This window comes from Miscanthus floridulus, chromosome 3 (assembly GCF_019320115.1).
Source record: "Miscanthus floridulus cultivar M001 chromosome 3, ASM1932011v1, whole genome shotgun sequence".
Taxonomy (NCBI): domain Eukaryota; kingdom Viridiplantae; phylum Streptophyta; class Magnoliopsida; order Poales; family Poaceae; genus Miscanthus; species Miscanthus floridulus.
Genome location: NC_089582.1, coordinates 36,794,301 through 36,866,389, shown reverse-complemented (window position 1 = coordinate 36,866,389; position 72,089 = coordinate 36,794,301). Strand labels below are relative to the sequence as shown.

Below are 72,089 nucleotides of genomic sequence, written 5' to 3'. Positions count from 1 at the left end.
AATACTGTCCTGGAGTGCTTGCTTTCATCCATTGGACATTCTGTTGAAACCTTCTTGGCTGTGAACATGGTAGTTTGTGAAGTAGAGCAGCCCCCGGGCATATTTTGTAGTTCCTGTATGTCTTGTCGTAGCTGGAGGAAGTCTTGTGATAGGGATTAGAGGTAGGCTAATCCCGCGACAGCATTGTGCCAGGATGTACGTGGTGGTAGTTGGAGGAAGTCTTGTGATGTGGGCTTCGTTCCTTCATCCGGTAGTTCTGGGTTGATCCCCGTCGCCTGTCTTGAGACCGTCCGGTGCAGATCAACACCATATCCAGCATCACATCGGTCTTGGGTAGACAGATGCCCGCCGGCCTTCTCTGCTCCATGTTGCCCTGCCGTGCTGCCGATTTCCGCCTTGGATGCACTGCGTTCGTCCTTTGAAGAAAATAGTGTAGCTGATGGCGGTCTGTCCTTCCGAGTAGCAATTTGGGACACGTAGTCGTTCCAGAGCCTAGTCGTGTTCGTGTTCCTCTTTGCTACTTTGCTTTTCGTGATGCCGAGTTCGTTGGGTCTTGTAGGGTTTGTAATCTTCTATTTTTGAAGTCGATTGTAATGTAACGAATCTTGTCTTCTGAGTTGTCTTTGACTCTTCTGTTGTGATCCCTGTCATTCATGAGACTACCGAGTTCTTTCTTATATAACCGGGTTCTTTTGTTACTTGTGAGGTAGCCCTTTCTTTCTTCTTGGTTCAACGAGTTGTTCCTGTGGTCATCTGATAACCCTGCTGCGTTGCTACGGATAAGTCTGAGATCTGCCCGTTGGTTTGTACCATTGTGTGGATTCGTGCCCTCCGTCGTTTTAGCTGCGTCGGTAAATGGACCGTTGCTTTCCCACGATGTGCTTTAACGGGCCTTATGGGCCGTTTGTATCACTGAGAAATCTATTTAAAGACCTTTTATCTTCTTTCCCTTGTCACCCAGCTCTTTCCTTTAAACCCTAGTTGTCAGAAAACCGCCGCCGTCATTGTCGTTATCGCCCGAGCACCTTCATTCTAGCTTCATCCTCCTTAGCGCCTTTGTTGCTTCCGCCAATTCATGGGAAAGAAGAAGACCGCAAGCAAATCTCAGGCGACCTTTGTGGACGAGGAGTCGTCGCTGTCTTTGATTGAAAACCAGGAGTTCGTGGCCATGAGGGCAGCTCAGAAGGTTTGGCCGGCTCCAACAACCAGCGAAGACCAGCTGCGCGAGCTTGTTAGTGATGGCTTGATCCAGGACAAAGTCATCGCTGAATGGAGAGTTCCGGGCGAGCATCGGGTTCCGGCCCTGGGTCCTGGTGAGATTGTCCTTTTTGTCTCTTTTGTCCACGCTGGTCTCTGTCTTCCTGCTTCCGTCTTCCTTCATCAATTTCTTGGGTATTTCGGGGTTAGTTTGAACCATCTAACCCCTAATGCCGTTCTCCATCTTTCTGTTTTTGTCCATCTTTGTGAAGCCTTCCTTGGGATTCCTCCTTCTCTATCTCTTTTTCGTTTTTTCTTTCGCCTGAAACCTCAACCCCGCCGCGAGGAAACCAGTGTTCTTGGCGGTTGCGGGATTCAGTTTCGCCAGGGTCTCAAAATCAAGTTTTTTGATTATGACCTGGTCGATTCTGTCAAGGATTGGCGCGCCGAGTGGTTTTACGCTGCCAATTTGATCCCTTCTCTTGTTGTCCACTCCGGATCCGGTCCTGTGGCAAACGACCGGTGGGACAAAAAGCTTGAGTCTCCTGCTGAGATTCAAGTGATCCAACCTCTCCTTGATAGGATTAGTACGCTGAAACAGCAAGGATTGACCGGCTTTGGTATTGTCTCAAGTTTTCTTCGTCGTTGGGTTCAGCCCTTGAAAGAGCGGGGACATCTTGGCTTTGAGTATTCTGAGGCCGAGGATTCTTCGCGCATGGTCCCAGCTCTTGAGCTGACCGGTGAGGAGGTACTCGAGCGTCTCCAGAAAATGCTGAAAGGAGTGAGCGTCATTCCTCCTGCCGTCCCTGAGTACTCGGCCAACAACCCGCCCCCAGCTGTGAGTTGTCTATCCTCCTTTTTCTTTTTACTTGAGTTCTTTATGTACTCTTTCTGTGTCCGTTCTTGCTTAGTTTTTCCTTGTCTTGGTGTTTTGTCTTTTTTCGTAGGTGCTTGGGCGGAACTTTGTTGATCCGATCCGCCTTGATGTTCTCCCTGCTGTGGCGGAGGCTGGGGATCATCTAGCCGGTACTTCTGTAATTAGTAAGTCTCAAACTTTTACAGCCCTTCCTGGGGTATCTTTCAGATTTGATGATGTATATGAAGAGTATGTTCCTCGTCTAGTCCCTCGCGGTCCTCGCAGCGTCCCGAAGAGGGGGCGAATGGACGGGTCTTCATCTGGCTTGCCTGTCTCCAAGAAGCCTCGCAAACCAAGTACTCCTTCAGGTACTCCAGTTGTTGCTAGCATGCTCTTAGGTGAGCACATTTAGTACTCTTTGTTCTTTTATTTTCATGTTTTTCTCTTGACCCGAGTACTTTTCATCTCTTTTTCAGCGGGTGCTCTGGTTTCGCTGGCTGAGGAAGAAGAGGATGATGAAGTTCCCCTTATCATGCGGCGGTGAGTTGTTTTTCATATTCTTGTCGCATTGAATTTTTCCTCTTTGTTTTTTATCTTAGTCTTGAACTTTTTTGAAGTAATCGGAGGTCGGGTGTGAGTTCTTCCGATGCTCTCGTGCCGACTTCTTCCGAAGCTCCGGGGTCGAGTTCTTTGGTTTCCTCTGCCCCGAGCTGTACTGCTCCTCTGGTGCGGAGTTCTTCCACGGCTCCAGCTCCGGCTTCTTCCGTGGCTCCGTTGTCGGCTGTCCCGCTCCCGTCGCTGGGTGACAGGGACGTCTTCGCCGTCGTGGTTCCCCCTGCGAGGCCTTCTCTTGGCTTCGCAAAGAAAAAAGTAGTCGGGTGAGTAGATTCTTGCTTCATCTTTTTGGCTTTTATCTTTCTTCCTCTAGCTCTTATTGGTGCTTCCTTTTATCACTTTTCAGTGCTTCGTCTTCTCTAATTTCTCCATCGACTTCTTCTCTGCTTCCCGCCGCGCCAACGAGTTCTGAGCCTCGAGACTCACAACATTCTGTTGATGAAGTCGCGGCGGGGGCTTCAGAGCTACCTGGCGGAGTTGCGGGCTTGGTTGCTCCGGAGGTAACTGTGGTCGTCGTGCCGGGTTCTTCTGGGGATTTGGCTCCGGCTTCCCTGGAGGTTGCTCTGGTCGCTCCTGCTTCGCCCCAGCCGGCTTCTCTTTCCCCTTCTTTTGCCTCCGGCGGCCCTTCCCTGTCCGATGACGTGGTGCAACAGTTCGATGCCACTCATCGGTTATCGGAGCTGACCGCAGCCTGGGGGAGCTTGTCGACCCTCGCGACTTCTTTTGGTGAAAAGCTCCAGGTAAATTTTACTGCCACTTTTCTTTTGCATGCTTGTTTTTCTTCTATCCTTACGCCCTGTTTCTCTTTGCCTCTTCCTGCTCAGTCTTTTTCTCGTGATCATTCTGGCTTCTTTTTCTCATCTGAAAATGAGAGGAAGTTGTCTTCGGAGGTGGACGCTCTGAAAGCCGATCTTGACCTTCTTCGGGCCGAGTTGGAGACGGAGCGTCAATTGCACCAAAAGGAGGAGAAAGCCCTTCGCGCCCGGGTAGTGGAAACAGAGAAACAGAGAGAGGCTGCGGTGGAGTCTGCGAAGAATGAAAGCAAAGGTGCCGTGGGTTCTGCCTGTTTCTTCTTGTACTTTGACTTCTTTTTCCGCTGACTTGTTCTTTGGTGTTCTGTTCTAGCTCTCCGAGTTGAGAAACAAAAGCTCTCGGAGAGTATTGATGAAATGAAAGCCCTTGTCCGTTCTAGTCATAATAGAGCTGAGGAGGTAAATACTCACGCTGAGGAAGAACTCGCCCTTGCTAGGCTGATTAGGCGTGGAGCTGACAGAGATCTTGTGCAGGCCCAAAAAACCATTGAAGGCCTGTCTGGGAAGCTGGCGACGGCTACCGAGAATTGGAATGCCTTGTGGAAATCTTTTCGTTCGATAGCCGACGTCCTCCGGACTTCGGCGGATGACGGGCAATCTTGGGCGCAGTTCATTCCCCGAATTCCGACTCGTTTCCAAGAGTTCGCGAAGAGGTGTGCCCAAGTATGTACCAAAAATGTGCTGGCCCAGGTCCGGGTCCTTGCTCCGGAGGTGCCTCTCTTCGAGATAGCGGAAGAAGCTGAAAGCCAAGAATATCTTGACGCCGTTGAAAAGATGGAGCCTGAGGTCGAAGATCTAGCCAGTAGGATTGTAGATGTCTAAATATTGACATTTCCCCTTCTGATGACAACGCCTGACTCGATTGAGCATCTCCTTGTAATATTACACTCCTTTTTAAATGAAGATTCTTTATTCTTGTTGATGTACTCTTTGCTTGGGTGCGGTTGAAGTTATTTGACTTGTTGAGTACCTTGTTCTGTTCCCGTCTCTGCTCCGCAAAACAACTCTGTGTGTCATTCTTACGAGGCCCCTCGATTTGTCGAATACTTTTCTTTTATTCTTCCTTTGTGATTCGTCGAGTGCTTTGTCCGTGTTATGACTTTGTTAGATGTAGATCTTTGCGTTAGCAACCTTTCGCCCGCACTATGTAAAACGACTCGGCATAGAATGTAGCTTCGATAAACTTCGGCATTCGAGTGCTTTCTTGAGTGGTGCTTGTGCTTTTTTGAAGAAAAAGTACATCCATCCGGTTGTAGCCCCCGAGCCTCTTGCTTTTCGGAACGAAGTGCTGGAGGGTCTTTTGAAGTTAGACTTCGGTCGACTTGGCCAATTTGCTTTTTGTTTCGGGTGTTTAGCTTTTAGCTACCCTCATCGGCGAGCTCAAGCTTCTTTTCAGCTATTTTGCTTTCGGCCGGGATGCTCAGGCATGTTTTCAGCCATTTTGCTTTTTTGTTTCGGGTGTTAGCTTTTAGCTACCCTCATCGGCGAGCTCAAGCGTCTTTTCAGCTATTTTGCTCTCGGCCGGGATGCTCAGGCATGTTTTCAGCCATTTTGCTTTTTTTGTTTCGGGTGTTAGCTTTTAGCTACCCTCATCGGCGGGCTCAAGCGTCTTTTCAGCTATTTTGCTCTCGGCCGGGATGCTCAGGCATGTTTTCAGCCATTTTGCTTTTTTGTTTCGGGTGTTAGCTTTTAGCTACCCTCATCGGCGGGCTCAAGCGTCTTTTCAGCTATTTTGCTCTCGACCGGGATGCTCAGGCATGTTTTCAGCCATTTTGCTTTTTTGTTTCGGGTGTTAGCTTTTAGCTACCCTCATCGGCGGGCTCAAGCGTCTTTTCAGCTATTTTGCTCTCGGCCGGGATGCTCAGGCATGTTTTCAGCCATTTTGCTTTTTTGTTTTGGGTGTTAGCTTTTAGCTACCCTCATCGGCGAGCTCAAGCGTCTTTTCAGCTATTTTCCTCTCGGCCGGGATGCTCAGGCATGTTTTCAGCCATTTTGCTTTTTTGTTTCGGATGTTAGCTTTTAGCTACCCTCATCGGCGGGCTCAAGCGTCTTTTCAGCTATTTTGCTCTCGGCCGGGATGCTCAGGCATGTTTTCAGCCATTTTGCTTTTTTGTTTCGTGAAAACAACTTGTTGGAAGTCATGACAAGACATGCTGTGGATGAATATCATCTTTATTGATCATGAGTATAAACTAATACATATGTTTTTGAAGAGTATTGTCTTTCGTTGATTGTGAACGTAGGTCCCTTGTGGCTTGCATGTCTGTTTTTTCCTGAGTTGTTTTTACGCATGGAATCTTCTTAGCTGGCTGATGTGCCATGTATTGCTGACTTCTTTTCCATCTTCGGTCATTAACTTGTATGTGCCGGGTCCGGTGACTTTTGTGACAATGAACGGGCCTTCCCAAGGACTGAGTAGCTTATGTCGTCCATCAGTCTTTTGTATCCTTCTTAGCACTAAGTCTCCAACTTGTAGTGATCGAGGTTGGGTACTCTTGTTGTAGTGCCGTCTTAAACCTTGTAGGTATCTAGCTGATTGGAGGGTAGCGTTTATTCTGACTTCTTCTGAGCTGTCGAGTTCTAATCTTCTTGTGTGTTCTGCTTCTCCTTCATCATATTGTTCTATTTTTGGGGATGTCCAGATCAAGTCGGTGGGTAGTACGGCTTCTGACCCATAAACTAGGAAGAAAGGTGAGTGGCCTGTTGCTCTGCTTATTTGAGTTCGTAGCCCCCACACTACTTTCGGTAGTTCTTCAATCCATTTGGACCCATAGTCCATTAGTTCTTCGTATAACCTTAGTTTTAATCCGGCTAGTATGAGTCCATTAGCTCTTTCTACTTGTCCGTTGGCTTCTGGATGTGCAACAGACGCATAGTCTATACTGAAACCACAGTCTTGTGCCCAGCTTTTGAATTCTGTAGCTGTGAAGGGTGAGCCTAGATCTGTGATGATTCGATTTGGCATGCCGAAGCGGTGCATAATGTCTTGGATGAACTCGACTGCTTTGGTTGCGCTGTATTTCGCGAGTGGTTTGTATTCAATCCACTTGGTAAACTTGTCGATTGCCACAAAGATGTACTCGAAGCCGCCTTTTGCTTTTTTCAGAGGTCCTACTTGATCTAGCCCCCAGCAGGAAAAAGGCCAAGCGGGTGGGATGCAGATAAGATTGTGAGCTGGTACATGGGCTTGTCTTGCAAACATTTGGCAACCTTTGCTTTTTCTGACAAGCTCTTCTGCGTCTTTCAAAGCGGTTGGCTAGTAGAATCCGGTGCGAAATGCTTTGCCAACCAGTGTCCTTGAAGCGGCATGATTTCCACAGCAACCTGAGTGTATTTCGTCTAGGATCTCTTTGCCTTCTTGAAATGAGACACATTTTAGGAGTACTCCTGATGATGCTGCTCTTCTGTAAAGTTTATCTCCTACTAGAACGTAGTTTTTGCTTCTGCGAACAACTTGGGTGGCTTCTGCCTTATCTGGTGGTAATTTGTTTTCTTTGATATAGTCGATGAAAACTTGAGTCCATGAAGTGTTGATTATCAATATCTGAACGCCTTTAGCCTGAATTTCATGTGTTGTTTCACCGGGTTGTTTGATAGAGGGAACTGATAGCTCTTCTATGAATACGCCGGGTGGAACCTTTGCTCTGTCTGATCCGAGCTTGGCAAGGACATCTGCTGCAATGTTGGAATCGCGTAGAACGTGTAAAATTTCTAATCCTTGGAAGTGTTTTTCAAGTTTTCGTATTTCAGCACAATAAGCACCCATGTTTTCTTTGGTGCAGTCCCAATCTTTGTTGACTTGGTTGATGACCACTGCTGAGTCACCGTATACGAGTAATCTTTTTATTCCGAGGGTAATCGCGACTCATAGCCCGTGGATGAGGGCTTCATATTCTGCTTCGTTATTTGTAGCTTGCCATAATATCTGAAGGACATACTTGAGTTGTTTTCCTTCTGGAGAAATGAGGAGAACGCCTGCACCGGCCCCGCCTAGTTTGAGTGATCCATCAAAGTACATCTTCCAATGGTCGAGGATTGTATCTGATAAGGGCTGTTGAATCTCTGTCCATTCGGCCACGAAATCGGCGAGGGCTTGAGATTTGATTGCTTTCCGTGGGGTGAAATTGATGTCCAGAGCTCCAATTTCAACTGCCCATTTGGATATGCGCCCTGTGGCGTCTTTATTGTGTAGGATGTCTCCGAGTGGAAAATCTGTCGCTACGGTAATCTTGTGGCTTTCGAAATAGTGGCGAAGCTTCCGAGAGGTAATGAGTAAAGCGTAGAGTAGTTTTTGTACATGTGGGTACCGGATTTTGGATTCTGACAGTACTTCGCTGATGTAGTATACTGGACGTTGCACTTTATACGCGCGCCCTTGTTCTTCTCTTTCTATGACTATTGCTGTGCTGATTACGGTGGGAGTTGCCGCGATATATAGTATCATATCTTCATCTTTCTTTGGAGGTGTCAGGATAGGCGATGAAGTGAGGTATTCTTTAAGTTTTTTGAAAGCTTCGTCGGCTTCTATTGTCCACTTGAACTTGTCTGTCTTCTTTAGTAGTTTAAAGAAAGGTAACCCCTTTTCGCCGAGTCTTGATATGAAACGGTTGAGGGCCGCCATGCATCCTGTTAGTTTCTGCACATCTTTGACACTTCTAGGTGGGCCCATTTCTGTTATGGCTCGAATTTGCTTGGTGCTGGCTTCAATCCCGCGCTGACTGACCAAAAATCCGAGTAGTTGTCCTAAGGGAACTCCAAATACACATTTATTTGGATTCAATTTCCATCTCCATTTCTTCAAGTTTTCGAAAGTTTGCTTTAAATCTTCAATTAGAGTGTCTGGGCTTTTTGTTTTCACCACCACATCGTCCACGTATGCCTCCACATTTTCACCGATTTGATTCCCAAGGCAAGTCTGGATAGCTCTTTGGTACGTGGCGCCAGCGTTTTTTAGTCCAAACGACATGGTCTTGTAGCAGTAGGCACCAAACGGGGTGATGAAAGATGTCTTGCTCTGGTCTTCTTCTTTTAGTGCGATCTGGTGATACCCTAAATAGCAATCGAGAAAAGATAATAATGCAGATCCTGCTGTTGAGTCAACTATCTGGTCAATGCGTGGTAGCCCGAACGGATCTTTTGGGCAATGTTTGTTGAGATCTGTGTAATCGACGCACATACGCCACTCGTCCGTGTTTTTCTTTTGTACAAGGACTGGGTTTGCTAGCCAGTCTGGATGTAGGATCTCCTTGATGAATCCGGCTGCCATCAGTTTTGTTATTTCCTTTTTAATTGCTGCCTTCTTGTCGGGTGAGAATCGTCGTAGCCGTTGTTTTACCAGTTTGGAGCTTTTGTTAACATCAATTCTGTGCTCAGCCAACTCTCTTGGGACTCCTGGCATGTCGGCTGGCTTCCAAGCGAAGATATCTTTGTTGTCCCGAAGAAAGTTGGTGAGCGCGAGTTCCTATTTTTCTGAGAGGTGAGCACTGATAGTTGCTGTCTTGGAGGTGTCGCCCGTGCCTAAGTCGATTTGCTTGACGTCGGCTTCTTTTGGTGGTGCGATGATACTGGGTTTTTTAGCTGGTATTTCTAATTCTTCTTGGCTTGTTTTTGCCGCGATTGTGGCTATTTCTTTTCTTCCATTGTCAGCTTGTGCTTTGGCTGCAATTTGGATCGCCTGAACGTCGCAGTCAAAAGCGCGCTTTAGATCGCTTCGAAGAGAAAGGATACCGTGGGGTCCTGGCATCTTAAGCAGTAAGTACGGATAATGTGGTATTGCCATGAATTTGGCCAGTGCTGGACGTCCTAGGATTGCATGATATGATGAATCGAAGTCGGCGACTTCGAATTTGATAAACTCTGTTCGGTAGTTTGAAGGAGTTCCAAAGGTAACAGGTAAAGTAATTTGTCCGAGTGGCATGGCTGCTTTGCCGGGTACTATTCCGTAAAAAGGTGTGCTTGTTGGTGTAATCATCCCGGCGAGTTGTAGTCCCATTTTCCTTAGAGTTTCTGAAAAGATGATGTTAAGCCCAGCTCCTCCATCGATTAGTACTTTGGTGACGGTCATACCAGCTATAGTCGGATCCAGAACCAATGGATAATGGCCTGCGTTTCCCACGCTAGTCCATTGGTCTTCCCTGGTGAATTGGATAGGATACTGTGACCAATTGAGGTATCTGGGTGTAGCCGGTTCTGCCGTCATAATGGTCCGCAGTGCTAGTTTTTCTTGATGTTTGCTTCTGCAATCCGGAGCCCCTGAGAAAATCACTGCTACCGTTCCCCTAGGTTTTTGGAATCCTTTGTCTTCGTGGTTGTCTTCTTCTCTTTTCTGATTGTCCTCTTTGGTGTCTGCCTTACTATTTTTTCTTGTGTATCGATCTTTGAAAGTATAGCAATTTCCAATGGTGTGCCTCCCACTAGGGTGCAATGGGCAACGTATGTTTTCAATGTCATCATATCTTCTGGGTTTGGTAAACTTCTTTGATTTGTCGGCCATTGCCACAGTATTGTCTGGTCTAGGTTTTCTTTCTTGATGTCTGCTATTTCGATGATTTTGCTTATCCGAGTTGTCCTGGTTGTTTCTGTCCGGGAACCTTTCTCGGGTTTTTTCTTCTGCAGTAATCATCTTTTCTACTGTTCGTCTGAATTCTTCATTGTTTCTTAGATTTTCTTTGTAGAAGTCTTGGAATTGCCACCTAGCCATGATTCCGTGAGAGAAAGCTTCAATTACTTCTCTTTCGGTTATGTCATGCACTTGAGCTCGTAGTTCGCCGAATCGTCGATAGTAATTTCTGAGACTTTCACCTCCTTTTTGCTTGAGTCCTTTTAATTCTGCATGGGTGATTGGATGTGTAATGATTCCTGCAAAATTCTCACAAAAAGCTCTTTGCAAATCCTCCCAATTTCTGATAGATCCTGGGTTCAGTTTATCGAACCATTGGCTTCCAGTGCCATGGGAAAGAACAGGGTTTTGATATCGTCATCTCCTCCGGCTAGTTCAATTGATTGTGAATATATTCTGAGCCATTGCCTTGGTTCAGTTTTGCCATCATACTAAGTGGTTAGACGGTTTGAATTTGTGAGGTAATCGTACCAATGCAAGCCTGTTCGCGAAACAGGGGAATCTGTCGTGCGTCTTGGTTTCTTTGAATTCGGATTCGGCACCTTCTTCCGGCCAACTGTCGTTCTGACGGGAATAATCTTGCGAGATTGTCTGGGTAGGTACCCTACTCCTGGTCTTCTTTGGTGGTTCAAATCGGTGGCCTTGATTATGTTCCTTCCTACTTCCTTCGTCATGGCTTCCACCCGGCCCAAGTCTTTCGAAAGCGGATTTCCTTTGATTTTGATCTTCTTGCCTGTGGGTTGTTGATCTGGCGGGTAGTCTTGATCGAGCTCTCTCTTCATGCGTTTTTGGGATCGTCGGTCGGAGCAAGTCCTGGAGCTGTTCATACTTCTCACTGGGATGTGAAGTTTTTCTGAGTTCTTCTAATGCTTCTCGAATCTTATCGTAAGGTGTATTCGCCGTGCGTCTCCCCTCGACTTCTCGTTGCGATTTTCTTTTGTCGTACTCAGCCAATTCTGACTCGTACCTGATCCAAGCTTCCCTGCGCTGCCTAGCACGGTGTTGACGCCCTTGCTTTAACTTGTTTTTTCTTTCTCTAGCTTGTTTCTGACTATCAGTTTCTCCGTCGTAGCCTTGGGCAAAAGGTGATATGTTGGATTCTGATTCATCTGATGATCTGACATCAGGTGCTTCTAGGGGATTTAATGGTGACCGCGGTCGTCGAACCATGAGCACTTCTCGCGCATGAGTCGTTCTGTTATTGGCGTTAGTTTTTATGCTGTCGGAGTTGCTAATAACTTTAGCGGATGCCTCGGTGTCGTAGATCGAGTCTCCTTCTTGGTAGGGTAGAATTGCTGTCGTCGTCGTGCCGACTAGTTGGGTACTGCTGTCCTCAGGAACAGAACCCGGCCAGTGGATGATGCAGTCTTGGGATGTTATTGTTAGCACGAGGCCTTCCTGAGCTCCTGTCAGTGGTATCCCGCATCTTGGATTGAAAGATCTTTTGAACTGTCCTTGATAGGATTTTGCCATGTTGTTGAGCCCAAATGGAAAAGAACTCGACTTCTTGGAAGAACTCTGAGGGTAATCCGAGTTGTTTTGGGATGTGCTCTGGAATCTTGCCAAAAAAGAACTCGGTTTCTTGAAAGCACTCGGATAAAACTTCGCCTTGATGTTTGAATTCGAATCGGATACGAGTGGCCATGAAATCTGATTTGAATCGGATACTGTGAGCTGTGCGAATCTTCTAGTGAGCTGATCCGTTGTATTTGGTGAAATATGAAATTCTTTATGATGATCTGGATCTTTGAGGAGATGGCCCTGAAGCTTGCCGTTGTTGTCTGCCTCGCAGGTCCACGAGCCGAAGATGAAAGTTGATCCCGTCGGGAAGATTATGTTGTCGAGGTCCATCGAGTTCTCGGATGCAAAGTCGCCGAAATCCCCCTACCTGGCGCGCCAGCTGTCGATGTTTTACCACCGATAGCCTGCCACGGGGGTACCCGGGGCAGTATGTTCGGGCTTCGGCGTGTGCCGAACTCGATGGTTAACGCAAGACACAGTCGATTTATCCTGGTTCAGGCCCTCGATCGTAGATCGAGTAATAACCTTACGTCCAGTCGGCCTTAGCCTTTGCGTTGGATTGATTGTCAAGAGTTGTGTTGTATAATGGTCGTCCTATCTTAGGAGCCCTGCCCTCCTTTATATAGTTAGGAGGCCAGAGTCCTAGTCGGTTTATAATGAGGCTTCCTAGTAGGATTACTTAATAGTTATACTACTAAGATTACATGGGAAGAATCCTAGTTGGACTAGATCTTCTCTCTCTCTTGCGGGGTATCCTATGGGTCCCGCATCGATAGACAACAACGGCAATGCTCTCACCAACACTTGGAACATTGAACGGCTACGCTGTTTTTCCCCTAAATATGGTCTAAACCATTTTTTAGTTAGAACATGCTCCCGAAAGAGCACCCCTGCCCGAAACACTTTTGGCCTAGGTCGCTCGGGGGCTCCATAAGGGTACAATATTGTATTTTACCTCTTTTTTCTTTTGTCATCACATAACAAACAACTTTGTCCCTGAACGGAAACACACTCCATGTCCTTGATTACCCTATGTAACTTTGTTCTTACTACGAACCGAACGCACCCCGCCTTTTCCCTATGGACGCAAGCAGTCGAGCCCCGTGGGCCACGCCCTGGACTCCCAAGGTCGCACCCTACGGGACAAATGGGCAGGTACGAGAGAGAAAGGGTAAGAACAAAGGTTATGCTATGATATAAATAGGGAAAGCATATCGTGGTTCTGTCACAAGGACAGTACTGATATATTCATTAAATACATAAAATTATTCACACGAGGACTCACCCACAAACTTAACTTTTACATTTTCTACTACTGCAAATACCACTACGACCACCAAGGACCTGCTCGGTTCTGCTCCCTCGGCTTCGGTAAGCACAAACAGATACCTCAAGGGCATCGCACCCATAGATGTTCGGTAGGAGAACAGGGGATCAAGGTCCCGGTCAGACATTTCCAACTAAAGCCCTCTGAACCCCATCACTCCAATCATCAAGGTAAGTACTATCAAACCCCCTCTATTTCATTACAAATCATTCATACATCCATACACGCATTCATCTCATACGCCTGAACCCCCCGGACGGTTAGGGCATGAACCGCCCGGGGGCTTGGGTACTAAGCATCGCACGTGCAGCGAAATGCACTAGAACGCTCTGTGTTGCGCCACGAAGCGGCGGTTGCCTCATTCGACATGAGCAAACAACAGAGCCAGGGGAGAAAACCGTAGATGAGCACCGTGCGGCCTTTGCCCGGTCTAGCAAAATGGGTCATCTCAACCTTCTCGTTCGATCCTAAACCTCTCACTAAGCCCACAAAATCTCCATTGAGGGGAGGCCATTAGGACACCTGGGTCGGTCTCTGGAACAACCTAGGCATCTGCTGGGTTGTAGGTAGAGTAGTGGCATGCCACAAGAGGGCTATGCCGACCCTGTCACGAACGACGGACCCGGATTCCGCTCGATCACACCCGTTAGTGAGCTCACCAAGCTAGTCTTCGAGCCTGAGTGATTAGGACAAGCAACGAAACTCAACCCCTTCGGTTGTAAGGAACTAGATGGGGTAGCACAAAACAACTCACATCGACCCCCACGAAGGCACGACAAGGCTCGGGGGCTCAAATGCCAAAAACCTTGGGACCGCGACTCCGAACTCGCGCCGACAGGATCTATGACATCCGGCTACGGCTTGAGACCATGACTCTGAACTTGCATAACAGCTTCAATTCTGGCTGCACTACAAAAAAATCAGGGGACCGCGACTCTGAACTCGCGTAACAGCTTCACTTCTAACAAAAACCCTAGGACCGTGACCTCGAACTCGCGTCGACAGGATCTATGACATCCGGCTATGGCCTGGGACCGCGACTCCGAACTCGCATAACGACTTCACTACTGACTGCACTCCAAGAAACCCTGGCTAGGGACCACAACTCTGAACTCGCGTAAAAACTAACTGAAGTAACTACCTCGGCCGCACGGGCTCTGTCTCGTCCATCTCCGGAACTAACCATTTCAAAACCACGGCGCACACCAATGCCAGGATCAGAGAGCTCTCTAACTACCGAACTAAACTTCCTCGCCTGATCCCTGGCGCACACCGACGCTGGGATCAGTAAGTTCTATCTCGATCCCATCCATGCGCCTAAAAACGCCTCGGCTGCACAACGATGCCGTGGTTAAAACAAAATTCTGTCTCAAAAATAAAAACACGCACACCCATGGGTGCGCTCGCGCGCACCCACCGACATGACACAAAGCCTCTCCCACTGACAACGTAGAAAACCCCCCAGCCGGTTCCGCCCGAACTACCCAGGGGCTCGGGGGCTACACCCGCGAGTGCGCTCGTGTGCACCCGTCGGCAAAACAAAAAATCCCCCGGACGATTCGGCTCAAATCACCCGGGGTCGAGGGCTCCTGTTGGGTTCATAAACCCAGGGTCCCTTGGGGACCGGCTTCCACACCCGGGCTCGGCCTAGGAAAACAACATGTAGTTCATGGCCCGGCCCAAGAGTCTAAAACACAACGGGCCGGAAGGGCAGTCCGGTCATCGACCAGAAGGTCTACCCAAAAGAACAAGCGTTCGCTCGTCAACTTCTTTGGCCCACCTCTCCGACTGGAGCACTCACTTCGGGCACCAGCCACCTTCGAGCGATCTCTCCAATCGGAAGGCCTGGCCCAAAACGCTACTTCCTACTCTGACCCCGTGACTCCGACCCCACGACCAGGGCTCGTGGGAACCCTGTTCACCGCTCTTCTCTGACCGGCACACTCAGAGCCGACTGGAGCCATCCGACCGGGGGCACCCCTTTCAGTGGGCACCAGAAGATGTGCGGAGAAAGGCAAGGCAAGGCTCACAAGTCAAAACCACTATACCAGGGACCTTACCCTACACGAAACAGTACTCTGCAGCCACCCTGACACAAATAGTATTATAGGCACCGACATCTCCCCCTATAGTATTGTAGGGGCTGCTAAAACTCTCATACGGTAAGCCCCCTGCGTGTCTCTGGACATCGATTGCAGTATGGGCATCAGGATTTGCCGTACCAGGTGAACATAGCGCAACTCCTCACATGCCACTAGGCATCAAATAGTATTTGCAGGTACCGATGTCCATCCTTCCTGAAGAAGATAGCACGACCTCCCATGCACATCTGACATTCTACAGCGACATCAACAGTGTTGGGGGCGCCTACCATTATCCAATCTTTATCAGCGTGGGCAACAAGGCTTAGAGACATCTGTACCCTCTCCCTCTCACCTGTAAAGCCATCCCCTTTATCTATAAAATGGGATGCGCTCCCTCCAAACAAGGGGATCGATAGAAGGAGGCCAGAGTTCCTTAGATCAACACCTCACAACCGTAGAACCACCAAGTTCCAACCGCAAGCACACGCTCGAACACCTAACTCATAGCGAAGTTCCTGTCACTCTCGGCCCTCCCAGTCGGAGCCGACCGGACCTCTTGTACACCCCATCTTTCTCCCTCTTGTTTGTAACCCCACTGCAAACTTCGAGCACTTGGGCTCAGGAATAAAGTCGTCGACTGACCCTGACTGGACGTAGGGCACGTTGCCTGAATCAGTATAGATCCTGTGTCATTGAGTGCTAGGCCACCTCCGATCACAACGTACAGCAAAACTACAAATATTCACTAGTTGGTCACTTTCTACACCGACAATTATGCTCCATAATTTATATTCTACAATGTGCTAGTTTTTAGTTACTGTGAGACCCCACTAAATGGGCCAAGTTGTCTGGTCTGGTGGGCTGGGCCGAATGGCTGAGCTACTGCAGCTCGGGTTGCTGGTACTGTAGCAACAAAAAGGTACTGTAGTTACGGGGCTTTAGTCCCATATCAGAGCCAGAGGAGGTGTCGAACCAGCTTAAAAGCCTGAGCCTAGAAGGGAATAAACTTTGGTTCGAATCTTTTGCGCGAAGCGAGGATGAAAGCGTAAAAGAGTTAATTAACAGGTGTGGTCCATTCAACATTTAGAGTGGATCTTAGCCGTCTTCCCGGGCTGAGACGTTACAAATGGTATCCAGAGCCAACTCTCATGGTTTCACGGACATATGGCTCGGGAGCTCGGACATGTTGCGTATGGCTCTGCAAGAGCATGGCACTTGGGAGGAGCTGGGAATATGGACGTGGGTCAAGAGAGTCGATCCTGAGCATTTGTCCCAAATAGGGTAAGCGAGTCTGGCATTCCTAAGGGGGTGATTTTTGTAACATCTTGTCTAAATTGGCCGAATTCCGATTGGGGCGAGGCACTGTAACTGCGTGTGTGGGTTGTGGTCCGAGGCTGTAGCCGGGGACTGTAACACCGAGGTGGGTTGGGCCAAAATCAGGTTCTGTAGTGCAGCAGAACTTTTTGTCTGGTTACTGTTCACATGAGTTGCTGTATCATCGCGAGCCTTGTGCAACCAGCCTTTAGTCCCAATCCTAGAACGGCCAGACCGACTTAAATAGTCAAGCCAAGGATATGTAGTAACCTTCGGTTAACTGTTTTGTGCGAAGCGAGGACGAAAGCGCAAGCGGGTTGCTACGTAGGTGGGGTCCACCCCTCGGTAGAGTGGGCCTGTGCCGAGCCTAGGGTATTACAGTTGCATAATAATCCAGTTAATAGGGACAAAAGATACTGAAGAGAAGAAAAAAATTCCCATATTTACATGATTTCCACGTAATTCTTTTTAGCTAGAGCAAACTACTGATTGATATCCACTGTAAACAGTGGTAAATGTTCTGATGAATCTGTGTATTTTTCTCATAATTTGGTTTCAATCCATTCACTTCATATAGAACCCCACTAATCTGAGAACAGTGTCCCATGCAAGCATAACCTTCCCTCGATGCAAGGGTGGGGTCAAGGAATTTCTTTACTTATCATCGTTAAATATTTATTATTGAAGGTGTGGCACACTATCATTTGTCCCTTCCTTTAGTTTTGTTTATATCATAGACATAGCTAAGCTGGGATTAGTGATGATCATTATATTAGCTACTCCCTTTTCAGATATGATTTTATACAAGTTTTATATGGGCATCTATGTGGGTTCAAGCATTCTAGCTGCCAGACTGAAAGGCAAATATAGGGTAGTTAGTTAGTCAAGCGTGCACTTGCCAAATCATATATTTTTCCAAGTTGGTAATAGGCATCCATGCATCATTGTGCTTGTACTTGTTGAAGGGTAACTACAAGAGGAAAGGCGGTCATGAAAGGGATGGGAAGAGAGGAGGTGTCCCCACACATCCACTGAACCAAATCTATCTCCAAAGCAATGCCAACACCTCTTGTCTCTAGCTAGAGCATCTCCTCTTGTTTCTTCTCATCATCTTTATAAGATCATGCTAACAGAATACAAAGCAAAACTGGGAACTTGAACTACTAGCTGTATTAATACGAACAGCATGAAATCATTTGTTTGGATGGTTACGCACTTAGGTAGTACATTACATTTAGTGGTGTGAATACATCCGGTGGTGTGATGTAATGCTTGTGATGAACTATCTCATTATTCATAATCTTAAGTTTGGTTCATTTTGTTTGCAGGTGCTTCATTAAAATAAAACAAAAAAGGCAGTATTTCTTAAGATAAAGTGACATAAGGCAAAATTGTGTGTAACTGCCATTATCCTTCGCGTGACCACTTTTTGCTGATTATCAACCAATAGCGTAGTACATGCATAAAAATGGTGGCATGCTCTTGTGCGTGTGCACGCGTGACTATATATGTCGCTAATCCATGTAAAGCTGATCGAGGTTATCAAATACTGTGCTACTACCTTCAGTTCACATGCATGCGGGAAGAACTTTATGACGATATATACCTTAAGTAATTATTAATTATGGATTCATGTCATCTGAAGTTTTGTACCTCTCACATCTGTCTCAAAATATAGTTAAAATTTTATCACAAAATATAAGGACTTTTGAGAACAATACACAAGGCCCAACCCCATGGTTTATTCAATGAGGATCAATTAGCTAGGAGCTGGCCCAAATAAACCAAAGTTAAGCCAATCAGAGAGCTGGCCTGGCTGTTTAATGAGTGTGATGGACTTTTCCCTTGTTTCTTAATTTGTTCTTAAATTGCCATAAGTTATTAATTATATTTTGGGACCAAGGGTAGATACTGTTATCCTATATTCTTATAAAGCTAAACCCCACTAGATTTTTCTCTCAACATGCAAGCTATCCACATCAACAATCCACTAGAACTTGCAATTATAGCCAACTAGCACATGTAATTATGATAGTTATCTCTTCATCCACTAACATGCATTTAGTTGTTCACATCAATGTGTCAAACAATTCGCCAAAATTAATTTAAGATGGTTTCATTCATATAACTATAGATATAAATAGTCTAATTTCTTTTTAAATTATCTGGAATCCCCGTAGCAACGCGCGGGGTATTCTCCTGTTATTATGGTTCATGCTTACTATCGGTATACAATGCCACTGATGCATATATATGCACATTCCCATAGGCCACGTACAAAGGAATGCCCAAGATCTTCTCGGCACAAATTTATATTTCAGTATATCTCAACAATATTTGTTCCACATAACTACCTATACTAATTTACATATTTCTTGCAAATTTTAGCAAGCACAGGTGCACACCAAAACAATGCAGAATTTCTATCTGACATTAAGCTGCTAACTAAATGTGGGCCGTTACTTTTAGAAACTTTACTTATATGCATCAGCTATTTATGTTCGTACAAAGGTAGCTACTAAGTAAGATATAACTGTGTGGTAGAGAGCATTATCTTGTGCTCTTAGGATTGGATATTTGATGCTACATGCATAAAGCTAGATAGATAGATAATTATTATTCAATCGTTCAGATCTTAAATTTTTAGTCGTCCCTTTCAGGCATTCTAAACCTTTGAGATATGATTCTTAATGGCAACTTGGAAGAAGGCTTATATGGCTTTAAAGTGATCACAATGGGTGTGGGTGCACATCATGCGTGTGATAAAAAAAGAAATGATATATACTTATTAGGTATGGAAGTTAACTAAAGCAGCTAAAACTCCTTTCAACCTGTGGAAGAATTGATATGGTTTGCCTAAAAAAAAAAGGTCAGTCTCAATGGGAAGTTTCATGACATGGTTATCAGGACAATGGGTTTCATCCAAACGAAACTCTCTCTCTCTCTCTCTCTCTATCTATCTATCTATCTCTCTCTATATATATATATATCTATCTATCTATCTTCATAATTAACATGTCAAGTCATCATCCTACTATAACTATCCAAATTATCAAAATCCATTTTTGTTAACCACATTAAAATATTAAAAGTTATATACTTTTGTCTCATCGAGGAAGAAGATACAATATAGGAAATTGGTGCAATATTCAAAATATAAAATTGATCATTATTTATATTGCGACGTGTTAATAATAGCAGTGTTGTAGAGTTGTTTATTTGTTTGGTCACTCATTCAAAATTCGGTAGGAAATGAGACCTCATCAGTTCCTTATTCCGAGATGTACAGAAGGGGAGTACCAGTTACTTTTAACAGTAAGATGGGCACATGGTCTAGTTAATGTCTTGGACAACTTGTAAACTCTGTAAAATTGTATATCGTTGAAGCAATAGTGTTTTAGTACACATAATATCTGATTGTGTATTAGCAAATTATTGATAATTATTAAGTAGTCAAATTGCAGGTATATTTTATCTTTTCTTATTGGAAATGTACCTTTACGAAAGTCAGTTCAATCATATAGGGCACATAGGCGAAAACAAAAGACTGATAATAAGAATTGAAGGATTCATGGTTCTGCTTCATTCCCCTTATCAGTCACTCCACATAACTCAATGGCTTTTCAAGAAAAAATACAGAGAGACGAGAAAGAAGACGAGTGCTAGTTGCAGGTCAATCCATTCATGATCAAAAAGTGAGCACTGAAACTAGAGCTAGAGTGTAAAAAAACGTCAGCTTTTTTTTGTTGTCTCTAGCTAGTCCTGCAAAACTTCTTTCCAGTTAGGAGCATCCATCAATGTCAAACCATCTTATGTTCATCAGTAGTTAGAAAAGGCACAGCACTCATCTTTTGCATATTGCAATGATATAGAGGTTCATTGTTGGGTGAGTCTTTGTTTGTCGCTATATATGTATGAGTATGAAATCCAATGTCAATGACTTCCATTTGACTCATTGTCTTAAAAACTATATATAGTTCATAACTTCAGTTCTGGGACATCAGTGAATAATCACGGTATTTTCATGTAACAGCGTAGAAAAGTGTCGTGCTAGCTAGATCGTCAAATTTGTGCATATATGTTTTTTCCAAACACATATTATTTTTTAGATTGTCATCTGTGAAACTAAAACATAAATAATTTCTTCAAAATACTTTAGGATTAAGTATATGCCGACTTGGCAAGCTGTGTCAAACTAGTATCGGCAGAGCAGAATTTCTACTGCACAAAGATGCATGGTGGGATGAATGGCGCAACTTTTGGCTGCGATTAATGTTCAACGTTAGCTTCTTGTGGCCACAGGTTTTATCCTGGGAATTTATTTAACCTGTTTCCTAGCTATATTATCTTATCACCTTCATGTTTTACAAAGTTGCATCCTTTGCAACTAAGCTTTCACAGAATAAACAGCCAATAGCTTATCATATTACCAAACTGACCACACAGATAGAGGATGTCTTTGAAATCGACAGGAACTTATAGTTAACTTCTTTGACTGTTTGACATAGCTTAGCAACAAGTTTACTTTACGTTTTTTATGCTTCGGATACATCGAATCAATATAATAAGAGAACGGAACAAGGGGTACAGGACAAGTGTGTGCCATGTATCCACATATCACTGTCGAATCCTTAGACCACAACACTGCAATGGATGATTCAATCGACAATGCCATAACAAGTTGAACTAAAACCAAACAATTCAACGGCTCACCATGCGGAGATCATGCATTTTATTTGGTTACAAACACCAAAAATTGGGCTCGCCAAGTACAATCATTTCTATCAACCAGTACATGAAAAAAGGTCAATAGTGATGGTCGATAATCGTCAATACTTGTTTGCCTAATTGGTCATGTAGCCTGTTTATACACCTTTGAAATGCTACATAGTGGTACACCATTTCTGTTTTATTCAGCCGCTTATCTTCTTTAAATGGTTGTTCCAAATGTTTAAATAACTATATATTTAGCCCAAATAAAAACTATAGATGATTGATTATTTAGTGTAGTGTTTTGGAAAACACAGCCATCAATAGTGACGAGTGTTGCACCCATTGTGAGCTTCTAAGCCCCTCAGGTAAGTGGTTTCAGTGGTTAATGACAACCTTGTTTTGGTGACTAACGTATGTATTTTAGAGAAATAGGTTCGTGAGCATGAAGATGGATTAGTGTCCTCAAGTATTGATGAAGAAGCAAGTTGAGGACAACTTGGCATGTGTGGCTAGCATATGATTCTGAAAAACAAGTGTTAATGTTAGACCCACAATGCAAGGAGAGTTAATACATCCCTAAGATTTGATGACAAGGCAATCAAGAACTCAATATTGAAGATGAAGAGCAATTAAGAGTCAAGCAAAGCATTCAAGGACTCAAGATCAAGTGGATCATGGATGAGTCAAGTGGTTCAAGTGAAGACTCAAGGTTGAAGAACTTTCAAGAGAGTTAGGATTACCAAGAATGGAATTTTGAGTATGCAAAAACTCTGACCCAGTTTTCATTGTTCATGGTGGTGCAAACTTGAAGAACAAATGGTCTAGAGAGTTTGGTTGCGGAGAAAGGAATCCAAAATTTCAAGTTTCGCCTCGATTGGAGCTAATATGAAAAAGTTAGAGGTGAAACCAGGACAAAATGAAAGCTACCGACCATCGTCCAATGTTTAAGAAAAAGAATACACTGAACAAAGTAAGAGGTGTCCGGCTAGAACGGTTGAATGAATAGTTCAAAAGCGAACAACGAACGTACCGGCCAAGGAAAAATGTGAGCACAAGACAATCAAGTGAACAGAACACAGAAGCTAAGGTTTTTGTGGCACTGGTGAAAATCACTTCACCAGACAGTCTAACCAGGAGCTGATGTTGGCACCGGACAATTGCAAGTAATGTGTTGATTGTTGAAGTTTGACTTGTAGATGTGTTGAAGGGATGTCCGTGAACTAATGCAAAGTAGACAGGATGTGGAGCACGCGAACCTATCCTAACGTGAAGACTTTATTTTCAGAGGGAAATAAACTTATGGATAAAGAGAATGCCCTTGTTCATCACATACTGATACAAGAAATGTACTGAAAATTATCCATGATTATGTAAATCCTTGGTGAATCTATCCTTCTCACTTATTAGTTGAAAAATAATAATTTAAGCTACTAGGTTGTGTCAATCAATCAACTTCTCCCCAACTAATGTTCCATGAAAAGATGTTCAATGGTACCTGATTCAAAACATTTGCCACTACAACGACATGGGGTATTTCACTACATTATTATACAGGTTAGGGAATTGCATACCGTTTATCTTTCATTTCAGGAGCGACAACTTGAATATATGACTAACCTGGCTAACCACTAATAAAATTCTTGGTTTAATATGTCTATGATCTCCGTTCAAAAACTAATGAGTGTGTTCAGAGACTATTTGAATAGCGGCGCACATCTTTCGCTTACTCTAAATAACACCAATCTTTGCAAAATATTCTCATCATGTGCTTGTTCCTTTCTTTCTCATGGCCTCTTTCTTTTCTGTTATTCGTTGCCCATTTCGCCACCTGATGTGCTCCATGGACCATGGTCAACCAACTTGCACAAAATGCACTACTTTTTTGTTTTAGCTCATGATTGTGATTCTCTAATCACGGCATTAGCTGCAAAGAGCCATAGCATTTTGAAGCCTATCAAGTTAGTTGATGACAGACTCTCTAAGACCAATGGACTGATCACAGATGAAATACGCTTTGTCCATCAAGAATAACTTACCCATCCTAGAATGCAGGATAATGGAAAAATATTCGCATTGCCAATTGATTCTCAAATCTCAACTTTTTCAAGATTAGTCTTTGTTGAGAGGACATTGTACCAATCTGAGAGAGTGAGGGCTAAATTTTGGCCTCATAGATTGACCTTTAGCAAATTCGGTCCTTAGTATTACGATTGCAGGCGGTGCGGGTTGTTAACGTAACCCGCCCGCTCGCCCCGCAAAACTTGGCTTCGTGGCTATTGTGGACCAGCTGTAATTTTTTTGTGGCCCAAAGACTTCCAACCCTCCAAGCCCGTTGGGCGAGCGAGAAGCCTCGCAAGAGCCCGCAAGAGTGAAGAGTCACATCCCCTGAAAGAAACATACAGCTACCGCTGTCACCCTCCTCCGTGGCTGCCGTTGGCCCGTCGTCGTCCTCCCGCAAGAACCTGCAAGGCTCTATTCTCGCCTCTCCGTCATCGTCGGGAGTCGCCCTCCTTTGGTCCTCAGCTCTATTCTCGCCTCTGCGTCGATGTGAGTGAGTTGATGACTGCTCTCATCTCGTCCAATCTCCCATGGAGGTTCTGATGGCCTTGTCTAGTTGATGGAATGGTTGTTTGATGATTAAGGTTTCAGATCATTGCGTAGGACTCTTGTTCAGCTCTGGTAATCGTTGTTGCTATAGCTCACAAACATGCTACGGAAGTTGTTTGCAACTTATACTGAACATTTGTTCAATAGAACGCATCAAGTCAAGAATCAGCAGATTGAAAGGGAGTTGTGTGTATATGTATCTTTCATCAGTTCAGAAGAACATGAAGACGGACTAAATTAAGCAGTAACCGAAAAAATGCTTCAGTTATTGAAATGGCCATGAACCCATGGTGATTGGATGTTTCAGTCAATGCAGAGTTGCAGAGTGGCATCCATACGTTACGTCTTTGTTTAGTAACAATAACTTTTGTTACAGGATATGTGTCTTTGTTTCTGTACCTGTATTTCTTGATGTTGTTATATTTGAGAACGTATAATATATATATAGTCGGGATATGAAAATTAAAATGATGAGTGCAAAGTTGTATCATCCTTGCTCGTGGATTAACTGGATATGAAAATTTAGCTTGCAGGTTCCAAGTTCTTACATGATATGTGTAGATACTGTATGCATAGTGTAGCGGGTCTCGCGGGTTTTGCAGTGTAGTCTGTTATGTCCACAGAAAATTTGTCCGCAAAGTTTATAGCTTAGCGGCTGGCCGCAAGCCCGCTAACAAACTTTGCGGCGAGCGATGCGGGTTAGCGGCCGGCTGCGAACGAGCCCGCCGGCAAGCGTACTTAGTATTCCTCTAGATTTCTACTAATGTGTGTTTTCTTTCAACCTGCACAATCTGCTGCATGCCTTTATTTCAGTATGTAGCCATGTAGGTGTTTCATACAAGCTCCACTCGCTAAATTTCCACTTTCGATATACTAGACTAGAGGCAAACAGAATTGAGTCATTTCCTGCTAGATTCCAAACAATGTACAAATGAGCCGTATAATCAGCCTTTTTATAATAATCACCACTAGAGAAGTGGAGCCATTTCCTGCTAGATTCCAAACAATGTACAAATGAGCCGTATAATCAGCCTTTTATGCTTAACCATAATAATCACCACTAGAGAAGTTTAAGAAAGAACATGACTTTCGGCGCACCTTGACAAAAGGAAGCAAGTTCATCACTATAATTAATGGAAAACGATTATGCCCAATAGGACAAAACAAACTTTCCGTGGCACCAAAGGAGCATGGGCAAAGAACGAAATTATGGTATTTTTTGGCCTTTTGGGATGGAATATCTAGGATGAAGAGACTAAACAGAGCCTCAAATAAAGAGAACATAATGGTGGACCGTCAAGTGAAAGTGTGAAACAATTGCACAGTAGATCACAAAAGTTGTGTGGAAATACGAGAAAGAATATAGAACAATTGACCATACTATTTTGTTTGGGAATAAAGACGATTTATGCTGTCTGGCTGGCATCAAGCGTATGTGCAACACCACGAATAGTGCAGAGCTTCAAATACCTCACCCTGTATGATCACAGTACAAAAGTCCCAAAAATGTAATGATCACATTACAGAACATGGAACAGAAACGGCGAAGACGATTCCTTTCAATTTCCCAGGTAATAGATGAAACGTAGTAAGATGAAGCAGGCAGTCAGTCAAAAAAACGTTCAATTGATAGGCACAGCACATTCATTTCATAACTGAAGTTTGCACAAAATGAAATTGGTTAATAAATTATGAAGTGCATCGAGACGACCTGTTCTGGAGAATGAATGTTGATACTTCCATGGTGAAAATATTGGAGCAGTTGTAATCACTAAACTGATCAGGTAACCAAGATTCGGAACGCAATTGCAATTTACAAATGTGATACGTCATACCAGAATGAGAACATGATGCATGCTAAGGAGAAAATGAGAAAATTAGCATATCATTATAAAAAAATGGACCAAGAATAATGCAAAACAAAGATGTTACAATTGGAGAAAAAGAGAAGAGAAAAGGCACAAACTAGTTACAAATGAGATATAACTGTTATATCTAGCTCCATGGGTCATCCCAGCCTTTGGGCCCCTCCCTCTTGACAAAATCTACAATGGCCCGAACTGCTTCTTGCACTCTATTGGACAGAGCATGGTTTCCCCATTCTATCTCAACTTTCTCTGCACCTCCCAGCGCTCTACATAGTCTGCAGTGCAGAGATGACATGAGATATCACATTAGTACTCAGCATATTTAGGTTCTGTCGTTTACCTGTCTACTAGAGCCTCCTTATCAACATATTCAGGTACATATTCATCCCCCATTGAAAAAATAACCTGCACAGCACTTGAAGCTATTAAATGCAACAGTCGAAGCATGAGTCAAAATCGAATTGATATTGCCATCTCACACTGTACAAGGAAAATAAAGTATAACTGAAATGGTATGCAATGCAAGAGTTTCAACGAATCGCATACAATTCACCATCATATGATACATGAATGAAACCTGTTTAGTCACAAGTTGGTGGGGTAGGCTAGAGTAGAAACCCTACACGAGCCACCAACAAAAAGGAAAAAGAAAAGAATATATTTAATGCAAAATTATTCTCTACATCCATGCAAAATTTCATGATCAAACCCAATTTGGTTTGTGAGGAAAAAAAAATTGCAATAGCACAAAAAGGACCACAATAAAACACTGTTCACACTAATAGACCTGAAACTTGTCCTTTTTTCCCTCATGCCAACAAGATTGAATTTGATCATAAAATTAAGCATGGATCTAGAACATAATTCCACCTATAGCTGAATTTTTTTTAGAATTTATAGAAATTCTACATATCTTTTTTTATTGATTGGCCATTTGCACCAGAATTGCACCCTATGAGAATACTAGTTCTATCAAATGAGATCTTTCCATGGCCCATGCAAGGATTTTTTGCAACAATAGAACTATCCTGGACAACAAAGCCAGCATAGGAGTAGAACAACAGTACATACCTGGCACTGTGTGGTTGACATATGACCAAGTCTCTGCCTCAGCTGATCTTCACTTAGATCTGAACTGAACATGTCATCATCACCCATATATGAACATAGGGAGTGGTACCTACATATTTACTTGTATGCATTAGAATAGCACAGATGAGGAAACATTTTTAGTCCCTTCTAATTTTGCCATCATAACTTCTTCGAATGATTATTAGGACACATGCTGGAAATCTTGAGCCTAGTTCCAAAGAAGAGGGTTGAGAAATAAGTTTTTCTTAACAAGTTCTAAGATATTGCTATTAAACAACACAGGCCTAAGCAATTCCTATCAATATACTCCCTCAGTTCCAAAATGTAGGTTGTTTTAGTTTGTCCTAAGTCAAACTTTTCTAATATGACCGAGTTCATAGGAAAATTGACCAACATCTACAACATCAAGTAGTTTCATTAAATCCACCATGAAATGTCTTGATAGCGCATCTTCGATATTATAGATGGTTTTCTATGAACTTGGTCAAAGTTAAAGACATTTGACATAGTGCAAAACTAAAATGACATACATTTTAGAATGGAGGAAATAGTAGATTATGCTTCATTAGTTCATTGCTTTGTGGGTCATAATTGTATTAGATGGTCAGATGGTCACAGAAACAGGGGACGGGCATACTGAATGCTGGTGAGTTGGTCACAGAAACAGGGCAAGGGCATAGTGAATGCTGTTGGCGGTTGTGTTGGTTTCAATGATTACCATGGGTCCATGGCTTCCCATTACCTATAGAGGAGCCACCCCACTACTAACTAAAGTAGGCAGGCTACTACTCCCCTGGTTCAGAAAGGCACTTAAGTTCAAATGCCAATCAATTACTGTGAATACAAAGAAATCCATGACAGATCTATCAATTTTTGGGATCAAGAAATGGGTTGAATTGAATCACTCAAAGTGGTAGTCTCATAACATCCACTAATACCAACTCTTATGTGAACAAACTCCACAGCTCAACATGGAAAATTGCAAAAACATTAAAACACCAGAAATTGAAGGATCAGACACCATAATACAGTGACATCCATGGCCAATGATGCCACTAATGGACACAGCTGACCAATAAGAGCATCTCCAATAGTTTGCTAAACTACTCCCAATCTTAAGATTTTAGCAAAATGAGAAAAAACAATGCTCCAACAACTCCCTATTTCTATTCCCAATCTTTCCGAGCTTTGGAAAAACGAGAGCTTCACACATAAATATCCATGGGCGCTGAGCACTGCGTATCCCTCGTCCGGTTCTTTTTTCTCGTTTCACTCACGATCTCTCTGTGTTCGAGTCTGTGTTAGACACATCGAGCACCGCCGCCGTGGACAACGGACACGTCGCCAGTGAGCAATCGTCACCAGCCAGAAACAGGGTCATAGATGGAGCCGACTAACAAGTCATGGAAGCCACTGCCGTCATCGCCCTTAGCCTCATCCTCCTTGGTGCTATCCGTTTGAGCCTTGATGAGCAAAGCACCAATGCCAGGCACCAACGAGGAGGCCGGCTTGTCCATCTATAACCAGCTAGGGACAGTGGACGGTGACTGGTGGCCGCAGATGGCTGATTCTGGATGAGCATGACGGAGCAAAACTACTGAAGAAAAAAGTTTGGTGGACTTCTTTGTTTTTTTTTAGAGAAAATTATTTGAAACGGTTGGGGACAGACAAAAAATCAGTCCCTACACTCTTTTAGAAGTTGGAATAATCATAGGTTTACCAAGTGATTTATTAGGAACTCTTGGAGGTGCTCTAAGCACTATATCTTGCAAAAAGGAATAAACAAACTGCTTACATCATTAGAGTCGATTTGTGGTCGCTGTATCGTGGCATCTGGTTAATTAGGGGAACCTTTGCTTAGTTCAAATAGGATTTTGGTATACAAATACGCATTCAACAACTGGATCCATGCCATTTTTGAACCAGGCATGCCCATTTTCCATTGAAGAAACAGAAACAACTGTCTTAAAGTAGGAAAAGCACCCAAAAAGCACAATATGCTAAATTAGAAACAATTAAGTGCTTTTGAGAAGCTACCAGCAATGCCAACAGAACCTTAGTACAATCTCTAAATTCTATGACTCAATCATAAACATTGTACCTGTAGGCAGTAATAGGAGCATCTGGGTTTGCTTCTCTAGGCATCAAATCCATTCCACGGCCCTCGCTAATCATTTTGGCTGCCAGGTCTATCATTTCAGCTGTTTCTGGAAGAGTTGCTCTATACTCCCTATCACTTACTGGAGCCTGAAGAGTGAAGAATATAATAGGGTAGAAGTTACAAAAAGAGATCACTAAAAATATTAAGTTAGTTCTAGCAAGTTCTTATTAACAGGTTGCAAAGTTCATCAGTAAGCTTTACATTCAGAGAGAGATTTAGTGCACAAAATTTAAATAACATTTGGTCATCTACCTGTGCATCCAGAACATGAGCATGGACTTCGTGAAAGAAAAAAAACATGAGCATGGACAGGGAGAATACCTGTAATATGACCCCAGAAACCGCTTTGGAACAAGCAAAGTTTGTGCGCATATAATGCACAATATCCTGGCACCCACAGAAGAGTCAGTGTTTATTTCATGACTGTAAAGTAGTAATCTCTAGCAGTTATTAGTAATAGTATATACCTGGCATCCAGTACTATGACCAAGCAATATTACTCCTTCAGAATTTTCTTTATTTATTAGGTAACTGATGAGTTGATCTAGTTCCAATGCATCCTTCAACAAGACAACAAATATGAGCAATACAGAGACCAAGAATATGGAAGAAGTTAAAAGCAAAGACAAAGAAAAAACTAATAAAACTGATAATTTAATAAAAATAGGGGAAACAAAATCAGTTATATAATTATTGGGATATTACTATATCCAAAAGGACAGCATAAAGCAAAAGGTAAATCTACGGGTTAAACGAAAAACACACTATCAGTGACATTAACTAGCTTCACATGGTTAAAGAAAGCTTCCATAGCACAGAAGGGGAATGACAATATAATGAGAGCAATCATGGAATCCTAGGATTATCTAATATTCTAATCTAATGAAAAGAAAGAAGGATGCCAACGCAAATCCGCTCTAGAACTACAAAATAAAGGTTTCTAAGAGAACCCTGTTAATCTGGTAAGAATACAGAAGCAACATACTTGCAGGATTTAGATTTTGTCCTGTGTCCTAAAGTACTTATGAATATGTTCTTAATTCTTATCACCTAACGTTTTAAAACTGCATTTCAGAACAAACTGAACTCAAAGAAACATATCGACCTAAATGCTATGCTGTAGCTAGTTATTTAAATATCCATGGATTCTATTTATTTTAAGGATAGTGTTTCTAACCTTCAACTTTGATATCTAAAATATCCCACATAGTATTGATTATTGAAGGGACCTTAAGGCTCAACAGTTTAGGTAACTGGAAGTAAGATAAGGAAATGCATAGAACTTTCCATAGCTAAGAAACATTCACTCAGAATATTAAAAATTTTGAATCATGTAGAATATCAACTAAACTGATGCATCAAATTTCAAAACATTAATCAGTTCTTAAGCATCATAAATCCATCATGCCATCATAACATAAGCACACCAAAGATATTGATATACAGCATGTTCTATTCTAAAGTCCCTCTCCTTATTGGTACAAGAATAAAAGCTGATTTTAATTCCAAACTAAGGATCATACTTGCTCTAAGCTGGAAATTCCATATCCAGTGTATGATGAAGAAAGCAATGGCTGTACCAAGGACCATTTCTCAACTTCCAATGCAAGTGACAATGGTTCCAAGTAACTGTAGGTTTTCAAAAATCAGTTAGCAGTAGTGAAATGAAATTAAATTTAAACATAGATTAACAATACCAAAAACAGAAGGTATGCATCAAAAGTATATTTACAGAAGAGCAATAAGATGCATTGGCTTTGAAGTTATGTCACATCTTAATATTTTGATTTAATCTCTCCATTAACATTTTTATCAAATGTTGACAAGTATCATTATGAGCTTAATGAAACATGCCCGGAGTGATGCTGGAAATTTGTAACACTCTGAGCATATGTTGCATCCAGAGAGTCATAGCTAAATTTTCAAAGAATCAATCTATTTGGTTTTCACAAGGCATGATTCAGATTAGGCCAGTTTTGCAAGGTAACCAACCAAGCATAGGCCTTATAAAGATGAAAAGATTCAAAAGTTACATTTACTTCTCTGCAAATCGTTTTTATAAGCATTATTTAAGTTCTCGCAATGATGGAAAGTGCTTAGCCATAGAAACATTACAAGAATCAAATTTTCAACTATAAGGTAGTATCATCACCTAGATGAACAAGGTTGTTACTCGTGTGTGCGCATGGTACCAGCGCTACTAGCCTAAATTCCATAGCTTTTGAAATTGATTTGGTACTATTACTATGAAGTTAATTGTAAGACCCAAGAACCAGCAAAGGATACAAGAATACCAGAATATGTTGGCATGATACATAAAATTCTTCAGTTCTCATTCAAGAGAAAAACCCATTGCCCATTTCACATTTACCTTATTTATGGATATAAACCATGATGTAACATAGTTAGATCATGATAGCCTTTATTTCCAAATTCAATAGATGTTAAATTGATATATTATGACCAAATTTAGTGCAATCTCAATTATCAGGGGACGAGGGAGTGCAAAAAAGGCTATTTTGACTTACTCAGTAGCTAAAAGCCCATCTGTGAGGCCACCAATGAAGATCACCTGATGGTTAAAATCACCAGTCCTGAATGCTACCTGACAGAGGAAAAGTGAAGTTATTGCACAAAGCTATTAGTAATGCACCACTAGCAAAATGTATCCAAAAAGAAGTTAGTTTATGTATAGAAGGGGTTTGCTCTAGATTTTTCAAAAATCGATATTAAAGAAACCACACAGCACTCAAAAGAACCAAACATAGAGGCATCTGTACCATAACTTTCAAGGGTTGCAAATGTATCCAGATCAAAAGAACATAATACGAGGTGTTTCCCTGCAGAATAAGCTTCCCAAGAATACTGCAGTCAGATCTAGTGGGTATGCTTGTCATGCTTATGTTCTATAAAAGCTAAGAAACAATTGATCTTATTGGGGTTGCAAATGGCATTACAGGTGTCCCAAGTCCAAAAGTAGCAAAATTGCCAGAAGCATACGTGACTTAGTATAGCCCTCACTGTAACAACAAATAATTAATTAAAATACAGTTTTCTGCCAGAAAATATAAGCACCAATAAAACCTATAACAGACGCTGATAATGGCAAGCCAGAATCTGCTGGAAAGTGAAAACTGAGCATGGTTATAAAATTTCATGGTGAAAAGCAAGAGAGGAAGCAAGCAAATTAACCACAAGAATAACCATGGTGCGTAAGGACCACCACTCACTGTCACTGCCTATAGGGTCAACAGCTAAAAGTAGGCTTTCCTCAGCCGGATGGAAATGTTACAGAAACTACGAGACAAGCAGCAAAAGGGACATAGCCGTGTAACATTACCAAAGGAGAATTAAACCCCAAATCCAAACAGCAAATTGCCAAACCATATCCCTAAATGCAAAATAGCCACCTTTTTTCCGAGTTGTTGAACATCATAGAATCTTCCATATCTATATAGGAATCTAAACATGCACCGAGGCACGCTTTAGACATGCATGAGAAAACGTAGGAGCCTGGCGCCCCACTTGCTAAAAAAGCAGAATTCCGCAACTGAAAAGGGAGATCCCGCATCTGGAATGTCGCAAAAGATCCCCTCCTTCCAGAGGCCGTGGCAGCACGCGGGCGACCTTCTGGAAGCTTCCAGAACATCCCATTCCCACCCACGGAATTTCACCGTCTAGCAGCTTATAGAGCACTCGGCGAAAGCAACCGCGAAATGCTGTGACGGGGAAAACCTCGCCTACAAACTGCCTAAATCCAGGCATCGAACCAACGATCTCCAGCTCGTAGCCGCGAGCGGCGGCGGCGGCGCGAGGGGGGAGGGGGAGGTGGGGGGAGCCCGTACGTACCTGCGCGGATTTGGGGCCGTACTTGAACAGCGCCCCGCGGAGCTGATTCCGCTTGCCTCCTCCGGGGCCGGCGCCGACCACGACGGACTTGGGCGCGTCGGGGAGGGACGCGGACGCGGACGCGGAGGCGGGGGCGGAGGCGACGCCGCCGGCCATGGTGGAGGAGGAGGAGCGCGCGAGGCCGGAGAACCAGGAGGTCGGGGCCGGCGAGGTCATAGTAACGGCTGCGGCTGCGGTGGCGGTGGCGGCGGCTGCAGCGGCGCGCCTCACGGGCTCACGGCGTGGGCATCGCGGATGTGGGGTCGGCTGGTTGGAGGCTGCGGGCTGCGACTTTCTGGGCTTGTTGGATCGAGCTGGTGTCGATCGAGACGATGATGGAAACGGATTAAAAAAAATATATTTTTACTATAGGAGTAGAAAGAACTTTGATTAGGGGCTTGTTTAGATCACCTCCAAATTTCACTCTCTTTCTATCACATCAATTTTTGGACATATGCATAGAGCTTTAAATGTAGGTAAAAAAAATAACTAATTGTACAGTTCGGTTGTAAATCACGAGACGAATCTTTTGAGCCTAGTTAGTCCATGATCGGACAAAGTTTGTCAAATACAAACGAAACATGCTACAGTATCCAGTTTGCAAAAATTTACAATCTAAACAAGGCCTAGCTGTGTTTAAATCTAGCCGGATAAGGTTAGAGGTGTGATCTGGGTTGTCACATCGATTATTTTATAGTAATAATAAAATAAATTATATAAGTCCTTGTTAATTAAAAAATGAATTTATTAAGTCTAATTAATCTATCATTAACATATATTTACCGTAACATCACATTGTTCAATCATTTAGTTTGGTCTCATAAATTAGTTATAGTACGTGTATTTAATTTTATAATTAATTTATATTTAGTACTCTATGTATGTATCGAACTAAGGCCAGGTTTAGAAGTCAAAAATTTTTGGTTTTGGATACTGTAGCCCGTTTGTTTGTATTTGGCAATTAGTGTCTAATTATGGACTAATTAGGTTCGAAAGTTTCGTCTCGCGATTTCTCATCCAATTGTGCAATTAGTTTTTTGTTTCGTCTACATTTAGTACTCCATACATGTACCGCAAGATTCGATGTGACAGGTACTGCGCAAAAATTTTTGGAACTAAACAGGGCCTAAGACCTTGTTTAGATGACTTCATTTTGCAAAATGAAATACTGTAGCAGTTTCGTTGTTATTTGGCAATTAGTGTCCAATCATAGTCTAATTAGGCTTAAAAGATTCGTCTCGTGGATTTCGTCTAAACTGTGTAATTAGTTTTATTTTTTATTTATATTTAATGCTTCATACATGCGTCCAAAGATTTGATGTGACGAGGAATGTGAAAAATTTTGCAAAATTTTTAAGAACTAAACTGGGCCTAAAGTTTACGACGAGAAACAGGCTATAGAGGTGACGTTTACTCGGCTGAATGATTGCCACTGGACACCGCCACACTGGTTGTCCTGTCCTGTCACCTGTGCGGTTGGTAAGTTTGGCAGTCATCTTGTTGTTTCTTTGCAATTGCTTCGCTTGGTTTTTCTTAGCCCTTGTTTAGATCACCTCTAAATTCTAAGTTTTTTTACTCTCTCTTTATTATATCAATTTTTAGCCGCTTGCATGGAGCATTAAATGTAGGTAAAAAAATAACTAATTACACAGTTTAGTTAAAAATCACAAGATGAATCTTTTGAGCTTAGTTGGTCCATAATGAGACAATATTTACCAAATAAGACGAAAATGCTACTATTCATCGGTTTGAAATTTTTTGCAATCTAAACATGGCCTTAGTAAAAAATGTATATTGGCCATTTTGCTTTTCATACTGTCCGAGTTTACTTTATTACTCCTACAGTAATGTTTTTTTGGCTGCTTTGGAACTCAACTAAGGACCTGGGTTGGGTTGTCTAGATCTACCCACAAAATTAGGCCTCCATTTGATTCTAGGCTAGTGTTTTGCAAGTTCCAACTGACTGCATGAGCTAGCTGGAAAAAAATTTGAATCCAAACATGCCAGCTAATAGAGCTATTAACTATTAAGAAGGTATTCAACTAATGTTAATTCACTAGCTAATCAAGCCCAGCTAATATTAGCTAGTAAATGTGTAAAATAAGAGTTTTGCCATGTCCACACCCATGCACGGCTAAAAGAGAAACGACCATGTCACTTGCTCTTCTTCACGGTCATAGGCACCCCCAACCATTTCAATGGTTATCCACCTGCCTCACCATTTTTTTTTTGTATATGTTGTACTTGTCACCCAGCCACTTCACAGACATTAGCCACTCATTTGTCTCAGGATCGTTAGAGATCTCTACTCACAGAAACGGGACCTAGCTGTATTTAGACAATGCGTCAACTTCACGAAGGGTCCTTGTGCCGATCGCTAAATCTAAGGGAGGGAGGGAGAGAATGAGGCCTCTTGTTGGTAGGAATCCTCCGGAGTGTAGCTTCTTCGAGAATTTCATTGGCAAGCACCCATAAAGCTTAGAGGAAGGTTTGAAGATGACCTCTCAAGATTCTTTTAGGAGTTCCAATAACATTGAAAGGATCTCTAAAGGTCATGCGACCACTCGAGGAAAAGGTTGATGGAAGCTTTTCAAAGGTTGAAACCCCTCCAAGGGCGAATGGGGAAGAGAAAAGTCTTGTTAGAGAGGAAGGTGGGAAGATCAGGAGAAACATCAATTAGAGCTATCGAAGCGAACATCACATAGATAACACTAGAGACATGATATTTGTCGACGAAGTTTAGCCAAAACCTACGTTATCAGGACATGGCTACCTGCGCTCCTCCCAATACCATCAAACTAGCCACTCTAACTCTCCAAGTCTTCTGGCGATGTGCCACCTCCCTCCTGGGAGTCTGTCAATACGTCGTCATAGTTACAATAGCGGTCCTACTCTCGTAAAAACCTCCGAACGACTCCACCTGGTTGCGTGACCTGTAGGTGGGACCTAACTGCTTGGCTCGATCACCTGCAGGGGAGACCTTTGTTGAATAAGCAGATATGCGACACCGTCGCATAGAATCTTTTTCCGACGCGGCCTAGCGGAGGCGCACGGCAGCGGTGGCAAGGCCATGCAAAGTCATGGGAAGACATCAATTTGGACAACATCAGATTCTGGTATACTACTAGTCAATAATCATCACCATATTTAAACGCTGAATAAAAACAAAGTTAATATGCAAAGCAACCGATTCCTTGTAGTCAATCAGGATTTGAACCTATGAAAGCTCGTGAAATTTGAAACAAAATCGTGATTCTCTTTTCCAACATTATACACACCTTCCATACCCCTTACATTGTGCATTTACAACAGCCATAGCTGTAAAAGAACCAGAGCCCTCCGTCTTCGCTCACCCTTTGCACAGCTACAACTCAAAACTGGCACATTAAACAACACACCAAGCTATTCAACATATACACACTATAGTCAGTCACTACAACAAAACACAGAATGCACCCAGCACTCAATCATCCAGCTGGTCATTTGTTTGCGCGATCGACCACAGGCCCTTGAAATAACCCGCGGACTGGAGGGAGAAGTCCGACACGGCACGGAACAGCTCCGGCAAGTTTGACCGGAGAAGATTGAGGGATTTATCCCTTACTACCTTACACTGGGTCTTATAACTATCTTCCAGTTCCTTCAGTGCATTCTCCACCTTATCTACCACGGCTTTCCGTTCAGCTGCTGGATCAGCACGTGCGGGATTGTCGCCATCAGGAATACTTGCTCCTCTGTCCCAATTTTTCTGTGCCCAATCATCGAACTGCCTTCTCTTCTTCTCAAAGTCCCTCCTAGTCTCATCAATTTTCATCCTCAACTTCAGTTTTTCATCCTGGTGAACTAGGATTGTGTTCACCACTTCTGCAAATGTGTGTATAGCCTTTTTCGTTTCATTAACAGGAAGCTTCTCAAGGACATCATGCCAAGCATGCAGCAACCTCTTGATTGGAGGTGTGGTCCCATGTGGCTGTGACGAATTAGGATTCAGGTTAGTATCAATAGGGATCACATTTAGCTTGATCCAGCTGTAGAGACTTCCTATGTACTCCTTCTGATATGTCATGAACCTGTCAAACTGCACATGCCACTCCTGAACAATGCTCCGCAACTGCAAAGTTCGGTCATGGTGTTGCTCACTTGTTTCCCGTGTAGTAACCGAGATATCAGACGCTTTGAGCTCTGTAATGATCCTGAGCTGTGCTTTGTGGTGAACGTACATGACATCCCACATGTGCGACAATCTGTTAGTGTGAAACAAAATAATTCGTTACTTGCAATATGCAGAAGTTCAACATTCACTTGGTAATCTGGTTCTTCCATTAGATTTAGAAAAATCCCAAAATGCCAGAGGGACAGGCATAGTTGGCATGGTTTCCATAGTACATAATAGAGTGTTAGACTGATGTTGGGTGGCCCAAGTCCAACTTTTCAGTGTCACAACTAGCAGAATATTTCCATAACTAAAATCATGCTGAGAAAATATGTGGAAGGTACACTATGAAAGATGTATAGCACTTCTTCAGATGCTCCCTCCATTTCAAATTACAAGGCTTAATTTGCTTTGTTAGGGCAAGCCTTTCACCAACAATAGTCATGCAAATTTTTTAGACACAAAATTGATGTTCTTAGATTCGTAATAAAAAACATTTATGACTAATTTTTGCGTCACATGAATGAAGTACCAATAGAGTAATTGTCAATCAAAGCCTAGTCCTAACGAAATATAATACGCCTTGTGAAAAAATGGAGGGAATAGTGATTTATATAAAAGAACATCTTTCTATAATAAAAAAAGATAACAATGCCATTTGATGATATATATCAAGCTACCAGGGAATCACTTGTTGTAATCAACTAAACGATGAAAAAAGAAATGAAGGTCCTACATGTAAATAACTAAAACAATGAGATGATAGCTACAAGGAAACCATATATAATAAATGGAACAATAGAGGTTGGTGGTTGGTACTTAAAAGTTAAAAGACCTTACCCCTTCACTAGTTCAAGGAGTTTTGGGTAAAGCTGTTGATCTCTTAGGCGGTCAATTTCTGCAACTGTTGACTCCATTGTTTGTAAATCAACTATATATTTTGTGTGCAAGTGACTAACAATGGATTTGGTTTTCTCAATTGATGAAGAACTAACACCACGTTGCTTCTTTTTGTTAAGAACAGCTAGCTTTCGTTGATATGTCACTTTGATAACCTCGAATTCCTGTGACAACGGTAAATATGTACCATAAAATGTATGAACAAACCAGGTTAAAGCAATGAAGTATAATGATGAGGCCCAGCACATGGGTAGGAAATGATCATGGACTAGTACAAGGGTCCTGACTTAACAATAATATGACTACAAATGTCCCTGGACCAGTTGAGGAGTATAATGATGAGAAGGTGACAAACAATTATCAAAGGTAAAATAACTGAGACACCTTCATCAATTTTTGCGAAAATGTAATGACATGTATGCATGGTTCTTGATATCAACGCAAATAAAATGCAAGAGAAAATGTATGAGAAACCAATAAACAACATAAATCATTCTTTCTTTGTGGTGAGAGAGAACATATTGAAAAATGTGTGCTTCTAAGAGAGAACGATTGAAACAGTTTATGTTCTAAACTACTGAATAAGATTTACATATTTTACCTTCACTTCATGGCATAGTTTTTTCTCCCATGCAAGCAACTTATCGAGTACGGTAGCATGTGTTTCCCATTCATCATCATCCAAGTCATTCTTCACATTCTCTGGTTGAGGGATCCCTTTAAATGAGCGATTCCAAGTGATGACTTGCATCACTCTTGCAGAATGATCCACAAATCCTAATAAGACAAAAGACATATGTCATTAACTGAAGTAACTTAAATAGATATGCCATTCCTATAGACTATTCCACATGTATATACCAACTTTAGATGTACCCCTCAAAGACTGCTCAACTTAACTTTAAAAGAAATCATAGAGTGAAGATAATCACTGCCTAATTGTATCCCCAACTACACCTCGGTCCCCAAGAAAACCGTACTTAATAAACATTCCCTTGTGCCTCACTGAATCACATTCCATTGAAAAAAAGCATCCACCTAAACAAAGACATAATAGGAACACATAATCGCGGCCTAAGTGTAGCCCAAACCCCATCTCGGTCCCCAAGAAAACCGTACTTAATAAACATTGCCCTGTGCCTCAATGAATCACATTCTATTAAAAACACAACATCCACCTCAACAAAGACATAATAGGAACACATAATAGAGCCAGAATACTATCCCTTTTAAATAATTAACAATGAAATCAAGTAAGGCACTCAAAATATTATCAGACTGTCATGTGGAACAGTTGAACTCCTCCAATAAACCATATGCTATCTATCTTGCACGTCTCCTAAGAATCTTGTGTACCGTGCTTTGAAGTTTATTATGGCTCTATGATGTTTGTACAAGTGTTGTGCAATGTTTGTTGTGCATCGTCATCCAGGAAAGAATATTAATTAAAGAAACTTAAAAAAGGATTCGTCTTTCCTGGAACTCAGCTCAGAGGCTGGTAGCAGAGCAGGCATGGAAGGTACCTCGCGTCTCGGCGAAATTGGAGTGATAATGCATCCTCGCTGCCTCCAACAACTTGGACACCTCGTGCGCGCTATGGGACGCCTTGAGGAAGTGATCGTCCAGCTTGCTCAGGACGTCGCCCAGCCTCGCCGTCTGCGGCGGCACCATGACGACCCTGCCCTTCTTGCCCTCCGTCCTCCTAGCTGCCTTCTGCGTCGCCGCCCGGCGCATGACGAGCTCCGCCGCGGGCTTCTTTCCCACGGCGATCTCCTCGGCAGAAGGCACCGGCTGCGGCTGCTTCGGAGGCTGTTGGTCGGACTCGGGCGGAGGCGGAGGCGGCGCGGGCATCCTCCGCTCGGCCGCCCACGACGACTCGGCGGCGGCGCTGGCGCTAGGGTCCAGCGTGGGCGGCGGCGCGGGCATGGCGTCGGGGGAGCCGAAGAAGACGTCGCTCCACGAATCCCCCGCTGCCGTCGCCCGCTCGCGGTTCGCCTCCGCCGCGGCAGGGACAGGCAGCGGGGAGCGCGAGGGCGGGGGAACGTTCGCTGGCGGCGGGGGCGGCGGCGGCGGATCGTCGTCCTCCCGGCGCCGCCCCGCGTCGTCGCCGCCCTCGCCCTCTTCCTCCTCCATGATGGGCGCCTCCCCGGAGCGGCCCTTCCGGATGGGCTGGATGTCGGGCGCGCTCATGGACCTGTGCAGCGGCGCGGCGGGCCCGCCGCCGCCGTCGTCGCCGTCGGCGCCCGGGGGCGGCGGCGGCGGGAGCACGGCGTCGAGCGGGGACGGCAGCGCCTTGACCACCGTGGCCGCCGTCCCCTGTCCGGCGGCGAGCGCGGCCGCGGCGGAGGCGGAGCGCGGCACGACGACGGCGTCGTGGCGGTCGGTCTCGCCCACGGCGTAGTCGGAGAGCGCGGCGCCGACGTTCTTGAGCGCGGCGGCGTGGCCCGCGTGCGCGCCCGCCAGCGCGTGGCGCGCGTGGACGGCCGCGCTCAGCAGGTGCTTCCGCTCCCGGCACCGCGACACGGCGCCGCCCTCCGCGTCCTCCTTGGACGGCCCGCACCCCATCGGTGGCGGCGGCGCCTGCTCCTCCTCCTATCGCTCACTCTCTCTCTCTCGCCAGTCGCCAGTCGCAGCGCGCGCGCGTGGACGCTTGGTCGTGGCCCCGGCCGGCGGGGGTTCCTTCGCGCGGGGGGTTTGCGAGGTCGTGCGTGCTGTCGTGTGGGCGATGGATGGGCGAATGTGGTTTTGATTTGATTTCGACTTTCTTTCGGGGTGGAAGGTTGGATGCTTTTGCGCTTTGGAATAAAGCAGGGGGCACCAAAAGGAAAATTCCCATCCTAGAGCTCGTTTAGTTTCTCCCAAACTCGACACTATATAAAAAGAAGATTCTTCGTCATATCAAACTTATGGTATATACATGGAATACTAAAAGTAGACAAAATTAAAACTAATTGTACAGTTTGGTTGTACTTTGCGAGACGAATATTTTAAGCCTAATTAGTCAACGGTTGGACAATTATTACCCAATACAAATGAAATGCTATAGTGTCGCTACAGTACGCTTTGCCAACTTTGCACATCCACAGTTTAGCAACTAAACAAGGCCCTAATCCTGGATTTTTAAAATGACGAGAAAAACTCATCTCCAATAACTTTTAATCTATCCTTCTAATCTTTTAAAACTTAGAAAAAGTCACCGTGTTTCATGTAAAGTTACGCTTTTTTTCGAGTCGCGCATATCTTTTAGAACTTTAGTCGTTGTTCCATCAGATGTTTGGACACATGCATGGAGTATTAAATATAGACTAATTATGAAACTAAATGCACGAATTGAAACTGTTTTGCGAGACGAATTTTTAAGCCTAACTAGTCTATGATTTGACGACGTGGTGCTACAGTAAACATATGCTAATGATGGATTAATTAGCCTTAGTAAATTCGTCTTGCTAATGACAGATTCTGTAATTTATTTTTTATTAGTATATGAATACGCCATATGACACCTCCTAAACTTTAGTCATAGGATCAAACATCCCTAAGTAAAAAGTATACCTCATAAAAATCAGTGTAAACCATCAAAATCATAGAGCTGCGAAAGTTAGGAAAACTAACTTGAGGTCGAACTTCATAATTAAAAACTTTCATTTGCGTCTCTCTCTTTCCTTTGTCCGGTCTGAGGAAAACTAAAATTCTCGCCGCCAAAGTAGATTATGGCTCAGCTTGGAGACCCTAGACAATTCTGGAATAGCACGTAGTCCTAGACATGTCTACTCGGCACTCGGCAGACAACAAGAGGCTGGTATTGGTGAAAAAAAAAGATGCTGGTGGAATCTGTAGTAAAACCTACTGACTCTGGCTGGCTGTGTTTAGTTCGTGAATTTTCAGAATTTGGCTATTGTAGCATTTTTCGTTTTTATTTGACAATTATTATTCAATTATGGACTAATTAGGCTCAAAACGTTCGTCTCGCTATTTTCAACCAAATTATGCAGTTAGTTTTTTTTCGTCTACATTTAATGCTCCATGCACGTATCACAAGATTCGATGTGATGGCTACTGTAGCACTTTTTAAAAAAGTTTTTGGAAACTAAACAAGCACTCTATTCAGAAGAAAAAGAGAAGGAGCAATCCTTATCCTGATATGTTTATATATGGACTTTTATTAAACTCTTAGACCTTGACAGGACTATATATATATATGTGAGAGCTCTATGTTGTAATTATTAATATATTTAGAAAAATAAAGATTAGTCTTCCTATTTTTATGTTTATGTATTCTACTTTCATCTATTATATTGATTACGAAGGACGAAGAGAAAAATGTTCTTACGGCTAGCCACATGTTTTATAACAGAACCTAGGGCCAGTTTGATGCGCGAAAAAATTGGCAAAACGCTACTGTAGCATTTTCGTTGTTATTTGGCAATTAGTGTCCAATCATAGTCTAATTAGGCTTAAAAGATTCGTCTCGTGGATTTCGTCTAAACTATGTAATTAGTTTTATTTTTTATTTATATTTAATGCTTCATGCATGCGTCCAAAGATTCGATGTGATGAATAATCTTAAAAAATTTGGCGTTTCAGAGGGAACTAAACAGGGCCCTACAAGAACACAAAAGAGGTTTGCTAGCAGGTGCCTGCCGAGTTGCATGGAGCCATGTCCTCCTCTTTCCTTTTTTTCGTTTCTTAAGGCCAAAGTAACACGTCCCCACTCCCCACTGCCTACCAAGCTACAGAGGTGACTGAAACGTGTTTCGCTGGCCTTGTGGGTCCAATGCTGTCTGCGCTCGCTCGGATTATGCTAAGGGACCGTCCCGTTTGGTTCTAGGGGAATTTTAGAACCCGGGTTAAAAAAAAACTAGCATGTTTCATTATATTTTGTGCCTTTATGTTAAAAATCCACGAAAATCTAATATGTTTAGATGAAATTTTAGGATTTTGAGATTTTTTATGCGGGTTCTAAAAATCATATAAGAAGGTTCCGTTTGGTTTCTAGGAGACTTTTAGAATCCGGATAAGAAAATATAACGTATTGTATTGGATTCGGTGTTTGTGTGTTAAGATCCACTAAAATCTAAGAGTCTGTTTGAGTCCTCCGGATTCTACTATCCAGATAAACAAAATTCACATAGCTTCCAAATAAAAGAGATAATTTGAGGCATGCAAAAAATCTGAACCCAAGATTGTAACAATCCCATGGTCCACCCGAACCTACATAATATGTGATACTCCTCCCTTCCAATGCATGAAAAGACGGTTTTGCCCTCACCTTGCCCTCTTTCTTTGATCATGCCCCGGGTATTATGGACAATATACCCATTCTAACACCCATAATTCCGAGCTAGAATCCTAAGATCCAAACATCATATATTTTTATTATCTAAAATCTGGATTCTAGAAATCCTACAAAGAATCTGATTCCTATAATCTCTAGGGATTTAAACAGGACCTTAGGTACGCAAAAATGATGTTCTATATATGCAAATCGTCTCAACGAGAGGAACACAATGGCGAAGTCTAATTTACAATTTGAGCAAGTTGGAAAACAGGCCTAGGCCGATTTGGAAACCCGCCCAGATTAGTTTATGTTGGTTGAAGTGAAATCTTCCCCGAAATTGACAACACAAGAGACAAGTAATACAACAGCTTTGTAGTAATACAACAGCTTTGTTGTTAGTTTGGCTGTAAAAAAAATATCATTATTTAAGTCACTAAAGTGCATCTGAACTTGGTGATCAACACTAAACACATCTTTGTAGCTACTTGTGTTGCTAGTTGCAAGAAAAAATACACAACTAATATTTATGTGCTTGCAACATTTAGGTCAATGGACATATTCACAAATAAATCTAACAAGGTGTCCACAAGTTGAAGCAAATAAACAATAATATTGTTTGCCGGTAAAATATGATGGCTCTTACAACCAAGTTCACATGTCGTCAGATAGACTAAGGACACACGCAAACTTAAAAGCTTATAAGGAATAAAACATGGTCTACAATGCAACTAAAACTTGATCCATAAATGAAGGCTACTACCATGAGCAGCTATTACACCAGAATTTTTTGTTTTTTAGCCTTTTTTTTGAAATTTTTTCACAAATATGCTCCTAGAGGTATGCTTTCAAAATCTGGACCCTTAGCTCGGCGTCATCGTTGGTGGCGCCGAGCTTACACGTCTCGGCGCCATAGATTTTGGTGCATAGGTCTTAGGCTCGGCGCAGATGTGGCGATGACTTGGCAGGTGTGGCAGAACCGCCTAATCTAATGTCTCCCAGGAGTGCTCGTCTTCCATTAGATACTAAGCATTCAAAGGAGGACACTAAATTACACGGTCCCGTCGGGCACACCCCAGGGGAGAACCCGAAAATCCATATTTTTACCACCAGGATCACAAATGAGAGAATAAAGCTTACATCATTCTTAACCATTTCTTACATCACTTTTAATATAACATCATAGTATAACATTTATTATTTAACAGCGGAATGTAATCATATTATCAGAGTTATGAACAATTTAATTTAACAGCGGAATATAAACATGTGATCAGAATTACAGCGGAAATAAATACATATTCATGAAAGGATGAGGCATTGATATATAAACTATGACAACAGATTATAATACTTTCATTCATAAAAACATTTAGTGAGAGTTATAAATAAAAACTACGATCGCAGAACAAAGGAATCCTCGCTGAGCCCACCAGAAGGTATCCATGCACAAGAGTCAGCTCTAGCATCCACCTGTCACCTGCAATAGGGGGAATAAAACTCTGAGTACTCAATTGTACTCAGCAAGACTTACCCGACAAGAGGAAAGAAAAGACTCCAAGGATATGTAAGGCTATCTTGCTTGTGGGTTTATTGCATTTGCAGGAAACATTACTAAGCGTGCGTCCTTATATTCGATTTTTATTAATAGCCTCATTGGTTCATTAACTAATCATTCTATGTAAGCACATGTACTACTTTCAAGCAAGTGGTAAGCAATCAGAATTCATTTTCTTTCTATCTTTCATCTTCCAGTTCTTACTACGGTGCTAGACACGAAACAAGCCATACCGGATCGCCCGGTGATTCGCGAATCAATGCTCCTAGCTGGGTACCCCGAAAACACACGTCCCGCTTGTACCCTGGGCACAAGCATGACCAACCCATCACCCTCCTGTCCTAGGGTCCTAGGTCCCCATCCAAACTGGGACTCCAAGTCCCCGCCCCTGAGTCCCGGACTCAGTGCGGTGCAAGGACCTCCTCCACCAAAAAGAAACCCTGACAGTCGGTCCAGAAAGAGTCGAAACCCACGACAAGAGAGAAACAAGCCTTCCAAGCGCCCATACACAAGTATGTGCTCGGGATAATAAATCTGTGACTTGCTGAAAGGTCCTAGTATGGCTAGAGGGGGGTGAATAGCCTATTAAAAAATCTACAAATCAACTAGAGCAATTTGATTAGTATGATAAAAGGCGTAATGCAAACTTGCTCTAACTCTACAAGAGTTGAAAGCCACCTATCCAACAATTCTAGTTGCAATGATTACTTAGACACCCAAACTTGCTACTCTCAAGAGCTCAACTAGATGAATGTAAACAACTAAGCAAGCTCCCAATTCTAATTACTCTAAAGAGCTTGTATCAACTAGTTTGCAAGAAAGTAATCAAGTAAGTAGGGTGATTATACCGCCGTGTAGGGGATGAATCAATCACAAGATGAAGATCAAACCAATCAACGGGAGAATGCAAATGACAAGAGACAATCGATTTTCTCCCGAGGTTCACGTGCTTGCCAACACGCTACGTCCCCGTTATGTCGACCAACACTTAGTGGTTCGGCGGCTAAGAGGTATTTCACAAACCTCGTCCACACGATAGGACACCGCAAGAACCAACCCACAAGTGAGGTAACTCAATGACACGAGCAATTTACTAGAGTTACCTTTCGGCACTCCGCCGGGGAAGGTACAACTCCCCTCACAATCACCGAAGGCGGCCACGAACAATCACCAACTCGTGCCGATCCTTCACAGCTGCTCCAACCATCTAGGTGGTGGCAACCACCAAGAGAAACAAGCGAAATCCACAGCGCAACACGAATACCAAGTGCCTCTAGATGCAATCACTCAAGCAATGCACTTGGATTCTCTCCCAATCTCACAATGATGATGAATCAATGATGGAGATGAGTGGGAGGTCTTTGGCTAAGCTCACAAGATTGCTATGTCAATGAAAATGTGCAAGAGATTTTTCCTTGAGCCGGCCATGGGGCTATAAATAAAGCCCCCATCAAATAGAGCCGTTATACCCCTTCACTAGGCAAATAGCGCTCTGACCGGACGCTCCGGTCATACTGACCGGACTCTAGACCCAGCGTCCAGTCCACAGATGTAAGCCACATGTCATTCTGAGTTAAACTTGAGCCGCCAGATCACAACGGCTAATAACTAACCGGACACTCCGGCAAAACTGGCCGGACGTAGAATCCTCAGCGTCCGGTCATTTCCAGTAAGCTCCCCGAGGCGTATTTCTTCGACCGGACACGTCCGGTCCACCTTGACCGGACACAGACCAGCGTCTGGTGCAATACCCTCGGTACTGTGCAGACCCATCAGTTTGACCGGACGCACGCTGCCAGGGTCCGGTGCTTTCAGACCCGGCGTTCGGTCAGTTGACCGACACCAGCGTCTTCGCGATCAACTCGTTTTCACTTCTAACTTCTTCACCCTTGCTCCAATGTGTCAACCACAAGAATTTGCATCCGACGCAATAGAAAATAGGCATTCCATTTTCCCAAAAGCGTCGAACACCATCTCAACCCTGCAAACACCACCTCCTTTGTAGATGTGCCAACACCACCAAGTGTATCACCTTATGCACAAGTGTTAGCATATTTTCACAAACATTTTCAAGGGTGTTAGCACTCCACTAGATCCTAAATGCATATGCAATGAGTTAGAGCATCTAGTGGCACTTTGATAACCGCATTCCGATACGAGTTTCACTCCTCTTAATAGTACGGCTATCAATCCTAAATGTGATCACACTTGCTAAGTGTCTTGATCACCAAAACAAAATGGCTCCTACATTTTATACCTTTGCCTTGAGCCTTTTGTTTTTCTCTTTCTTCTTTTCCAAGTTTAAGCATTTGATCATCACCATGCCATCACCATCGTCATGATCTTTGCCATTGCTTCATTACTTGGAGTAGTGCTACCTATCTCATAATCACTTGATAAACTAGGTTAGCACTTAGGGTTTCATCAATTAACCAAAACCAAACTAGAGCTTTCACTTGCCCACGATGCCTTATGCAACGACCGGTCCTTAACCGACATAGACAGGGAAAGCAATGTAACCAAGCCATGTCCCGCGTCCACGGCGACACAACCTCTTACACTCACCAATACCCAAACCATATCCCTACCCGGTCACCATTTTCCTTTCCACCATTTTTATATTTTCCAGTGATAATAATCCAATAATATATTTCCTATTTCTCGTGAGTGACAGGCAATCACTCGACTTTTATCGGAGTCCTACAGCATAGCATTCTACACGATCTTGTCATACTAGTAAGACTCATAGGATAAAGATATATATGCAAGTGGGTTTCATTCAACTCCTTAAAACTTAATGCACAAATATAATTTAAACTACAGAAAAGTAGGGGTTATGCACCGGGGCTTGCCTGGGTAAAATATAACCAAAAGTTAGTATTTGCATCTTCAGATCATCCACCATCAACTGAATAGAAAGCCTATTACACCATCTCTTGGAGAGAATATCATTGCACCATCTTCGAATTCCCAATCATCCTTCAATTGATCTGTTGATCCATCATCGTACCTATATGGTATGCATTGATGCAAATGCATAGATGTAAATAATCAACGATAGCCGAAACGCTTGGAAATCTGATCACGCCTCACAAGTTAACGAGATAGTGCTAACAACGTCCGTATTTAGGCTACATACCCATGTTGGCGAATAAGGCGTTACTTTCCAACAATTGTTTTAGTTATATAAACCCAAGTTGTTTCTTTATTTTATTCTATCGATTTAACCATTATTCGAAATAGAGCATTATTATCTATCTAGCAAACTAATTATTCTAGAGCTACACAAATTACAGGGAGTACCTAATATTACTAGGAGCCTACTATACAAATTTCAGATTCAATAATATTACCAATTTATCATGTAAATTCCTATAAGTTTATATTTTACAATATCAAGTACCGTAAATTAATTATATAGCTTCCAAGATTATTATCAAACTATGTGAACAAAATATACTAACAGGTAGATCATGATTTTAGAGACTCAACAAAACTGGTTTTACCATTTTTAGACAACCACACAATTTTATATTGATTTTGCAAGTTTATTTCTAAAACTAATTAACACTTGCTTTATAAGACTAAGTGGGCCAGCGCGACCCATACAGCCTAGCAGACGCGCGGCGCGCGCGATGGCAGTCCGGCCTAGGCGGTGCGCCCAACTGGAAGACTAGCGGAGCTGGTGGCCCACCAAGCGTGCGCGGCCCAGGCGGACGCGGCACAGGTTGGCCCGGCGGGCAGGCAGCGGCCTAGGCACAGGCGGACCCAGCCGACAGCGCGACCAGGTCGGCCCAACATGCTGGGACGCAGCCGATGGCCCAGTAATGTAGCCCACACGACCAGGGCAAGTCGACGACTGCATTTTAGTGATTAGACCCTCAGGTTTTCCTCAAATCACCTCGCAGTATAAACGCACTATTTATAAGAGTCTCGTATTTTACAATAAGAACCTTGTATAACACTTCTTCTTGGATCCATACCCTTCTTTATCTCCAAAAACAGAGCACCAGCGTTGAGGAACCAGGCGGCACTACGGTGAGGGCACGCCGGCGGTGAGGTGGTGGTGCGGGGGCGACGCGGGCTTGGGCGCGCTCGCACACGTGGTGACTGCACGACAAAAACAACCGTGGTCCGGCTAAAGGCGCCTGGAGCAGTGGGCCATGGCGCGGCCGCACGAGAGGCGCGACGGTGGCGCGGAAGGGTAGCGTGGCGGCCTGTCGAGGCATCGAGCGCCGAGGAGGAAGAGGAGGGGGCGTCGGCGACTGTGGGGCACGACGGGAGGGCATGACATGCCCGGTGGTGGCATGCGGGTCACGGCCATGGCGTGCTGCGGCTTGCGTGCGCTCGTGCGTGAGATAACGACGGCGGAAGCGGCCACGGCGAGGCACGGACGAAGCAGCGACGTGACATGGCCAATGGTGGCGATGGCCATGGGGCAGCAGGACCAATGCGGTCTAGCGCAGACCGAGGTGGCACGGCGGCCACGCACGGCAGAGCGGGAAAAAGAGAGAGAGACTGATGAGGCAAGCAGAGCGACCTGAGGCACTGATGCGCTGATGGCACTAGCAGCTCGGATGCTTGAGCTATGGAGGAGAGGTGAGAGGTGGCGCCCTTTTATATGTGGCCTTGAGAATGGAGCTCGGCTAGTACGCGAAAAGACGGCCAACGTGCATGGCACAGCTGATGCAGGGCAGCGAGGCACGACTGAGCAAGCTAGAATGGAGAGCAGTGCCGGGTAGCGGCTTGGCTTTCTCAGAAGTAGGGGTAGGAGGCAGCAGTAGCTTGGAGGTGAGGAAGAAAAGGGCCTATTGCCGCTGTGAAGGCTCGGCTGCTGGTGATGTAAAGGTGCGCTGGCCGCTGGTGCTCTAAAAGATGGGCCACTGTAGGGTTGTTGGCTCCCATTAAACTCTCGGACACGATGCAAGCAAGGTAGAGAGAGGGGAAATGGACGTAGACAAGAAAGAGTAGTACACGACAGCAGCAGGGATGTTTGCAGACAGCGCCAGATGCAGGACAGTGGCGGCAGGCAGCAAGGACAAGCAGAGGTAGACTGTAGCTTGGCCTCGGCGTGCATGGAAGGCAGGAGAAAAAGGAAGGGAGAGAGCTATAGGTCTGGCATGGCTTGGCCTCATCACAGGCGCAATGCGACTGCGGAAAAGACTGCATAGCACAGGCATCGACAGACAGCAGAGAGAGGCAAGGCAAGGATGAGCAGAGGACGTGATGGTGCTGTAGGGAGGAAGCGACCGAATTGGTAGTGAGACAGAGAAACACAGTGGCGTAGACAACAGACGTATCGGGGGTTCGGCCAACTTTTATTAAGCAGGGACAACGTGGACTGGCACAACGTGGCCGACAGGGCAACCCGATTAACCTCCACCAATAATTATTTCACACAAAAGTTCATGCTTCGCACTAACCTATTGAGACAAAATAGTTAAGCACTATGTAATTACTTTGCTCAATATAGTTCACCACAATTGGCATTTTAAACATAAGCTCCAATATTCTAAATTTTAAAATCCAAGAAAATCGTTATGGTAACTCCTCTTAGGTCTAATCCTCGGTGCTAAACGATCTCATAACACCAGGGGTGTTACAACCAACCCCCCTTAAAAAGAATCTCGTCCTGAGATTCGAAGTAAGAACCAGAAGAGGGGAAACATGATTACATTCCGTAGATCAGGGATTACACGAAGATTACATGACTTCGAATACTAAACCACATGGGGATTTAGAGATACATGGGCCAGAACAACCTAATACAACCAAGACTTAATCCAGAAGTCGAGATAGACGAGGACAATGGAGAAACAACAAGATAATAATTATCTAAAACATAGCGTAGCACCAACAAATCCAGAAACAGTCAACTAAGAAGTAAAACATCGTGAACCCTAAGATTGACTACCCTAAGGGAACTTGAACTTCTTCGATGAACCGGATCCTTTCTTCTCCTCAGATTACACCATCACCTCAGACTGATGAACCTAGCTTCACAATGCCGACTGAATTTCATAGCTCTGCTCTGAATGCCCAAATGCGAGGGGAATGGAGATGAAGAAGAAGAGCAAGGACCAAGAGGATCTTATAGTGGCGAACGGTGGTGGAGCGCAACCCACTGGAAGTGGAGGTGACATGGATAGGGTACATAGACGGGTTATGCTATGGAGATAAGATCGGACATGGTGTGCTTCCTGCGCGAGAGGGCAGAAGATAAGGGAGAGGAGAGGGGGTCTGCTCGATGAGGTAGGCGTGCGAGCAACCATGTTTCCAAAGAGAAAAGAGAAAGGGGAAGGGGGGTTCGGTACAGGGACGAGGCGTGAGAGTCAAGAGCCAACCAGATGCTGGGAAAAGGAGAAACGCACAATGCACAAAGACGGCGAGTGCGGCACGATGCCGCGGCCATGCGAGAACGGGGAGCTAAGGACTCGATACAGACAGCGTTCATAAGGCACACAACACAATGACCTAGCATGCATAGCGCGGTCAACTAAACATAGGGCTTGGAACATGACATCCACTCAGGCTTTTACAATTACTCCTGACTATCCACGACTAACCTTTTTCCTACTACTCTTCTTTTGCCTTCCCTTCCTTGTCCACAATGTGTATCAACCGTTGTATGAACTGAGATCACGACATACACGCTTCCTCCAAAACCACCTCCTCTTGTTTACTTAGAGAGAACACCATTTCATCAACCCATTGTGGATTTCCCGTTTGAACACCTGAATATTTTCAAGGAGAATATTTGTAGTAAAAGTGGTGCAGCGGTGTAACTTAGTAAAGGTACTTGGTCAACAACCTCGATACCAGTGTGTGCCGAGCAGCGTCACATGTGGCAGTTGTTCCATAGAGAGCCCTCGGTGTCATCGTGGCACCATAAGCTATTAACCAGGCAACTACTACCAACTTACACGCCATAAAAGCGGTGGGGTCATAGACCACAGAATAAGGGGAGTATTGCAAGGGAAAATTCAAACAACAAAGGTTCCCTTTATAACAAGGGACAAGTAATTCAAATCCAACGATAGATTTGATTTAAAGAGATTTAAGTGTTCTGCTAGGACATCCACAATTAGTCGATACAGTGTCCTATGTTCTCCAATCACAACTGGTTTGCTGATATCTGAATGGCAACTTCTCTTGTAATCCACCTAACATCGCCCTTGAAAACTTTAAGCACATCTAACAAAACTTAAGGTAGATGAACGCAATAAACACAATGAAATAAACAAAATGCACATTCCAACGGTCTTATATGGGTACAACGTATAGGCATTCAGGCTCCCATTCATGACACAACATTCACCTATGGTCGGACGATCTCAACAACTACGGACGAAATCAACGGCAAGAGTACAATACCGGAGGATAGCAACAAAAAATACTACTACTACAGGTACAACATCCCAAGGCAACTAATCTACATCTTCTCATGGCAATGGCTAAGTGAGAGGAATCAAGGGCTCGATTTCTAACACTTCTGAGGGTGGAGGTGCTGGCGGTGCTACAACACCAGTTCTTCTTTCTTTCCTGGTGGGTGGATAGGGATCCCTTCCAAGATCAGGGCATCCTGCCTTTCAGCAGCTAGCATCCTTCGCTTGGCCCTGGTGACAAGATAGGCCACCCGTAGCTGATGAACATGCTGATCTTCAGCCTCCTTCAGAGCTTCCGATATGGCAGTCTCCCGGCTCTCAGCAGCTGTCGTACTTGTATGCGCTTCGGCGAGCTGCACCTAGAGCATCTGGGTGAAGATCTCAGCTTCCTCGGCTCGCCGGAGGCAGATCCTCAGATCCAAGGCTTGCCTGGCATACTGCTCATCCAAACCAAGCGGGTACATGGTTAAGTGCACCACGGTTGGACTATCTTCTTGCGCATCCCGCCCTTGCAAGGTCTCCATGCGAGCCCTCCATGCCCGCTAATTCCTATCCAAAGGTGGAAAGAACCGCATGGGGGTATGGGCAATGGGCTCCTCATAGATCTAGCAAAGGTACCGCAAGGCTTTGCGGGCCACAACCTGGTAGGTGCCGACGAAGCAAAACTCGGTTGCAGTCACATTCTAGGCTTCAGTGAGGTTGGGGAACTCTTCACTCTTCCTGATGTAGATGGTAACCTCACACCGCTCGGTGCCATGCTCCTCATACTCACAACCCTCATACTCGGGATGATCTTTGACTCTGAGCTTTTGTAGGGTGGCATGCAGGATTTTGGGAAAACCCTCAACGTTCAGGCAGTAACTACTAACCCTGACTCCTGCCATCCCTAGTGATGGTTGTGAGGAAGGCTGAGCAAAAAGCTAGCTCAAAGGAAAAGCTAAGCGAGCTAAAATGCACCGAGTGATGATACCACTGGCTAAGCCGGGCTCTGCTTATAAAGGCGGAGCGTTTAGTGGTCCTAGCATGGTCCACCAGGGTTCCCACGTGGGATCACTACGATGAATCAACCAAATTCCATGTGTTCGATGCGAGCGACGTGCGATGCCATTACTGACTAGTACGATTGCAGGGCAAGGGTCCGATAAGAGCGTAGAAAAGGGGTAGGGGAAGAACATGGGTCACGACAGGCGTGAACCACAGGCGAACGTGGAGCACGAAGCCATAGTGTAGACCTAACTCTAGGACATGAATGAGTCAGTCGTGTACAATACGACACGCGTGACACCTATGGATGGCATATCTAGAAGCACTATGGATGCTATAATGAACAAACATGATATGCATGAATGCACATCCTATACGTCCTTCCACTGTTGCCAGCATATAGGGCAACCGGTCTCAGATTTTTGGCACATCGTTCTCTCCCTGTAGCTAATCGATACTATCGAACTATGCTTGAGTCAGTGTATCTGCAGAAAACTTAATTAAGCCTACCTAAGTCAGTAGAGTGCCAACTATCCTAGATACATAACCATAGTAATAGGGCTACTTATATAACTTCGCAGACAATGTCCTAACTTTTTGCAAAAATAGGTTGTCAAATTTTAACTTAGAAAAGGTTTTCGAAGCCTTATTTCCTCAACCTAGCTCTGATACCTCCTGTGGCAGAACCGCCTAATCTAATATCTCCTAGGAGTGCTCGTCTTCCATTAGACACTAAGCACCCAAAGGAGGACACTAAATTACATGGTCCCATCAGGCACACCCTAGGGGAGAACCCTAAAATCCACATTTTTGCCATCAGGATCACAAATGAGAGAATAAAGCTTACATCATTCTTAACCATTTCTTACATCACTTTTAATACAACATCAAAGTATAACATTTATTATTTAACAACGGAATGTAATTATATTATCAGAGTTATGAACAATTTAATTTAACAGCAGAATATTAACATGTGATCAGAATTACAGCAGAAATAAATACCTATTCATGAAAGGATGAAGCATTGATATATAATCTATGACAATAGATTATAATACTTTCATTCATAAAAACATTTAGTGAGAGTTATAAATAAAAACTACGATCGCAGCGTAAAAGAATCCTCGCTGAGCCCACCAGGAGGTATCCACACACAAGGGTCAGCTCTAGCATCCACCTGTTACCTGCAATAGGGGGAATAAAATCCTAAGTACTCATTTGTACTCAGCAAGACTTACCCGACAGGAGAAAAGAAAAGACTCCAAGGATACGCAAGGCTATCTGGCTTGTGGGTTTATTGCATTTGCAAGAAGCATTACTAAGTGTGCGTCCTTATATTCGATTTTTATTAATAGCCGTATTGGTTCATTAACTAACCATTCTATGTAAGCACATGTACTACTTTCAAGCAAGTGGTAAGCAATCAAAATTCATTTTCTTTCCATCTTTCATCTTTTAGTTCTTACTACGGTGCTAGACACGAAACAAGCCGTACCAGATCGCCCGGTGATTCGCGAATGAATGCCCCCTGCTGGGTACCCTGAAAACACACGCCCCGCTTGTACCCCAGGCACAAGCAGGACCAACCCATCACCCTCCTATCCTAGGGTCCTATGTCCCCATCCAAACTAGGACTCCAAGCCTCCACCCCTGAGTCCCGGACTCAGTGCGGTGCAAGGACCTCCTCCCCTAAAAACAAACCCTGACAGTTAGTCCGGAAAGAGCTGGAACCCACGACAAGAGAGCAACAAGTCTTCCAAGCGCCCATACACAAGTATGTGCCCGGGAATAATAAATTTGTGACTTGCCCACGATGCCATATGCAACGACCGGTCCTTAACCGACACAGACAGGGAAAGCAGTGTAACCAAGCCATGCCCCGCGTCCACGGCGACACAACCTCTTACACCCACCAATACCCAAACCATATCCCTGCCAGGTCACCATTTTCCTTTCCTCAATTTTTATATTTTCCAGTGATAATAATCCAATAATATATTTCCTATTTCTCACGAGTGACAGACAATCACTTGACTTTTATCGGAGTCTTGTAGCATAGCATTCTACACGATCCTGTCATACTAGTAAGACTCATAGGATAAAGATATATATGCAAGTGGGTTTCATTCAACTCCTTAAAACTTAATGCACAAATATAATTTAAACTACAGAAAAGTAGGGGTTATGCACCGGGGCTTGCCTGGGTAAAATATAACCAAAAGTTAGTATTTGCATCTTCAGATCATCCACCATCAACTGAATAGAAAGCCCATTGCATCATCTCCTAGAGAGAATATCATTGCACCATCTTCGGATTCCCAATCATTCTTCAATTGATCCGTTGATCCATCATCGTACCTATATGGTATGCATTTATGCAAATGCATAGATGTAAATAATCAACGACAGCCGAAATGCTTGGAAATCTGATCACGCCTCACAAGCTAACAAGATAGTGCTAACAATGTCCGTATTTAGGCTACATACCCATGTTGGCGAATAAGGCGTTACTTTCCAACAATTGTTTTAGTTATATAAACCCAAGTTGTTTCTTTATTTCATTCTATCGATTTAACCATTATTTGAAATAGAGCATTATTATCTATCTAGCAAACTAATTATTCTAGAGCTACACAAATTACAGGGAGTACCTAATATTGCTAGGAGCCTACTTTACAAATTTCAGATTCAACAATATTACCAATTTATCATGTAAATTCCTACAAGTTTATATTTTGCAATATCAAGTACCATAAATTAATTATATAGCTTCCAAGAATATTATCAAACTATGTGAACAAAATATACTAACAGATAGATCATGATTTTAGAGACTCAACAAAACTGGTTTTACCATTTTTGGACAACCACACAATTTTATATTGATTTTGCAAGTTTATTTCCGAAACTAATTAACACTTGCTTTATAAGACTAAGTGGGCCAGCGCGACCCATACGGCCAAGCAGACGCGCGGCGCGCACGGTGGCAGTCTGGCCCAGGTGGTGCGCCAAGCCGACGGCCCACCAGGCACGTGTAGCCTAGGTGGATGTGGCACAGGTCGGCCCGGCGGGCAGGCAGCGGCCCAAGCGCAGGCGGACCCAGCCGGTAGCGCGACCAGGCCGGCCCAACAAGCTGGGACGCAACCGGTGGCCTAGTAATCTGGTCCACGCGACTAGGGCAGGATGGCGACTGCATTTTAGCGATTAGATCCTCGAGTTTTCCTCAAATCACCTCGCAGTATAAACGCTCTATTTATGTGAGTCGTATTTTACAATAAGAACCTTGTATAACACTTCTTCTTGGATCCATACCCTTCTTCATCTCCAAAAATAGAGCATCGACACAGAGGAACCGGGCGACACTATGGTGAGGGCGTGCCAGCGGCGAGGTGGTGGTGCAGGGACGACGCGGGCTCAGGCACGCTCGCACACGTGGTGACTACGCAACGGAAACAACCGCGGTCCGGCTGAAGGCGCCCGAAGCAGTGGGCCATGGCGCGGCCGCACGGGAGGCGCGACGGTGGTGTGGAAGGGCAGTGCGGTGGCCTACCAGGGCATCAAGCACCGGGGAGGAAGAGGAGGGGGCGTCGGCGACTGTGGGGCATGATGGGCGAGCGTGACATGCCCGGTGGTGGTGTGCGGGTCACGGCCATGGCGTGCTGTGGCTTGCGTGCGCTCGCACGTGAGATAGCGGCTGCAGAAGCAGCCACAGCGAGGCATGGACGAAGCAGCGACGCGGCACAACCAACGGTGGTGATGGCTGTGGGGCAGCAGGACCAACGCGGTCCAGCACGGACCGAGGTGGCACGATGGCCACGCACGGCAAAGCGAGAAAGAGAGAGAGAGACTAATGAGGCAAGCGGGGCGAGCTGAGGCACTGATGCGCTGATGGCACTGGCAGCTCAGATGCTTGAGCTGTGGAGGAGAGGTGAGAGGTGGTGCCCTTCTATATGTGGCCCTGAGAATGGAGCTTGGCTGGTACGTGGAAAGACGGCCAACGTGCGTGGCGCAGCTAATGCAGGGCAACGGGGCATGGCTGAGCAAGCTGGAATGGAGAGCAGTGCTGGGTAGCGGCTTGGCTTCCTCAGAAGCAGGGGTAGGAGGCAGTAGTAGCTTGGAGGTGAGGAAGAAAAGGGCCTATTACCACTGTGAAGGCTCGACTATTGGTGATGTAAAGGTGCGCTAGCCGCTGGTGCTCTAAAAGATAGGCCGCTGCAGGGCTATTGGCTCCCATTAAACTCTCAGACATGATGCAAGCGAGGCAGAGAGACGGGAAATGGACGTAGACAAGGAAGAGTAGTACATGACAGCAGCAAGGACGTTCGCACATGGTGCCAGACGTAGGACAGCGGCGACAGGTAGCAAGGACAAGTAGAGGTCGACTGTAGCTCGGCCTCGGCGTGCACGGAAGGCAGGAGAAAAAGGGAGGGAGAGAGGGATAGGTCTGGCATGGCTTGGCCTCATCATAGACGCGACGCGACTACGAAAAAGACCGCACAGCACAGGCACCGACAAACAGCAGAGATAGGCAAGGCAAGGATGAGCAGAGGACGCGATGGTGCTGCAGGGAGGAAGCGACCGAACTGGTAGTGAGATAGAGAAACATAGTGGCGTAGACAATAGACGTATCGGGGGTTCGGACAACTTTTATTAAGCAGGGACAACGCGGACTGGCACAACGTGGCCGGCAGGGCAACCCGATTAACCTCCACCAATAATTATTTCACGCAAAAGTTCATGCTTCGCACTAACCTATAGAGACAAAATAGTTAAGCACTATGTAATTACTTTGCTCAATATAGTTCACCACAATTGGCATTTTAAACATAAGCTCCAATATTTTAAATTTTAAAATCTGAGAAAATCATTACGGTAACTCCTCTTAGGTCTAATCCTCGATGCTAAACGATCTCGTAACACCAGGGGTGTTACAGCAGGCACCTTGGTGCCATAGATCTTGGCGCCGAGCTTGGCGTCGTGGTTATCGGTGTCGAGAACGGTGCCAAGATCTATGGCGCCGAGGTGGTGTTTTAACCCGGCGTCCAACCTTCCTGCCCGAGCCTTGTTCCTCTTCTTTCTCCTCCCTCTTGGGTTTTTTCTCTCCCAACTTCGCCCTACCTCACGAATTGGCATATTGGACCTTGGAAACTTTGATTTGACCCATAGATCTTCGAGAGCAAGGTATCCTCGCTCCCTCCTAGTTTCTTTTTTCAAATCGATTTGGTATATTTTAGTCAGATTTTTCAACTTAAGAATCGTCATTACTTAGGGTTTCATGCAATTTTAATATTTATATTATACAACCGTAGGATGCTAAGGCATGGAAAAGCTACCAAACCAAGATAACCTTAGTACACGTTGTTATGATATGGGTTGATTGTTGTGGATCAAATGAGAAACCCTAGGTTTAGGGTTTAATGTTAATTGTTTTTGGTTCTTAGAACAAAAATGGCTAAATTGTAGTTATGAATGGATGATCAGAAATGTCTTTGACCCATTGCCTCTACCTAGTGGTGTTCTAGTGCCCATGTGCTTTTGCGGTGATCCTTGCAAGGTAGCCAAGTCCGATGAAGAGGACACGTATAGGCAGAGGTATTGGATGTGTTCCAATTTTGCATTTGAGTCTACACTTCGTCAGCGCCGCATTAACAAGATGGTGAGGAATTGATGTTTGTGTCATATGACATCTTGCATGATTTTTTTGTTTTGTAACAATTGCATTTTTTGCAGACCCCTCCACCGCTTTGTGATTTTGAGCAGTGGATCGACACTGAGATCAAGCCTGAAGACAAGGAATGGATACAAAACTGTTACGGTTGGAGGCTGAGGACAAGGAGATGATGGAGAAGAGACGCGGAGAGGAGGCTACAAAAAAGGAGCACAAGGAAGAGGAGGAAAGGAGGCGTGTTGCTGCGTACAGGGAGAAGAGGGAGAAGAAGCTTGAGCGTGCACGCCGAGCGAAAGCAGCGATGGAGGAGAATCCCGATGCCCTAAGGAAGAGAAAGTGGTCTCGTTGCACTCAGTAGTCTCCATTACTTGCTAGTTCTATGGTTTATTCATGAACAATGTTGTCTACTATTGGACTTTTTATTGTGTTGTCATGTATTGCACTTTAAGTATGGGCATGCTTAGGTCATGTACTGTGTTATTTAGTTTGTCGGCATGTACTTCTAGTATTATTATATTGTTTAATGTGTCATAGTATTGGACTTTTTATTATGTAGTTGTTTTCATTATTTGTGGTCATAATATTTAGTTTAATATTGCGGACATAGTGAAATGTGATCACGTGCTGCAAACAAAACCTAATGAAGTAGGGCATTATATAATTCAACACAAAAAACACATAAAATGGCATGTGAGAACATGTACCGAACTAGGGTACAGAGGTCCTGAACTAAACCTAATACCTTAGATAATTGAAGCGAACAACAAGCACAAGAAATGACATTTGAGAACATGTACCAAACAAGGGTACATAGTTCCTTCGACTAAACCTAACATGCCTTAGGTAATTAAACCAAACAACAAACATATGGATGTGCCATGTGAATAAGATAGGGTTGTCCTAGTAGTTTGTCCATATAGCAAATTGTGTTGCACTTTCTCCACAGTAGCCTCCCATTGTTGGTGGTGGTGGTGGCGGGGGTGACGGCGGAGGCCCCTTATTCTTGTGATTAGGGCAGGTGCAATATAGATCATTGTAGAGTGCCTCCTGTGAACTTGCACCATTGTTGTTGTCATTATCTTCGTCTTCCTTGTACCCACTGCTAACTTCCCTTTGTAGACCGATGATTTAGTCCTACAGGTAGTAGATGTACTGCTGATGTGGATAAATTGGTCAAGAATCGACCCACCTAGTGAACCCATAGTTTTCTTTGGACTCGGAAGACTATAATAAGTATGTCCTATGAGTTGTAAGGGTATTCGAGAAACATATTTAACAAATGAAATGTAATAGCAATTACCCATGCTCGTAGCCATTTGAAGAAGCAATGACCTCTGTCGATCCCCTCAGTGAACATCTGCACTAAGCAGTCCTCACCATGCATGCATTTTGGCCAATCTTCCTTCCTGTTATCGTATCCTCTGAGAGGGCACTCTTTAGTGAAATCACTCTTGCTCTCAGGGGGAAACTGATACACTGGTTCCTCAACACAAATCAAGCCCAAGAGACCCCTCCCACACAATGGGAGTTTCCTTCGTCACCCCCTTTCCTCTCCCACTCCTAAAACCCTTTCCTCTAGATGACCCTCCAGATATTCCTACTCCAACGAAACCGAATACTAGTTTGGTTTTGCTTTTGGTTAGCAATGCATCCTAGAACACATATATATAGGCGGAGGCAGGTTTGCTAGCCGTTGTGTTGTGCTGTAAATGCTCCTAGAAAGTCTACTCAAAATCACTAAAAAGCCTACATCGTAGGACACTGGAGAGCCTAGATTCCATGACTAAAAAGCCTATTCGATTTCAGACTTCAATCACTATTTTGAAGGACACTGAAAAGTCTATTCGACGGTGACATGACAAATCACTATAAAGGCTATTTCCCCTAGATTCCATGACTGAAAAGCCTATTCGATTTCAGACATCAATCACTATTTTGAACCAGAAAAACTAATGCCGCTAATTAATACCTACTTTAGGTAGAAAATTTTGCCATAATTTCCCCTATTTTTTATGCCATCCATACACAAATATGCGATGAATATTTAACATCAATACAACATGTACAAACATACAAATATATGCCACATTCATCTGAAACCATATACATAAGCATATTAATAGTCCACACAGTCCATATTAGTTCATATTTGATAATAATAGTCTATATAGTCCACAATAGTTCATAATGAAAGTACACAAAGTCCATAATATAGCATAATAACATCTACCACAAACCCTTACTGCCTCCTAGTCTTACCCTTACCCTTGTGATCAAAAGCGTCGGTGCCTAGAGTGTAAAGGTTAGGTGGATGGCGTCGCCTAGTGCCTGAAGGCTGTGTAGGCTGAGTCGAGGGAGCGTCCTAGAGCTGAGATGGGCCAAGCTCCTCGTGCCTCTAGTCCACCTCATCCTCATCCTCGTCCTCATCCTCATCCTCGTACGCAATGCCTACGGACCCTGTAGGTGCTTGGCTAGACAAACCTAAGCCTCCTCTGCCTGTGGAAGGAACGTGCACGTCTTGCATCGTGCCTGTCCTGCAATCACAATGAGCAACCGCACGACGTAGCTGATGTGACAGTCTCTGTTGTACAAAATAATGTTAACTTAAAGAATTTAATGTATTAATAATATATTTCAAAGAATATTTTGAATCTTACGTCTAGGAAGCTACGCGCGTCGTCGTCCCTGACTCTCGGACGAAAGCGCTCAATGTCTTCAACAGAGCATTTGAGGGTATTACCCTGCAACAAAGTTCACAGTAAGATTGTGGTGGACATTGAAAAATGAGGATGCTACTAATCTAGTACGGAGTACTTGTTAATTCCTGACCAGTTCCTCAACTCCATCTATTGTACTGAATTATAAGGATGCTATGACACGAAGGTGCCACTAACTAAAATAGAGACCTCAAATGCAGAATGTATTGGTACGCAACTTAGCATAGAAAAATAAGGCAATTGACTTACCACTATAGCCAAGATTGGTCCTACCTCCACCTGCCTTCCTACACGAGTAGTTTGGTCATACATTGTGTCTTCATCATTGGAGGACTCGGTGTCAGTGTAGTCATCTTCTGTCCATTGTAGCCTCAGCCTACAATGTGTCGCATGTTGGTACCAAGCTTGGTAGCGCATGTACTCACAGTTCGTGTGCAGCTCGTTGTTCTCATCCACGTTGTCGTGCAACAGCTCCCATTGTTCAATGTAGTACTAGTGGTGCTTCTCCCAATCAAAAATCTTCCTATTCTTCTGACGATCCAACCTGCATGTCACGTAAGATGTTAGTTTCTGGCAGGTATGAAATTGATGCTGTAAAACGATGGCACCTAAGCTATATGAGTGACTATTTGATGTAAGCTTCTCAAGAAAGGTATAGAGTGATTGAAGAAATCATACGTAACAATATCATCATATGTAAGCTTCACTATGGAAAATGTTACCATATGGGTTCCAAAGAAAGAAGAGAAAATAGATCATGACATGGGTTGAACCCATAGTCCTATAACTTGCCATAATGATGAGAACAAGAAATGCCCATACACGCACATTCATCTCCATCCATGTACATGTCACCATATTAAAAGTGCACGTATGTCATCATTACTTCATCTTATATAGGAATTAATGGAAATGGACCATCATGAGACAATTGAAATATCAAAACACTTACTTGTGTAAGTCAATGCCAGTTGAGAATGGAGCCGTTGGCCAAAGCTGTCTCACTCCAAATTAGCGTGCAACTCTATCTGGCAGGTGGAACTCGATAGCATAGAAACATATTAGAGGGCATATCATCCTGTAGAAGTCATTGTCGCACCCACACATGTTGCTCAACTAAAAAGGAAGTGCCCCTCTCCATTGTACGGCTCCCACGACACCTGCAACATGTCAAAACAAGATGTTAGATGCTATACTAAACCATTTCAAACCAGCATGGGAAATAAAATTTACTTACACTAGACGCCATGAGCGTGTCTAGCTTGTTCGTGAATTCAATGTATGCCCTCTCTAACCTCACGTGTGGAACCCTAACCTGGTGCCAAAGGTACGCCCACATCGGCTGCCGACGTGGAGGCTAACCTAGGAACCACTCACGACTAGCTAGAGCCTCGGGACGGCCAATTGGTAGACGAGTCCACATCCACAACTAGAGCAGGTACACGCATCCACCAAGTGACAATGAGGATGAGGTCCGACGACATGCCTCAGAAAGCTGCCGGTAAAGAAAACCCAACACTACAGAGCCCCAGCTATACTGACCCACCTGGTCCCAGTCAGTGAGGTAGTGGACCTACATCCAAGATGTTGTGTCACCCATGGTGTCAGGGAAGAGAACGTAGGCAAACAGGTGTAGGATCCATGCCCTGTAGTAGTACCCAACTGTCTCCTCATCTGCCTCCTCGGGGCACTTGTGAACTCTTGCCGGAGCTAGGAGATTAGAACTCCAAAACTACGAGCCCTTTGCTCTCCAACCTTCTGACCTGCACTGCCCAGTCACTGCATTGCCATGAATCCTCAGACCTAGCATCTTCTGACAGTCCTAGAGCATGACTATCATCTCTCCGAAAGGCAAGTGAAAGCTGTGAGTCCCTGGCCACCACCTATATTTTAGACAAAGCAAGATTACATGTCAAAAAGGCAAGCGCATGAATAAATGACCATGAATGGAGGCAATGATTGAAGATAATACCTGTCAACCAACGCAGTTATGATTGCTAAGTTGAACTTGGGTAACCCACAACGAACCTGAAAAGAGATGACATCTAGGTCAGCTCTTTGCAGGAAAGGAGTGTACATGTTGTCGTACTACATGTCTAAGAGCCCATTGTGGGTTCTAGGACGAAGGAGCAGAAGGTCCTGCATGGAATAAAATATAGTCTCCTATTACTTCACAAACACATGTACGCTCACAAAAATTTAAACAAGACATATAGATTATTACCTGCCCCTCCGCTATGAGATGTCTTTGGTGGGTCTCCCCGTACGCCGGGTCGAGCAGGTGGAATTGCGCCATCCTACAAAAAAGTCAATGAAATAGAAATTCAATATACAATAAAACATAAACTTAGAAATGTACAAGTAATTGACATAATTACAAGCATAAATTGAGACATGCATAATTAATTGAATGAATACGACAAATATGAAATAATGAAAACAACCAATAGTCGCACTTCACTAATATGCCAATGGCAAGTGCGTGAATTGTGGCCTAGTCTATCGCACTTTACCGCACTTGTACTGCTCAGGGTCAGTAAGTGTTGGGTACCTTAGAATGGGGTACCCCAAGCAAAACATCAAATGGGTTGCCAAAGTCTCATCTAAAAATAATAAAAGCAAGAAGGTAAGTCGTGGGCCCCTCACCCGCCGCGACCGAGCCCACTGGGTCCTCCCCCTCCTCGCTTCGAGCCTCGAGCAGGAGGTCTCGGCATCCTGACGCAAACTCCGCTTCGTGCGAAGCTCCCCAGGGAAGGCCTCGGCAGGGAACGCCGTCTCCGCCTCGCCTGAGGCTCCCCACGGAAGGCCTCGGCATGAGGCGCGTTCTCTGTATCGCGCGAGGCCTCTCGCGCGAGGCCTCGGCAAGGAGCCTGATCTCTGTCTCGCGCGAGGCCTCATTCTCCGTGTCGCTCGAGGCCGACTCGTCCGCGGTCAGTCGCCCCCCCCCGCCTCGGCCGACCCTCCTGACAGCGTGTCATGTCTCATTAATGCTTCAACCACTCCCGCAATCTCAGCCGGACGGTGACTCAATGCCACAGAATGGCCGACGCGACCCGAGGTCGCATCAGCACCATACCGGCTGGGACAGGGCACGTGCGGGGATTACCGACCACTGCATCCTACCACTGTGTCCACGATCAGCGCCATACCGGCTGGGACAGGGTACGACGGGGGTTACCGGCCACTGTGTCCTAACGCTGTACCCACAACCAGCCACCCGCTCAAGGCCTCGGCACTGTACACCGAGGCCTCGATGATCTCGGGGTTCGTGCCTGCCGAGACCCCCCCACCACAGTACGAGCCTCAGCACCGACCAGGCCTCAGCCTCATGCACAATCTGTCCAACGTGGCTTGCACGTTCGCCGCCACGTCCGCTCTGAGACATTCCCAGGACTCCCATGACGCATAGGATCTGATGGGACAACCATGCCGCCCCAGTACTTCAAGGACGGACCACTCCTACGACCACGCCACCATAGAAACAGGCCACAGGGTTCGGACGCACCACTCCTATTGGCACGACGCCGCATAGTAATACATGTACTGTCCTTGTCCTCCCTTCAACTATAAAAGGAGAAGACTTGGGCCACTTAGGGAGGGGACACCGGGTAACACACGCACACATCCTAGCCGCTTGAGAGCAACATCTCAGACGGCCCACACGACACCCTGCCAAGATCTAGGACTAGTTCCCTCTCTCCCTTAGCTTGTAACCCCCTACTACGAGCGCTTCGGTGCTAGGAATACAAGTTCGATATCTCAGACTAGACGTAGGGCACCGATTGCCTAAACCAGTATAAATCTTGTGTCTCTTTGCATCACCATTCGGAATAGGGAGCACGTAGAACAAAATCACTAGTCGGTTGAGGACCCCCCAGTCAGAAAACCGATAGTTGGCACGCCAGGTAGGGGCCTCTACGTGTCCGTTTCATCATCCCAGCAGGTTCCGGATGGCAGACCCCGTACGACCATTGCGTCTCGGCACCGTAGTTTGGTTCGGGAGCCTAGAGTTGATGTCTCTAGGGCATGAGTACGACATGGTACTCCTCACTCCTTGAGCCCCACCGTCCAACGATGAAGTTATGCACCGGCAGCCCAGGCGTAGGCGGCGCACGGGTGGCCGCTCTCGCCGCGCTCGCCAGGCACGACGCGAGCAAGGCCACCCCGACGCTATGCGAACCCGGGGCGGCACACCACTCCCCGCCGATATCCTACGACCAGCTATTGGTACGGGGTCCCTGGCTGGGGACCTGTCTGGCCTGGGCTTGGACAAAGGGAAAACGCCGATGGCTTGCGATGGTGCCCAGTCGTCAAGCTCCACTCCACCACTCCCTGAAGAACCGACCCCGGCGGAGCAGAATCTGGCGACAGCAACATCCCCATACCCCTTTGGGCTGAGAAATGCCACCGCTTCTTACGCCTACGCATACGCTCCCGCTCATGAGGATCCCTCAGAGCACTGCCAGCGCTTCGGTCTTGACCTAAGCACCCATGCTGACTCCTCGGATGAGGACGAGGCATGGCCCAGAGTGGATTTCTCCGGGCTCCACGACCCTGGGGCTTTGCACCAGTTCTTGGCTGCAAGCGACTACTGCTTCGGTTACTCCAACTCCGACGACGAAGGCACTTACGACCCCACTCGCGAGTGTTTCCACGTCGGGCTCGAGATGCCGAGGGTAGGCAAAGAGGATGAGGGGGTAGGTAGCCGCTCCCCACTTCGTCCAGGGGCGGGCGCTGTCACGCCCCCATGCAATGTCCTACCGGCCGCACGAAATGAGAACGTCGCTCTTGCACGACCTCAGCGCCCAGACCTAGAGCAACTCCGTGAGCTCCAGGCCAAGGTCGAACAAGACCAACTCCTTCTGCAGCAGCTTCGAGACTCTCTCGAACAGGAACAGCGAGGCCACGGCAAAGGTGGGGGAGCCCGACAAAGGGCCCACGATGTGCATCACCGCATCCATGATGACGAAGGGAGCGAGCAACCCCCGGTCTTCAATCGCGCCAGCCAGAATGTCGTGGCTGCGGCAATGCTGGTCTGCGCAATGCCCGAGCCTTCTACCACGGAGGGGCGACGGGTCCGTGGCAAGCTCCGCGATCTCCTAGAGACCGCTGCGGTTCAGCAGGCCGAGAGTTCTGCCTCTCGACGGCACGGGGGCGCCTCGAACCTTCTCACGGCACCGCCTTGGTAGGACAGGGAAGCCCCAGCTTGTCCCGAGCCCGACTAAGCACCAATAGCCCACAGGGTCCCCGTGCTCCTAGACCGCCTCGGCAATCGACGCAAGGTGCAAGGAGACCATGAGGTGGTCAGCAGGCGACGACGCCACGACAATGAGGGGCCCGCTCGGGGCTACCACCCACACTGAGGCAGTCGCTACAATAGCGGTGAGGACCGCAGTCCTTCCCCTGAGCCGCTAGGCCCTCGGGTCTTTAGCAGGGCCATCCACGCTGCTCCTTTCCTCGCCCAGTTCCGACAGCCGGCCAATCTCATGAAGTACAGCAGCGAGACCAACCCGGAACTCTGGCTCACTGATTACTGCCTGGCTTGCCAGCTGGGCAGCGCGGACGATGACCTGCTCATCATCCGTAATCTCCCCTTGCTCTTGTTGGACTCAGCACGAGCCTGGCTCGAGCATCTCCCTCCCTCACAAATCCACGACTGGCGCGACTTGGTAAGGATCTTCGTCGGGAACTTCTAGGGCACATACGTGCACCCTAGGAATTCCTGGGATCTTAAGAGCTATCGCTAGAAGCCGGACGAGTCTCTCCGAGACTTCATTCGGTGCTTCTCCAAACAGTGCACCGAGCTACCCAGCGTCGGCGACTCGGAGATCATCTAGGCTTTCCTCTCTGGCACCACTTGTTGGGACTTGGTCCGAGAGTTAGGTCGCAACGTGCCGCGCTCTGCCGCCGTGCTCCTCGACATCGCCACTAGCTTCGCCTCGGGTGAAGAGGCTGTCGGAGCCATCTTCCCCGACACTAACGCCAAGGGTAAGCGGAGGGAAGAGGCCCCCGAGGCCTCAGCCTCCTACCTCCCTAAGAAAAAGAAAAAGGGGCGCCTAGGGAAGCAGGAGGTCCTAGAGGCTGATCTGATCGCGGCCACAGAGCACAAGAATCCCCGAGGCTCCAAAGGCCCTAGGCCCTTCGACGACATGCTCAAGAAACCCTGCCCTTACCACCAGAGCCCGGTCAGGCATGCTCTCGAGGATTGCACCATGCTGCGGCGCTACTACGCCAGGCTCGGGCTCCTCGACGATGACACCAAGCAGAAGGGCGCCGGCGGTTGGGACGAAGACAAGGACGATGAGTTCCCCGAGGTACGCAACGCTTTCATGATCTTCGGTGGGCCCTCGACATGCCTTACGGCACGGCAGCGCAAGAGGGAATGCCGAGAGGTCTTCTCGGTCAAGGTGGCCACCCCCCAGTACCTCGACTAGTCTCGAGAGGTGATCACCTTCGATCAAGATGACCACCCCGACCGTATTCCGAATCCCAGGCAGTACCCACTGGTCGTCGACCCGATCATCGGCAACACCCGACTCTCCAAGGTGTTGATGGACGGAGGCAGCGGCCTCAACATCCTCTACGCCAACACCCTGGAGCTCTTGGAGATCGACCGGTCGAAGCTCCGAGGCGACGTCGCACCCTTCCACGGCATCGTACCAGGGAAGCACACGCGACCCCTTGGGCGTATTGACCTTCCTGTCTGCTTCGGCACCCCTTCCAACTACCGCAAGGAAGTCCTCACCTTCGAGGTAGTCGGGTTTGGGGGAGCCTACCACGCCATCCTGGGGCAGCCGTGCTATGCCAAGTTCATGGCAGTGCCCAACTATACCTACCTCAAGCTCAAGATGCCAGGCCCTAGCGGTGTCATCACGATTGAATCCATGTACGAACATGCATATGACTGCAACGTCGAGTGCATCGAGTACGCTGAGGCTCTTGTAGAGGCTGAGACCCTCATCGCCCACCTCGACCAACTTAGTGGCGAGGTGCCTGACTCCAAGCGTCGCGCGGGGGCGTTCGAGCCCGCGAAAACCATCAAACTCATCCCGGTCGACCCCGCCTGCCCCGACGACCGAGCGCTGAGGATCAGCGCCACCCTCGACATCAAATAGGAAGCCGTGCTCGTCGACTTTCTCTGTGCGAACGCTGACATATTCGCATGGAGTCCCTCAGACATGCCAGGCATACCAAGGGAGGTCGCCAAGCACGCCCTGGACATCCGGGCCGGATCTAGACCCGCGAGGCAACGCCTGTGCCACTTCGACGAGGAAAAGCGTAGGGCTATCGGTGAGGAGATATAGAAACTCTTGGCGGCCGGGTTCATCAAGGAAGTGTCCCACTTAGAGTGGTTGGCTAACCCCATGTTAGTCAAGAAGAAAAATGGGAAATGGAGGATGTGTGTAGACTACACCAGTTTGAACAAAGCCTGTCCAAAGGTCCCCTTCCCATTACCTCGAATCGATCAAATCGTTGATTCCACTGTAGGGTGTGAGACCCTGTCTTTCCTTGATGCGTACTCCGGTTACCATCAAATCCAGATGAAAGAGTCCGACCAGCTCGCGACTTCTTTTATCACACCATTCAGCATGTACTACTACGTGACGATGCCCTTCGGTCTCAGAAACGCAGGTGCCACGTACCAGCGGTGCATGACCCAGGTCTTTGGCGACAACATCGGGCAGACCGTCGAGGCCTACGTAGACGACATCATGGTCAAAACCAGAAAGGCTGAGAATCTCGTTGATGACTTGAGGATAACCTTCAAATGCCTTAGAGAGAAGGGCATCAAGCTCAATCCCAAGAAGTGTGTGTTTGGGGTCCCCCGAGGCATGCTCTTGGGATTCATAGTCTCGGAACGCGGCATTGAGGCCAACCCAGAGAAGGTCTCGGCTATAACCAGCATGGGACCAATCAGAGACCTCAAGGGAGTGCAGAGGGTCATGGGATGTCTTGCGGCCCTGAGCCGCTTCATCTCGTGCCTCGGCGAAAAAGGTTTGCCTCTATACCGACTCTTGAGAAAGTCCGAGCGTTTTTCTTGGACCCCCGAGGCCGAGGAAGCCCTCGACAGACTCAAGAGGCTGCTCACCAATCCTCCCGTTCTGATACCCCTGGCCATGGATGAGGCCCTCTTACTCTACGTCGCCGCAATGACCCAAGTGGTCAGCGCTGCCGTAGCGGTAGAGAGGCAGGAAGAAGGGCATACTCTGCCCATCCAGCGACCTGTTTATTTCATCAGCGAGGTGCTCTCCAAGACCAAAGCACGCTACCCCCACATCCAGAAGCTGGTCTACGCCGTGGTCCTGGCCTAGCGCAAACTATGCCACTACTTCGAGTCGCACCCAGTAACTGTGGTATCATCCTTCCCCCTGGGCGAGATAGTTCATAACCGGGAGGCCTCGGGCAGGATAGCCAAGTGGGCTGTCGAGCTTATGGGGGAAACCTTGACCTTCGCGCCTCAAAAGCGATCAAGTCTCAGGTCTTGGCCAATTTCGTGGCTGAATGGACAGATACCCAACTGCCACCTGCTCAAATTCAGACAGAGTGCTGGACCCTATACTTCGACGGATCCCTGATGAAGACTGGGGCAGGCGTGGGTCTGCTCTTCATTTCGCCCCTCGGAGTACACATGCGTTACATGGTGTGGCTCCACTTCGCCGCCTCCAACAACGTGGCCAAATACGAGGCCCTCATCAATGGCTTGCAAGTTGCCGTCGAGCTTGGGGCACGGCGCCTCGACGTCCGAGACGACTCGCGGCTCATCATAGATCAAGTGATGAAGGAGTCAAACTACCTCAACCCTAAAATGGAGGCTTACTGCAAGATGGTACGATGCCTAGAAGACAAGTTTGACGGCCTCGAACTAAATCATGTCGCGTGAAAGTACAACGAGGCCGCCGACAAGCTAGCAAAGATGGCCTCGGCACGGGCCCTGGTCCCCCCGAACGTCTTCGCCAGAGACCTCCACAAACCTTCCATCGGCTGCACCTCGACAGCAGAGGAGGGCCCACCTAGGGAACCCATGGCAAAGCCCGATGCCCCCTCTGCTACCGAGACCCCCTCGACCGAGCCCGAGGTCATGGAGGTCAGCGCTGAGCCTCCGTAGACCGATCAGGACGTGGATTGGCGGGTCCCGTTCCTCGGTTGGCTTGATCGGGGGGAGCTCCCCGACGACCGAACTGAAGCACGACGGCTTGCGCGCCGAGCCAAGACCTACGCCCTCTACAATGGCGAATTGTACAGGCGAAGTCCCTCAGGTGTCCTTCAATGATGCATCAGTTCCGAGGCGGGCCAAGCCCTGCTTTGGGACTTACACGCAGGCACCTGCGGGCACCATGCGGCGCCTCGGACGCTCGTAGGGAACGCTTTCCGCCAAGGGTTCTACTGGCCGATGGCGGTCGCCGACGCTACCAAGGTAGTACGCTCCTGCGAAGGATGCCAGTACTACGCTCGGCAGACACATCTCCCAGCCCTGGCCCTGCAAACCATCCCCATCACATGGCCGTTCGCTGTGTGGGGGCTCGACATGGTCGGGCCTCTGCAAAAGGCCCCCGGGGGCTACACCCATCTACTGGTATCAATCGACAAGTTCTCCAAATGGATCGAGGCCCGTTCGATCAATCGAATCAAATCCGAGCAGGCGGTGCTGTTCTTCACTGACATTATCCACAGGTTTGGGGTCCCCAACACCATCATCACCGACAACAGGATGCAGTTCACCGGTAAAAAGTTCCTGACGTTTTGCGACGACCACCACATCCGTGTGGCCTGGTCGGCCGTAGGACACCCAAGGACCAACGGCCAAGTAGAGCGTGCCAACGGCATGATCCTACAAGGCCTCAAGCCAAGGATTCACAACCGGTTGAAAAAGTTTGGCAAGAAATGGCTCGCCGAACTCCCGTCGGTCATCTGGAGCCTGAGGAACACTCCAAGCCGAGCCACGGGGTTCACGCCTTTCTTCCTAGTCTATGGGGCCGAGGCCATCCTCCCCACCGACCTGGAATATGGTTCTCCGAGGCTGCAAGCCTATAACGAACAAAGCAACCGCACCACCCGAGAGGACGCCCTCGATCAGCTGGAGGAAGCCCGAGACGTCGCGCTACTACACTCGGCTAAGTACCAGCAGAGCCTACGGCGCTACCAGGCCCGACGCGTCCGAGGCAGAGACTTGAAGGTAGGTGACCTGGTGTTGAGGCTAGCACAGAGCAACAAGGGTCGCCACAAGCTGACCCCACCATGGGAAGGACCGTACATCATCGCCCAAGTACTGAAGCCTGGGACCTACAAGCTGGCCAACGAGAAGGGCGAAATCTTCACCAACGCTTGGAACATAGAATAGCTACGTCGCTTTTATCCCTAAATTTCCAAGCATTGTATATGTCGTTTCTCGAAATACAATTACTAAGCGTTCTTTAATTGGTCTTATTTTTTGAGAAACCCCCCGGGCCCATCGTAGGTCTCGGTAGTACAATAAACACGACAAGGGAGACTCGGCTATGCCTCGATAGAACCAAGCCTCCCTCGGGGGATAAATGGGGGACTCCCCCTAGGTCCCACGCACTATTCCTTAGTGGTTTTTCGCAAAAATTCCTACGCCAAGACTCTAGCAGGCTCTGACGAATCATTTGTAGAGACTCCTCGGACCAAGGTCTGTTTCCTAAGCAAGAGGCCGGTAGAGTCGCGAGATGGCCTACGCCCCCGGGCTACGGCACTCCCTCACTACCTCTCGCTCAAGGGACGGCTTAGGCCCCAAAGGGGTGTTTTGCAAACGA

General features: G+C 45.7%; 2 protein-coding genes and 2 long non-coding RNA genes across 4 annotated transcripts; 2 read left to right on the top strand and 2 right to left on the bottom strand.

The window, feature by feature from the left end:
* Positions 1-2,144: 2,144 nt before the first annotated feature.
* LOC136545462 (uncharacterized) lies at positions 2,145-2,591 on the top strand. Its single transcript, XR_010781037.1, has 3 exons — positions 2,145-2,238; positions 2,320-2,421; positions 2,530-2,591. It is a non-coding gene; the product is annotated as an uncharacterized lncRNA (long non-coding RNA).
* Positions 2,592-2,680: 89 nt separating this feature from the next.
* On the top strand, positions 2,681-3,577 carry LOC136545461 (uncharacterized). Its single transcript, XR_010781036.1, has 3 exons — positions 2,681-2,931; positions 3,015-3,408; positions 3,493-3,577. It is a non-coding gene; the product is annotated as an uncharacterized lncRNA (long non-coding RNA).
* Positions 3,578-25,523: 21,946 nt separating this feature from the next.
* LOC136541573 (UPF0613 protein PB24D3.06c-like) lies at positions 25,524-33,012 on the bottom strand. Its single transcript, XM_066533507.1, has 9 exons — positions 32,636-33,012; positions 31,315-31,391; positions 30,310-30,415; positions 29,254-29,346; positions 29,108-29,173; positions 28,727-28,872; positions 26,605-26,713; positions 25,874-25,938; positions 25,524-25,808 (listed from the first exon to the last, which is right to left on the bottom strand). Exons 1-9 carry the CDS (start codon positions 32,849-32,851, stop codon positions 25,661-25,663), a joined length of 1,026 nt encoding a protein of 341 aa, XP_066389604.1. The 5' UTR covers positions 32,852-33,012; the 3' UTR covers positions 25,524-25,660.
* Positions 33,013-35,927: 2,915 nt separating this feature from the next.
* On the bottom strand, positions 35,928-40,481 carry LOC136545460 (protein ALTERED PHOSPHATE STARVATION RESPONSE 1-like). The gene is made up of 4 exons (XM_066537477.1): positions 39,251-40,481; positions 38,329-38,504; positions 37,668-37,891; positions 35,928-36,918 (listed from the first exon to the last, which is right to left on the bottom strand). The coding sequence occupies exons 1-4, from the start codon at positions 40,290-40,292 to the stop codon at positions 36,138-36,140; spliced, it is 2,223 nt and encodes a 740-aa protein (XP_066393574.1). The 5' UTR covers positions 40,293-40,481; the 3' UTR covers positions 35,928-36,137.
* Positions 40,482-72,089: the final 31,608 nt, after the last annotated feature.

Coding starts and splice junctions, on each gene's coding strand:
- LOC136541573 (XM_066533507.1), bottom strand. CDS start 32,851: ATGACCTCGCCGGCCCCGACCTCCTGGTTCTCCGGCCTCGCGCGCTCC. Junction 29,347..30,309: donor GAATTTCCAGCTTAGAGCAA/GTATGATCCTTA, acceptor GTCTTGTTGAAG/GATGCATTGGAACTAGATCA. Junction 26,714..28,726: donor GCTCCTATTACTGCCTACAG/GTACAATGTTTA, acceptor GTAAATATGTAG/GTACCACTCCCTATGTTCAT.
- LOC136545460 (XM_066537477.1), bottom strand. CDS start 40,292: ATGGGGTGCGGGCCGTCCAAGGAGGACGCGGAGGGCGGCGCCGTGTCG. Junction 38,505..39,250: donor CAATTTCGCCGAGACGCGAG/GTACCTTCCATG, acceptor TTGTCTTATTAG/GATTTGTGGATCATTCTGCA. Junction 36,919..37,667: donor CTCCTTGAACTAGTGAAGGG/GTAAGGTCTTTT, acceptor TCACACTAACAG/ATTGTCGCACATGTGGGATG.